Source organism: Meles meles, chromosome 3 (assembly GCF_922984935.1).
Source record: "Meles meles chromosome 3, mMelMel3.1 paternal haplotype, whole genome shotgun sequence".
Lineage (NCBI taxonomy): Eukaryota > Metazoa > Chordata > Mammalia > Carnivora > Mustelidae > Meles > Meles meles.
Genome location: NC_060068.1, coordinates 146627479 through 146699567, shown reverse-complemented (window position 1 = coordinate 146699567; position 72089 = coordinate 146627479). Strand labels below are relative to the sequence as shown.

General features: G+C 40.0%; 1 protein-coding gene and 1 pseudogene across 1 annotated transcript; both read left to right on the top strand.

Annotated features, from left to right (window-relative positions):
- The first annotated feature begins 28631 nt into the window (after positions 1 to 28631).
- ISL1 (ISL LIM homeobox 1) lies at positions 28632 to 39252 on the top strand. Its single transcript, XM_046000572.1, has 6 exons — positions 28632 to 28741; positions 29589 to 29778; positions 32527 to 32786; positions 34613 to 34899; positions 36038 to 36205; positions 38260 to 39252. Exons 1-6 carry the CDS (start codon positions 28714 to 28716, stop codon positions 38374 to 38376), a joined length of 1050 nt encoding a protein of 349 aa, XP_045856528.1. The 5' UTR covers positions 28632 to 28713; the 3' UTR covers positions 38377 to 39252.
- Positions 39253 to 62409: 23157 nt separating this feature from the next.
- LOC123939288 lies at positions 62410 to 63063 on the top strand (annotated as a pseudogene).
- Positions 63064 to 72089: the final 9026 nt, after the last annotated feature.

The window sequence follows — 72089 nt, the reverse complement described above, 5'->3', positions numbered from 1 at the left end:
ATTTGGGGCCCATGCAGGACTTGATCTCACTAGCCTGAGATCATGACCTGAGCTGAAATCAAGAGCCAAGCGAGCCACTCAGGTGACCTAGAAGCTTTAAGGTTTTTTGCTTTGCATCAGCTATTTCCTAAAACTTTAGGAAAGAGTGACAAATTGTGAGACAGTGTCTTCCACATTTGTTCTTTGTATGTTGTGAGCATTTTGCCAAAACTCAATTGATAAGTTTTAAGGACATCTTGATGTTAAAACTATTCCATAAATCTGTTAATGGAGTAGTATCACACCAACTACTACACATACTATTGGAGAGGCAAAAAAAAGACCACTTAGGATCTTCCCAATCAATAACTATAGGTACTAAAAACACAACAGGGAAAGAAAAAGAAAAAGTTACACAGATAAGATGTTTCTAATCAATAATAATAGAGGAATGTCTGGGAACATTATCTGTTATCAAAAGAGGCTTCTGTGCTAGATTTTCCTTCTTCATGCATTCTATTATGAATAATCACAAAGAAAACACTTCATATAATCATTAAATGCTTGTTTCACAAAGAAGTCTTCAATGATCCTTTAGGGGCCATGTGGTTTGGGGAATGATAAGTTAATAAATTTTTTGCTTAACAGTATATCATAATTTCCACCTAGAAGCAATGCTAGCCTATCTTTGAATGCTTCTAGCTACCTGAAATAAACCTACATGATGACATTCATCTCTAAAGATACCCAGTTTCATCAGCATTGAAAATGTGCTTTTGGGGTGCCTGGGTGGCTCAGTGGGTTAAAGCCTCTGCCTTTGGCTCAGGTCATGATTCCAGGGTCCTGGGATCAAGCCCCACAACAAGTCCCTGTTCAGCAGGGAGCCTGCTTCCCTTCCTCTCTCTGCGTGCCTCTCTGCCTACTTGTGATTTCTGTCAAATAAATAAATAAAATCTTTAAAAAAAAAAAAAAGAAAGAAAATGTGCTTTTGCAGAATAACCACATTATCGATAGTTTCCTGCAATTTATTGATGTAATCAATATTGGAGTATCAGCCGCAGCTGCTTCACCTATGACCTTCAAATTATATAGTCATGCATAGTTTTAAAATCTGTTGAAATTTCCTGGACCTACTTGAACTAAGGTCTTTTGGTGAATCTCTCTCTCCTTTCTTCTAGTCTTTGAAGATGTTTAATGCTTTCTGCTGTTTCAACATGGTTCACTACAGCATTCCACAAATACTCAGGTTTTTAATATACAATGCATGGTTATTTCCCAGGTTTTTAGTACCAAGAGCACTTTTCATATTTTTTCCTCTTTTTTTTTTTTTTCACTTCCTCACATGCGGAGAATCATTGCATGTCTGGTAAACAAAAACAAGGGCACTGCATGCCTTATGTCATTGATGAGTTCTTCCTTCTCAATTCAATTAAGCACTTAAAACTTTTCTTCCAATGAACAGCTTTTCTGGACTTTAGGCTTGCCTAATTTCTTAAAAGATCTTTTCACTTAATAATATAAAGAAGACAATAGATAATGCACAATACTTTTAAACAAAGATCCTATTAGAAGAGCTAAGATATGACTAAAACAATCCATGCACTCCCATTCAAACTCTTAATGCAATATAATTGTTTTTACTGGTACATTAGACTATGTTTTCAATAATGAATGGGGGGGAATTTTCCAAGTATTTACAGTGAGTATGTTGAGATAAATGACAGTGAGAGATACATGTATGCTTGCAACATTATATGACTCATTGATGACTCACATGCGAAGAGGACATGTATTTATTTGGACCTCTAAGCAAGTGTGAGTGGGATACAGCTGTCAAGAGGATCTGAATTTCTTGAGAGTGTGTGTAGAACACTTTCAAACCCAGAAAGAAAATACTATTTGCATTTAAAAACATGAGACTAGTGAGAAAAACAAAAATTAATTTCGAAAATAAGACGACTAAAGGTCTGTTCTGTCATAAAAGCAAACAGAAGAGAGATTACATAATGAACTATATCAAGAATTTGAGAAAATATTGTTTTATTTTCTATGGAAACTTGAGACAGCCTTTAGTGAACCTAGATTTATGACTGATTTAATATTATTCCATGTAACCTTTACATTTTTGATAAATCTTAAAATAATAACAAATTAGAGTATATTTTGTTAGTAAAGAACATTTTCATATAACACATCAAATAATAGCTTCAGAAGACCACCCAGGAGGGAGCAAAAAAAATAGTTGTCTTGGATTCTTGTTAGTAAGTATCTTTAAGTCACAAGTCTATGCTACCTAGTAAGAATGCATCACCACCTTGTGGAAATTTCTTCAAACTACAGACACATGATCCCAAGATCCAGATGAATTCAACGGACTCGTAGACCAACCGACTTCATTTCCACTTAATTTGACTATTATTTCCATGTAGCTCACAACTCAATCTTAGTCTCTCAATCCAGCTTCCCTCTTCAATACTAGACCTATCTTTCATTTTCCCACCTGTGCTCTGCAGCCACTTCAAGTATCATAACTTCCCAATTAAATTAAATTAATGGACACTCTATTTAAATTAAATAGACTTCTATTTAAATTAATGGACACTCATCTAGTGTTCAGTCATCCAAGCTAAACATTTTAGGTTTTAGCAAAGTCAGTTATAAAAATCTTGCATTAAAATCCACTCCAACTTAAAATCGGTCACCAAATTCTACATTATAATTCCCTAATGTCTTTTCCACTTATCCTCTTTTTTTAAATTTCTATTAACAAAATCCTAGCTTATGCCTTCAAAATTGCATACCTAGCCCATTTTAACAGTCTTATATCCATATCTATGCTTCTAGTGTCTCTTCTTCTCCCATTGCCACTGTTAATACTGCATCTCTTCCCTTGTTAATCAGCTTACTTGATTTAAACTGTCTTGGGCATTATGGCCTCTAATAGTCTTATCAGTGTATATGTTCCTTTCTTTCTTTTTTAATACTGTGCTGAATATCTGATGTTCCAACCATACACTCTACTTACTATGTACCAAATATGTTCTACTTCTTTCTTACCTCTGTTCCTAAGCTCGAAATTCCTCTCTTTGACATGCCCTTACAGCATATATGGATTTTAAAATCCTTGTGAATTTTAACATTTGTTTGAACATTTCTGCAATGAAATACAGTAAACTTAAAGACCTTTTTTCATGAAAAATAGTTCTCAATCTAAAAGGTTTTCCAATCTAGATGTTTAAGGGATATGCAAGTTGTAAAGGATATTCACTTGACAAGCTAAGTAGCTAAATCCATACTGGAGTAATGAGTGGCATTTTAAAAAGTCGACATATGAAGGAAGAGTGTGTCTCCTCATATATATTGATTTCGATTCACTTATTTTACTATATAGCTTTTGTTCTGTGTAAATACTTAACAACTGTTTAATAGAGTTTAACAAGCATTTTGATCTTTAATTGATATCCCGAATCTCCTTAGTAACTTTGCATTTTAAGCAAATGAGTTTTATGCTTTTTCCAAAAGAATCCTGCATTTAACTTCAACATTTAAATAGATGATTTCTGTGTACTGGGCAAAACAATGTAGGGTGAGTTGAGAGAGAAATTGTCATAGGGTGGCAGGTCCGAGTGATGACTAGGGCTGGGCACATGTTTAGAATCGGATCAGATCACAGTGGCAACAGGGGTTTTCCAGGAGATTTGGCAGGATTGTAAGGAGGCAAAAGAGATCACCTTTAAGCAGTATGTTCTAGAAACAAATCAGATAAGCCGTATTCAAAAGAAGATTAAACAGAGGAGGCAGTCTTTGGTCAATTTTGAAGCAGCACCAGGGAGAGCTCCCTGCATATGTCAGTCTCCACTTGCAAGAGACTGATGATGTATTCTTTGACCACTAGCAGCTAGGAACTTTTCAGATGGACCTGATTCCCAAAGATAGTCTATCTGACAACATAGATCTCCAGCCTGTTTAGTCACATCTCATTCATCAGTGGAGGAGGCTTCATTATCATAAACCTAACATGTATTGGGATACTAACCCAGGTTGATTTGAGCTTGAGTTAGAAGATTAATTTTGGTGGAAAGATTCTCCTAAAGTCTCAAGATCTTTGTAGTCAAAGGTTTTGTTTGTTTGTTTGCTTTTCTCTGTTTTATAATCACCCTGGAGAAATGGGCTGAAAAGAGTCACCTTGCCTCTGAAAAGAAACCCCCCTTCCCAGGACAGCCCATAGCCGTGACTAGTTGATTCAGTGTTATAAAGGCCAAGGTCTCTTTTTTCAACTCAGAGCAGCTCTGAAGAGCCATTTAATTTTAAGCCCTTCATGGTATCAGCTGAGGCCTCATTGGGACTGTAGCTCAGTGAACTTATTTAGCCCAGTCCTACTTCAGTTTCTTCTCCAAGTGTTGATTCTGAGAATATCCACCATGGTAAAGACACTAAACAGCAAGACGGAACAATTCAGCTAGTTGCCCTCAGCCCAAATCCATCCTTAACCACCACAGTGCTGATACAATGGACATATAAATATAGTAGCCATAGTGACAGAGATGGTAGCTAAGCATGAGCTAAAGACCATGGGTTCTCACTCATCAAAGCTGACACAACTATTGCTGTAACAGAATTCCAACCTGCTAATAACAGAGGAAAACACTCAGCACCTAATATGGCACTGTCCCTTGAAGAAACAAATCAGTTGTTTGGTGGCAGGTCTATTACATTTGATCCCTTCTACCATGGTAAGGGGCACTGATATATTTTGTTGGTGACTGACATGTATTCTAAATGGGATTGTGACTTTATTGTCCGTAGAGGTTTAACCAAAACCATCATTCAAGGGCTTACAGGATGTTTGATACACTAACACTTCATCACCTATAACTTTGCATCAGACATATGGTTCAACTTCACAACATAGGAGGTATGATAGAGAGCACATGACCGTGAAGTCCACTGGTCCTGTCACACATTACACACAGGGTAGCTTATAGCCAAACCATGTAATGACCTATCCAAAGCAGGGCTAAGGTGCCAGCTTGGAGATGTTACCATGGAAAAATGATGGTATTCCCCTCCATGATACTGTATACCCAGTAAATAAATGTCTATTATAGAATCCAACAACCCCCATAGATAGAATACATAGGTCTGAGAACCCAATGATAAAGTACCAGTACTTAACCATGCACTTACCATGATTCTCAGTGACCAAGTTCTCAGTGGAGAACTTGTACCAAATATGTAACTCTGTCACCAAGGAATACAGAAAGAGTCCCATTGAATTGTAAACTGTAGCTGTTGCCTAAATGTGAAGGCTTTGTTACATTCGCATCAACTTGTCCAGCTTTTGACTTTTCCCAACTCTGCTTCCATCCCTTTTCAAAGAATGAACTTCTTGCATACTAATCTTCCATTTTGAGTTTCACTTCTGAGGGCACTCCATCGATGACAGCTACTAATAGTAAGTGGATCCGATATTTTTGTGGATGATATAAACATCTGTTAATGACTACAACAGATAACCTTCATGGTCTGTAAAAGAAATTCTGATTGTATTATAAGTATTTAGTTATGTCATCAATGTGTTCAACTGATTAAAAAGTATAAGCCCTCTGGACTGATTCTCATTTTTACTCAATAGGAATGCAGATATATTCACTTCGACCTTAACTATTGGGAAAATATCTTAATACTGAAGAGAACTGAAGTTGTAAAGCCATAATGTCTATATTCCATAATCATAGATAAAGATTATATCACACATATAATTTTTAATCACATATAATTTTATATCACATATATTAATTTTTAATAAATGTATCCCAGGTTTTAATTTCAGGAAGCTTATTTCTCAAGTAGAGCAAGCTTGCCATTATCTGTCTGATCAGGAAAAGGAAAGTGTTGATTAATCATATTCCCCTTAATAGAGATTCCAAATGTACTATGTTTGAATGAGCAATTTTCAAATAATTCAAACATACCAACATACATTTAATATCTAGTTGACTATGAAAATAATCCAATACCTTTCTTTGATGAGTCAAAAGTCATTTTAGGGTCCTATTACATTACAGGTTTATCAATATAGACACTGTAAATTAGACTCACAGGAACAACTACTAAGAAATCTATTGTTGGACCACAGAATGATTATTACACTGTCACAACACATTTTGAACTACATATTCTAGGTACAAAGACCATCGGAGACCATCATACTACCCTTTAACTATATCCCACAATTGTAAAAAAAAAAAAAAAAAAGATGATATTCTTGTTTAGCTTTCAAGTTATAAACTAGTTGGTCAGTATGTATGGCTTAAGAATAACTGAGGGGAAAAAAGTGGGCAAAATGAAACAAATGAAACAAATGAAGAAACATGATAGGTTGGTGTTGAGTATGATGTGTACCTATTCCTTCTGCTCCAGGAAAATCGTTGTCAATGAGAAGCTTCTTCATTAGCATCTTTGCTCACAAAAGAAGACAAGGTTGTTCTGATATATTTCCTCTGAACAACTACAACTCACTTTATGAATACATCTGACATGCACTCAGTATCATTGCAGCACTCACCCTACCTTGTTGTCAAGGAAACAGACATCACCATCACTTAGGAAGTAGTGAAAAGAAATCTGTAAAAGAACAGAAGTGTATTGTATATTGCAGGGAAAGAGTTCCATTCTCTGAAAGAGAATTTGATAAGTTTCCCATTTTAATGAATTGAACCCAAACTCACTGCAAAGCATAAAATCTGAGCATGATAGATAAGATGCTATAAACAATGCTCACTGATGGCAGAATAACAACACGGGTGAATTGGTTTTATATTTACAGATGGTATACAGAGTATACTCATTATACCCAACATAAGGTATGCCATGTCCACATCTGAAAATTATTAAACTGGTTTAATTTAGTGAGTTAGCTACTTTAAAAAAAAATAACAACTATAAACCAGTATTTAAGCAGTTGACTTAATGCAATTAATTCATTTCAAGTTGTAAATTCATTTGCTTGGGAGATGTGTTTTTGTTAAAGTCAACGTACTGAAATGATTAAGAACTTATCTTCTAATTTAAATTGCCTTGTAATCAAACTGCAGCTTATTTAAAAAGGAAGAGAAAAGGATGGCACTTTCAGAGGGTTTTAAATGAGAATAATGAAGGGATTATTTAAAGAGGTATGGGAAAGTAGAAGGAAACAATACGAGATGGTGAAGAACCCCAGGACAAGAAAAAATGAAAGCCATTACTCCCCCCAAGAACTCAAGGAATGGTATTCTCGGAATTTGATGAGAGTGGAAAGAACTCCAGTAGAAGCTACAGCTACAAAGGGAAGCAGACCCTCTATGCAACAAGGCAGGAAGGGAGAGGGAGTGACTGTACAGTAATGAAAAGTAACACCATTTCTCTCTTCTTTTACCACTAAGCTTGCTGAGTTCTCCCTTTAGTTGAAGCCAATCAGAAGCCAAGGAAAAAGAGAGCCTCAATGATGCAGTGTGAATAGTTCAGCTTCCCAGAGCAAAGCAGAGTAGAAAATTGATCTAAGAAAGCGAATGGAAAATGATATCCAATGTATTCCCTTATTTGTTATATTATCTAAGACATATTACTTAATCTATGTATTTGTTTCATCATCTCTAAACTACAGTTAATAATAGTATATTTCTTACAGGGACATAGTGGAAGTAGTATATGAAAATGGCCAGAATACCATAACAATTCAATAAACCTTACTGATTATTATTTCTCCAAGTCAGTTTTTTTTTTTAATGAAAAATGTCAAAGTGTTCATGCCATCAGAGGTGGAGAAAGTAACTTGAGAAGTTGAACATTTAGAAGATATTCAAAACATAAAACCCTAAATATATACAACCATGTTAACATTAAACAAAGTACTAGTTTGACATTTTTTGCATTCTTCAAAAAAATACTTTTCAAATTATAAAAGTAATTCATTATTAGTTGTGAAATGTGTAAACACAGTCTCTAGTTTTAATCTCCCTATAGCAGAGACATCAATTTCTTTCACATTAACATGCTGGTTGGGGCCTGTAGTCTGCAGACAGAAAAAGGGCTCCCCAAAGATGTCCATGTCCTAATCCTCAGAATCTGTGAATACCTTACCTCAGTGGCAAAAGGGATTTTCCTGATAGGATTAAGTTAAGGATTTTGAAATGAAGAGATTATCCTGGATTACATGTGTGAGCTTAATGTAACCACAAGGGTCCTTAGAAGAGGAAGGCAAGAGGGTCAGAGTGAGAGAAGGAGCTGAGATGACAGAGAGAAGGTGGAGTGATTGGAGTAAGGAGCTGGGAGTCTACGAATGCACGTAGACTCTAGAAACTGGAAAAGGCAAGGAGACTAACTTTCCATAGAGCCTCCAGAAGGAACACAACCTTGCAGACACCTTAAATTTGGGAATTTTGACTTCCAGAATTGTAAGATAATAAATTTATGCTACTTTAAGCAACTAAATTTGTGATGATTACAGCAGAAATAAAAATCTAATACAAGGTCTGTGCTAATTGTTTCTCCCTGACCTTCCAGATCCATTTTCTGCCCTTTCCCATCTTGATCTGTACCACAGAAGGCCAACCTTTGGCTTTTAGCTGAGATCACAAATGGGGCGGTATGGGCAGGCAGTGGGAAGCCTGGAAGAAAAAGGCTAGAGTATTTATCCCTATCAGACCCACCATCACTGCCCTATTGGACACAGGCATCCTCCCTTCCCCAGTTTCCAGAATCCAAGGCATATATAGGGATGATAACAACTTCCCACTGTTGTTAGCCCCAAATGCTTTACTGCCCTGTTGGTTCCCTTAACACCACCCCTACCCACACTTCCCTAAATAGTCCCTTCATTAATACTCTCCTTAAGCCCTTTGAATGTTCCATTTCTTTGCTGCCAATACACTGTCTGATTCAACACAGAAATCTTTTCCATAGTTATGCATCTAAGATTCAGTGAACTGTGGGGCGCCTGAGTGGCTTAGTCCGTTGAGCCTCCGACTCTTGATTTCAGCTCAGGTCTGGATCTCTGCCCCACATGGGGCTCCATGCTCAGCAAGGAATATGCTTACGGGGTCTCTCCCTCTCCCCTTGCCCTTCCCCCTGCTTGCACGCATGCTCTCTATCTCTCTCTCAAATAAATAAATAAGTCTTTTTCTTTTTCTAAAATGACTCAATTAATTTAGTCTTAAATTGTCCTTGAGGTGCTCTGAAGGAATCCCAACTGTAAGAAAGTTTGACAGTACAACTATCAGTAATTAAAATTTGAATTTGTTCCTCTTTTGAATTGAATTATAACATCTGTCCCCACTATAAAGAAACCAAATCCTCACCTATTAAGACACACACACACACACACACACACACACACACACACACACACACATTTATAGTGGCTATTCATATTTACATATAAGAAATGACATTTACAAAAATGTCACAAAAACAGCTTCAAAGAGAAAAAAAAATGTGTTTTAGCCACTTCTAAAACTAATTGGCAAAGACAGAAAGAAGAATAGAGATATTTTTCATGAGGTAATACAAATCACTGCAATACTGAGGGTCAATTAGATATAACAGATCATTACAGGAATAAATAAATGGTGAGTAGAATTTAATTTTAAAAATGTGTGTGCCCATCAGGAGCACATTTGTTTTTATTTATAGTCTGTTAAACCTATTACCATGGCTGTTTTTAGAAACCATATCAATGCGATGCCAAATATCTGGACTGATCAAAAATATTTAGATAATCTTCGGAAGATATGCTATACTATGGAAAATAAAGATCCAATGATAGATATCCAAAATACATTTATCCCTTTACTCTGGCTCTTTTGTACTGTGTGTATAGATGGATCAACTTAATTATGCCCAAGTAAGAGCTGGGCCAAAGTTGCCAACAGATGGAACTTTCTTCTGTATGTACTTAAATCACAAACATTCACATTTTATTGAATTTGATAAATTAGGTAAAGTAATAAAACGGTATAATTTTTATAACCCTCCACCAGTCCCCTCAAATTGGTTAAATTACTGTACTTCATACAAATCTTGAAGGTCTTTCTCCATCTTATAAATAATCAAACCCTACAGATTAATTTTTGCTACAAGCAGATGATGAAAGATTCTGGGAAATAAAGCTAAAGTTCCCCAAAAGTGGGCTTGAGATTTTTCACATCAGTTAAAATGGGTTTTGGTTCCCCTTTTGCTATAAATTCTACCTCTTCTCACTGTATCCATGGATGAATATCACAAAGGACAGAGGACAGGGGATGGCTCAATGGGTACTACTGCCCCTGGAGATGCCACCAAGAGTCTTACATATAAAGACATGATAATATCAGTTCTATATTCTCACTGAAACAAAGATCCAAGAATAGGGTTTCACTCTCTAGATAACGTATATTTTTAAAATGCTTCAAATCAAAGCACTGTAAAAATAAAACTAGTTAAATATACACATTAAGATGATAATTTTAGCACTTCTTTTATCTCTAAAATAGGTTTCTATCTCTAAGACATATTAAGAACAGACAAGATTTATGCTCATGTTGTCTGCGTTAAACACTTGTTTGAACTACACTGAGTTGCCTTCATTAGACTTACTGGTATTTGTTAGTAAAACATGTGTTTGAAGTACATGTGTATGTGTAAATACCTGCATTTCCAAGGTCAATTTAACATTTTTACACAGTATTGTAATAAATAATTTATATTTGTAAGAGAACTAAGATGAAACTCTAGTTAATATATATGATAATTGGTCTGTCTTTGTTATAAGGTATTTGTTTCTGTTTAACTTGATGTATATATGGTTATTATATGCATGAAGTCCAAGTTATTATGTGATATTTCATCACACATTACATCATGCATAGTATTTATAAAATCTATACACAATATTGATGAATATGTGCTCACATTAGTATTTATTAGCATATTACATACAGATACATAATGTGTACATATATACATGTATACACACATAATGTACATGTATATATACACAACTACATGTATACATATATATATATACATATATACATACATATATATACATATATACATACATATATATATGGCTTGCCTGGCATATCTAAGAAAAAATAAAGCTATATATTTCTACATGGCTACAAAAAATATAATAATCATCAACAAATTATTAACTAGCAATTAAAACCTTAGTGTACTTCCCATTCTTAAGTGTTTTGTTGTTTAAACAGAAACAGATCTACTGGGCGCCTGGGTGGCTCAGTGGGTTAAGCCGCTGCCTTCGGCTCAGGTCATGATCTCAGGATCCTGGGATCGAGTCCCGCATCGGGCTCTCTGCTCAGCGGAGAGCCTGCTTCCCTTCCTCTCTCTCTGCCTGCCTCTCTTGTGATTTCTCTCTGTCAAATAAATAAAATCTTAAAAAAAAAAAAAAAAGAAACAGATCTACTATATCCTTCCTAATGCTACTACTGTCACTACTACCAATGATAATAACTATAGTAATAATAGTAATGATGATGATAATAATAACGCTATCATTACTGCTATCACTACAGTATCTATAGAATCAATCTGCTTGGTATCTACAAATTATTTTCACATCAATTACCTTAGTTTTTACACATCAACCTTGTGATGTTGGAATATACTCTTTAATATTAGAGATATAGAGGTATGCATTGCGGGTGCTAGAATAGGAAGGTTAGACTTATTTGTCTCATACATCTCTTGCAACTAAGACTTGCACCTTACCTTTTCTATGAGTAGACTTTCCATGGATGATATCTGAAGCAGATATCTTCAACATGAGTTTTCTGAGTTGGTACTTGAAAACCAACCAAACCTCAGCTGGTGTGGGGCTGCCTCAACCCACCAGAGGCATCAACTGAGGGCAATGAGCGTACGTCAGTGGCCAAATAGGAATAGGGAACAAAACTAGAATGGACTAACCAAGGTTGGGAGAATGTGTGATAATCCAGATCACCTTGTTGGGCACTTGAGCTCATTCAGAACCAGCATAGGCATCCGAATGACTCTCACAGAGTTCAGGGATTGGCAGGATATCTCTCAAACATCCTGGCAACAGTACCATGAAATGCAGAAGGTGCTAAAAATCACTTGGTTCATCAGGGTGCCTTCTCAAGAGGCAGCGATGCCATTCCCTTTCTCTTTGATTCAGCAGGTGACCTGGATATGAAGCAACGTTTTAGTTTACAGATTGCAGGCGGCACGTGTATACAACACCTGGCAAGATCAAGGACCAAGAAACTGAATAATGAATTTGGTGCCCTTTTGGCTGCTAAGCTGATCGATGGTAATTGCTTACTCATCTCAAGCAAAGACTTGATGTAAATGCATGTTCTATGGCACCTTTCCAGGAGTTATGGAAAGAAGGTTCAGTATTGTGCTTACATTACACCTTTTTCAGAAACATCAAATGGCAAGATTTGTGGAAGAGTTCATCCTTTGAATACTCGAACACTCAAAGATAACTTTCACTTTCTGAGTTTTTCCCCAAGAAATTACAAATTATCCTTACTAATTTAGACAAGCAACCCACATTTCCTTTCAGGTAACTTGTGTAATTACTTTGTAGAGGTTTATAAGGCTTGAAAGACTAGAATTGTGAGAAATGCACAATATTCCAGCTAGAACTTTAGAATAAATTTGGAAAGGGCCACTTTCTCTAATAGAAAGATGAGAGTACAGAATGGTTGTTCGACCAGTGGGTAGAATCTCACTTTCTCCAACTTTGGGGAAAAGATCGTTATAGACTACACCTATTTTGGGCAAAGGACATTTTGATGAGTAGATAAGAAGGGCATCTCTGTAAATCCTAGAGGAGAGTTGAACTGTTCTTCATTTTGTCTCAGTTGGAAGTATTTATTTGCCCACCCAAAAAGCTTCCCAAAATATAGCTTATTGAGATTATTAAAAAAGATAAATATTTAGAAGAACACAACATACTCAACATATTTTTAGAAAATGTTGTTGATATTAGCAGCAGCAGCTAGTTGTTTATTTCATACAATTTTGAAACAAAGACGAATCAAGATAAACCCTACAAGTTCTCAGTAATACACTGATTTAAGATGTGACAGTGAATAATGCTTTCTCTCAACAGAGGAGATATAGTTAGATGTTACATATTATGTATTATAAACATGTCTGTAGATAACTTTAGAGTAATGCCTTTTCTTAAAAAGTATATAAATATATGATATATATTTCATATATATGAATACACATATATTTCATATATGTATGTATGGTGTGTGTGCACATCCCACCAACATAGGACACCTCAAACAACATGGAAATGTCTTGAAATGAAATCTAGAATTATTAACTACATTATATTCCGACATACATGATTATGTATGTAATGGACTGACTAAAGATCCTCTACCCCTGATTCAATGCAATACATTACCTCATTTGTGTCTCTCTTTTTCTCTCACTAGAGAGATTCTCTGGGTGAAAGAATAAAGCAGCTGCTGACATCCAAGAACTTGGTCTGACACTTACAACTGGGCCTTAGCATTGCTAGTTCGTAGGAGCCGGCCTGGCCCTTCCAGCTAAGACTTAGTTTTTTCCTATTTGACTGACCAAAACAATCTCACAGAATATCAACACGAGGCAAGGTTTCTCTGTTACTGTAAAGAAAAAGACCACTTCATAACGTCGTTTAAGCACAGCTCACTGCACAAACCACAGAAATATCAAACAACTCCTGGCTAATTTAAGTGACTGCTTCTTCCTTACAGCTTTATTGTCCTTCTAGTCTTCCTTCCTAGAAAAGACTTATTAGGATACCCAATCATCTATTTTTTCCCTACTTCCTGATAGCACCTTATCCAGAGCAAGTAAACCTCCATTTCCTTGACCTCCCTTACCAAAATCATCAAACCAAGGCACCAGTCCTCTAAATCCCTTCTACCACCATTTCACTAACACACCACACAGTTCTCCATGATGTGTAGTCTCTCTTGCTTCAATGAACAATAAACTCAGCCTGTTCAACTACAGGTGAATTCAGAGTGGTCTGTTGGATGGAAGGCATTAACACATGTGAACATTTTATGACAATATCATATATTGTGCAAGTCTATTTTTAATAAATATATATGTAGAGATATATAATTACATATTTATTATATATACATGAGGGCTTGTATTTTTTACTCTCTTGTTTAAATTTACATGTTTAATTAACATGGTTTTGCATTAATTTTGAAATTACTTTTTAAAAACTTATTCTTTTATATATTTTCCTTTACATCTCCAGATATTGTTAACAGTTAGGAATTGTATTTGGTTACAAGCAACAGAGATGTCCCTGTCTATTTGGCCAAAGCAATGAGAGGTTAGTTCTCTGAATGGAAAGAAAGCCCCCGGGTTGATAGTTGTGGTAAGTAGAATTCTAAGATGGCCTCCGAGCTTCTCACCACCAGCTACACATGCCTTTTGAGTGTGGAAAAGACCAGGTATATGATGGGATGTCACTCCCATCATTGGCATATCGTATGTGGCAAAAGCGAAAGGACTTTACAGATACAGTAATTAAGTCCCAAATTGGTTGTTTTTTTAGTTAATCAAAAGGGAGATTATCCTGGGTCACCTGACTTCATCAAGCAAAGGCCATTAAAAGAGGGAATGGGCTCTTTCTGAAGAGAGAGTTTCTTCCACTGGCCTTGAAGGAGCTAACAGCCACCTCGTACACTGTGGAGATGGCCACAGAGAGAAGTCCTCAGCTACATGCTGAGAGTAGTCCCAGGGCAACAGCTAGCATGAGAATGGGGATCTCAGTCTGTAACAACTGCAAGGAAATAAATTATGTGAATATCCCGAGTGATCTCAGAAGCAGATTCTTTCCCCATTCAAGGCTCTTGATGAAAATGCTGGCTGGTTGCTACCATGACTGAAACTTTGTGAGACCTAGAGTAAAGGACTCATGCCCAGGCTCATGATCCAAGGAAACCGTGAGATAATAGATAGGTATTGTTTCAAGCTGATAAACTTGGGGTAATTTGTCATGCAGCAATAGATAACACAACAGTTTAGAAACGATATGATGGCTCTTAGAAAATAATCAGAGATCTGGGCAACCCTTCCCTCTACCAGTTCTGCATAGCTTCTTCCTCAAGGTTATCCCAAAAACATAAGATGGCTGCCAGAGCTCTGGCCACAGGCTCTAATCAAGGAGAGAAAAAAATAGGAGCAAGGGAGGTACATGCTAGTTGTCTGTTGCCCTTTTAAGTAGTTTTCCCAGAAGACTGACACATAAACCTCCACTTCTACCTTATTAGCCATGCCTATCTACAAGAGAAGCTAGGAAATAAAGTATTATAGCTGGGAATATCTAATAAGAAGGCAAACAAAAACAATTTTCTTAGCAAGAAAGAAGATGGGTGGAAGGGGCAAGGACATTTGGTGAGTAAACAGCACTCTCTTCCACAAAGAGAAAAACAAAGGAAAAACACATTTCCTGACATCAGTCTTTCAATGTCCTTTTTCCTGCTTTGAAAGTTTGCAGGTAGGAGAGAATTTTCTGAGCAGAATGCCTATAGAAACACAGAAGCATATTAAAAAGCAAGCTTCTGATCAGAGTACAAAGAAAGATTTCTAATCAACACTAATGTTCTCGATCTCGTTCTATCTCTTCTGCCTAACCCTTCCCTGTCTTGAACAGTCAATTGTTCACCCACTGGATTCATGTCCTATGCTGTGGAAAGACCCATAAAAATGAGCCACTGCCTGATTCTTTCCTCGATCAGGGTTTTGTTTTTTTGTTTTCTTTTTTTTTTAAGATTTTATTTATTTGACAGACAGAGATCACAAGTAGGCAGAGAAGCAGGCAGAGAGAGAGGAGGAAGCAGGCTCCCCGCTGAGCAGAGAACCCGATGCTGAGCTCCATCCCAGGACTCTGGAATCATGACCCGAGCTGAAGGCAGAGGCTTTAACCCACTGAACCACCCAGGCGCCCCTCGATCAGGGTTTTAACTCCAAATCCAAAACATGAAGAGAAATAAACCTTCTATTTAAGCACTATCACATTTAAATCACTTCCCTTTACCCTTCTCCTTGCCTCACAGCCAACACACAGGCTAGTGTGTTGAGGAATGATTACAGACAGAACCAACACGACTACTTGAAGATCAGATAGAAAGGCCACTTCACAGCAACTTAAGTTGACAAGGAGAAAGAATGAGCTAGGGGCGTGCTGGAGACAGATCCACAGTGGACAGAAAGAAGAAGATGGCTGGGAAGCCTCAGGCTGCAGCCTGGTATTGGAGGCAATGCCCAAAGCATGTGAAGAGCTCACACTAAATCAGGAGGACTAAGGGCCCACTCGGTGACAGAACAGAGTGTTTAGGAACCAGACACTGACATCTGAGGAAGTTCAGCCGAAGGCAGCAGGACTCCAGCAGTCTGGCTGGGAGACCATTTGATAGTTCATTAAAGATCTGCAGAAAGCCAATGGTTGATAGTAATGGTGTAGAAGTATACTCGTTCCTTAAAAACTTAAAGAGTTTTGGGACACCTGGGTGGCTCAATGGGTTAAGCCTCTGCGTTCGGCTCAGGTCATGGTCTCAGGGTCCTGGGCTCAAACCTCCCATCGGGTTCTCTGCTCAGCAGGGAGCCTGCTTCCTCCTCTCTCTCTGCCTGCGTCTCTGCTACTTGTGATCTCTCTCTCTCTCTCTGTTAAATAAATAAAAAAAATTTTTTTAAATAATAAAACAAAAAACAAACAAAAAACCTTAAGAATTTTGAAGATGGTAGACAGACCTATGCCTAAACAAGTAGAAAATGATATCATAAAAAATTACCCCCAAAGCACTAGAAATTAGAGAATAATATGACTTTGGGGAAAGCAGGATATTTGAGATGTCTTCTTGAAAATGTATGCTGGGATCCCTAACACTGATACTACTGGAGGACAGAAAAGTGCTTAAAATTATAGGATTAGGTCACAGAAATTTCAGATTAGTGTTCTCGAGCAACAACTGACAAAACACTGGTCAGACCAGTGGTTAAGGTAAGTTTCTTCTCTCTCTCAAATGCCTCATTTGATCACATACAAGGTTGTGCATTTGCCCTTTGCCTTATCACCTCCCTATAAAAAGTGTATAACAATGATACTAATCATAGTAACAATTATAATAAAGAAAAAGGTGGGGTTCCTGGTGGCTCAGGCAAAGCAGATAAGCATCTTCAGCTCAGGTCATGATTTCAGGGTCCTGAGATCAAGCCCCCTAACCCCTTACCACCCTGTCAGACTTAGCGCTCATCTCGGAGTCTGCTTGTCCCTCTCCCTCTGTTCCTCTACCTCCTCTCTCTCCATCTCCTTCATAAATAAATAAAATCTTGAAAAAAAAAAAAAAGTAAGACAATGCAATAATCAGTTTCTTCCTTTCTTGGAGCCTACTTTTATTAGCTTTATTGAAGTATAATTGACATATGATAAATTGTACATATTTAAAGTGTATGATTTGGGGTACCTGGGTGGATGCGTTGGCCCTTGGCTGAGGTCATGATCCTGGGGTCCTGGGATCAAGACCCACATTGGACTCCCTGCTCAGCGGGGAGCCTGCTTCTCCCCCTCCCCCTCCTCCTGCTTGTATTCCTTCTCTCACTCTCTCTGTCTCTATCTGTCAAATAAATAAATAAAATCTTTAAGTAAGTAAAGTGTATGATTTGATAAACTTTGATATATATATATAGATATGTATATATCTATATATATCTTTATCTGTGAAACTATCACCTCAGTCAAGATAATGAAACTCCAAAAGATACATGATACGTGCCCCTTTGCAATCCCTCCCTGCTGCCTCACCCTGTCACCAACCCCCATCCCCAAGCCCTGGTGGATCCGTCACTCTACATTAATTTGTGTATTTCCTAGAATTTTATATAAATGCAATCACACAGTGTGTGAATTGTTGGTCTTACTTTTTCCACTTAACATATTTGAGTTTCCTCCGAAGGATACCACGTATCAATAGTTCATTTCTCTTCAGTGATAAGTGGTATGTCATCGTAAGTCACTTGTTTTTAGGTCTATCATTTTGTTTCCTTTTTAACATCTTTCTTTTTTATTGTCAACACAACATGCTTATTATAAGAAAAACTTTCACAATTGTACTAAAGGATAAAGAAACAGGGAAAAATCACCAACAGAAAGCCTTGGTATTTAAGTTAAAAAGAAACAACCAAAATGAAACACAAGTACCTGAAGACTAAAGATCCTTTATGAGTGTCAAGGAAGTAAGTCTTTACCAGTTGGTTGGTGCACCTTGATGGAACCGAGGGATGCTACCGCGCTTGGGGTGCCCTTGCTGAAAGTCCTGTAAACTGCACTGGGTGCGGCTGTCTATGTGGTCTTCCGAAGGCTGTCATATAACATGTTTTGCTTATACAAAATGTGTCTCCATGAGGAGAGATTGTGAAATAAGGCAAGATGCTACATCTAAGAAACACAAGGGGTATACATTAAAAAAGAAAAGTACTGGAGATCCACAGGCTAAGGACAACCAATAATCTTCATAAATGGGTACTACCTCCAACGTTTATGGTCTGAGCCAAGAGAAGGAAGGCAATTTGATTACCACTTATTATCAGGAATTTTTCGACTGTTGAACCGCAACTAATTTCCCTTTTTTTAACATTAAAAATCCTTGGGTGTTCCCCCATTGACCAGGATAGACACTCAGCAGCTGCTTCTTTTAGCCTAGTAAAGATCAACCTGACCTTGGCCCATCGGTTTGTACTTTGAAGAGTGTACTTTATGAAACATGTGAGTAGAGAAGTATTCATGCTTGGCAGAATTTGCTGTCTCTTTTGCTCAGTATTTTACCATGATTAATCCCCATCCATCTCTCTCTGCTGCTGCCGCTACCAATGCGGTCAGTCTCATATTTCTTCTCTATAGCAGATGCCTTTCAAATGTTGTTGGATTCTGGCTGGGTGTGACCTTTTATGGGGCACTGCTGCCTCCTATCAGGCTTTTATGGGCCTGTAGGTCTGTGCACATGTGCAGACATTCTGACCCTGTGACCTCCAGAATAGATCCTATGAGAACAACTGTATCTGACCTTTTCAACATTTTGGACACCCAAACTCTCTCAAGTGCATGGGTGCGAAGAATGCTCCCTGGTGGTTTTGGCTTACATTCTTCTCACATCAGAAGAAACAGTCTGGGAGAATGTGAAGCCAGGTCAAAAATGCTAACAGAACAGCAATGTCGCTGGCAGCCCTTCAAGCTGCCTGGCATGAATTTGAGCATAAGCAGTGTTTTCACATCTTTCTGTTTTTATTGTGGTTTCAGTAAGCAGTTCCAAATACACGAATTACACTTTCTGGTATAATCCAGTCTATAGAGAAAGCAATGGCTAACAAAAACTCTAGAAAACTTTGAAGCCATTTTTTAAAATTCCTTCTCAGATCTAATCTTTTCCCTTTCTGAGTCCTGAATCCTATTGCTAAACGAGCCTACTTTATATATACTTTTTTAAAATGTAGGAATCCATTTTATGGTATTTCCAGCACTTTTGATTTGAATATTCTGTGCTGTTACAGCTTACCAACAGTGAGCTTACTTTCATAAGCACTCTAGTATATGTTTAAGGGTGCAAAACAACTTTTAAAAATTGTTAGTCTAGGGTGCCTGGGTGGCTCAGTGGTTAAGCCTCTGCCTTCGGATCAGGTCATGATCTCAGGGTCCTGGGATCGAGTCCCGCATCGGGCTCTTTGCTCCATGGGGAGCCAGCTTCCTCCTCTCTCTCTCTCTCTGCCTGCCTTTCTGGGAAAAAAAAAAAAAAAAAAAAATTGTCAGTCTACTTCTCAAAAAAAAAAAAAAAAGAAAGAAAGAAAGAAAGAAACCCCTTAAATTGGAGTTTTTAAAGTTTTAAATGCCAGATTAAATAAAAAAAAAAAACTATATAAAGCCTGCTTTTTCCCAGTCTTCATCTCCTTTCTCAACTTCCCTCTGCTAATAAGGATCTGGGTTTTGCTCTTAAATGCACAGTGTATCAGGATGAACTGGGTGACTGAGGCCTGTTCCTTTCCTTTGTTTCTCTTGACATTGACCTTACTCTTCTTTTTCCTCAATGAGCTTTCTCTTTCTCTCCTCGAAACTGAATACTTTTCTCCTCTTAGTCTAACAGCCATTTTCATCCTCTTTTTTGATGGCTGATAAAGTCAGGTACACCCAATTCTTCCTCTACCACCGTATTCAAAAAGAGGGATTTCTCATCCACTCGCCTGTTCTCCCATTTTGAGATCTGTACGCATGTTTCTTCCTCACTGTTGGCATGATTCAAAAGAATATGTTTGCCCTGGCCCAGCACACCAAAGTCACATCAGCACTTCTGCAATGGCTCGGATACAGGATTATGGAGGGACACACCATGTGACACTCGGGACAGCGAAATCAACATCTCAGGATTGGAAGGAATTCACCATCAAGACCTAAAAGATATGATTTTTATTTTTCATCCGCCATACAAGAATCCAAAGCCTGTGTAACTATATACAGTGCTTCTCATCACTATCACCGATGGTTTGTGAGGCTCATGAAAAGAAGGGTCTATAACGAATTCTAAGACAAGGCCAAGAAGATGAAATAGCACATTGTACCACATTCTGAAGTGAGATATAAAATAATTTGGGTCTAGATATTTAAGTGAAAGTCAGCAGGATGCTAGTTACAGGTAACAATATAATTTCTGATTTAGCATTACAGTTCAAGATGCAGTGATCTTTCTAGGCTATTACATGTATCTAGAGAGTAGGGACAGGATTCTTAAAATATGGCAAAACATCAATTTAGCTACATTCAAGTGAGACCCCACATCATATAATAATAGTTCAATGTTTTTATAACTAGATTGAACACTCTGATAGGAGAGTGGGTAGCTACATATTGGTTACACGTATGAATCTTATTACTATATTTTGATAATAAACTCTAAGTCATTACAGAAGAAGTTTACACTTGCTCTTTCACTTTATATTAATTTCTTGTAAAGTATGCTGGGGTGATACTATCTCATTATACAGTCATATTAACTTTAATATATTAATATTTACATTTAAATAAAGGTGAGCACAATATTGTCAAAGCACCAAAGTTAATTATAGTAATTCCTTAGGCATTAAGGAATTTTTTTTTCTTGCTGATAGGATGTGATCAAAGATTTCAGAACAGTTGAATGATAAAATACAAATTTGAAGTGCACAGCTAAAATAAAATGAGATTGTGCAAAACAGGAGAGTATTTTCTTATGGTATTAATCTGTAGCAACCTAGTTATGTACCATCGTATTTGATGGGATTTCTGTTCTCGAAGTTTTGGCTTTTGTTCTCTATAGGAACACCTCTGAATATCAATTTTAACCCTGCTAATTATTTTCTTGGACAGAGGGTGTTATGTGTATAAAAGATAGCATTTCAAACTTTTCTTCATGGCGTTAACTTATAACATAAAAATGATGTTATATTAGCATAGAACACATAACTTATACATAAAATGTGATGTGCTATACACTTTTGATATCTTTCATATAGATGTGTGTGAGATATATACAATCCATAAACAAAGCCAGTTAAAACAGACCTCTATTACCATTATTATATTTTCACTTACATTTTTTGGTTTTTCTTTTTTTGGATCTAATTTTGTGCAGTGGAGGCACTGCAGATATAAGTCAACAATAGACAACTGAGAAAAGGCGTCAAGGTAATTGTTACATCTTGGCTAGTGAACTCTTAAATCAACAAAAGAACCCGTCTCTCTGCTAATCAGCCCAGGCGAGTCCCCCGCCTGACAGTTGAGCTCAGAAGTGAGTCTACGCTGCGGGGTTTCTCTCTTGTTTTCCAATTCAACGTTTGCAACACAAAGTGAATAGAATAAACTTGGGGGGGGTGGTGGCAACTAATACTTTGGGCTGTCTATATTTTGAGGATGATATTAAGAAATAAACTATTCTTTTTAAAATATTGCGTACTAATAACTAAAATGTCATTTCCCGACGCCGCCAACAAGGCGAATGCAGAGGGAATGCTGGCCTCACAATTTTCTGGAATGTAGGCACTCAGAGAAAGTTGAGCCTCTGGAGATGGCATAAAGAGGTGATTTGACAGAGTTTGAAGCAATTAAAATGGTACCTTGATTCTTTCATTTTGGGGAAACCCGGCATACTGAAGCACGAGCGGAGAAGGGAGCAACCTAAGACTGAAAGCTTAAGCTTCCCAGGGGGCTTCATCTCTGAGGCCACAAGCCGGAGGTAGAGCTTTCTTTCTCCACTCTTCGCCTTTAGGAGACTGGAAGGTCCCCAGGCAGACAGCCTCCAGGTGGCACACAGGGACTCCTCTTTTAGTGATCGGAGCCTCGGGCGGCAGGATTCATTCACTTTTGTTTTCACGTCCCCACCTGGGCCCAAAGCGCGTCGGAGGCCAGCCCGGGCTCTGGTCCCAAACGTGGGTGGCAAAGAAATTCACACTAAGGAACTGAGTGGCCTCTCCAGGGCTGGGCTCGCCAGCCTAGGAAGGAGACAGGTCGGCGTGACGTTGATTTTCTCCTATAGCCTAGCAGGAGGAGTGAGGGCAAGGGGTGTAGATTCAGTTCGCTTTTTCCCCTTTTGTCAATGGGAAGATGGAATCGAAAAATGCCCTGGAGTGCAGAACACTGCGGGGCGGGGGTTGAGGGTCCAGCTAGAAGAAGGTTGGTAAACTGGAAATCCTGGAGGGCGGAGACCCAAGGGCTCCGGAGGGGGAGGGGGTTGCGTCTCTTTGTTTCACGCTTCTCTTATCCCGGGACCCCGGCTAGGCTAAATTTCTAGAGACATATGTGCTTGAATACGGAAGGGTGTGGGTTCTTGGAAATACTAGAAACTTGATCGCAGGACTGAGCCCGCAAAGAACCATACGACAGGAGCTCCTGGGCCCTGGCCGGGAGGCTACCTGGGATAGGGAAGTTGACCTCCGCGCCGCGCAGCTGCGCGGGTGGGAAGGGTAGGCGTGCTCGACCCTTTCCGGAGCAAGTTATTAACTCGGTTGAGTTGATCAAATGACATTCTTTCTGGAAGGAGTCGTCTCCAGAGCCCCCTTTCTTGGTATTTAGGAGGTAGGGTAGCAGGGCAAATCCGTCTCTCAACCTGAAGTCTCAAGAATTGATGAGTTTTCTTTAGAGACAGGATCCGGAGGCGAAGATAATTCTAAACACATACCAGCCCAGAGCTCCATCCTCTCATCCACGTCAGTGGAGTCGAAGCTGACGGCAACCTTCAATTTTTTCGCTAAAATCTTCTCTCGAATTGATCAACCACTTAGTAAGATTTGAAGATTTTTCTCCAGCCCCGAATCCACCTTCTCTTCCACTCAGAATCTCCTTGCAGATGCCACCAAGGATTGCCCCTCCCCTTAAAAACAGCCCCTACCAACACATCTCTCAGCTACACTAAACCGCCCTGACACACAGTTCAGCCACCAGTTTAATTCACAAAAAGTAGCTCTAACTCTTGACATCACCTTCGCAACCCACCCGAGGACTCCAGCCCAGGACACCTTGCTATGAGGCTGCTTTTTGAGCGCTGAATTCTGAGAGTAAGGGAAGGTTATTTGAGGCATCCTGATAGATTTCCGGGCTTCCAATTCCCTCCCCCGCTTGGCTGGTAATTTTCTGCTGCTCCTCCTTCTCCTCCTCCTCCTCCTCTTGACCTCCTGCAAGGTACCCTCGCCTCCCCTCCTCCACTCGTTCCCAGTAAACCTCCAGCGGGCGGGCGGTGGAAAGCAATCCTTTGGCGCTAAACTCAAAGCTGCCCTTCGGACAAAATTGTAGTGGGGGAAAGGGTGTCATTTCTTTCAGAAAGAATGTCATTTGATCAACTAGACCGAGTTAACTTGCTCCCGGTTTCCTGAAAGCTTGGGTGAGCCCGTGGGTGTTTTGCTAGATTCCGTGCAGATATGTTAGCTTTCAGCGGAATCTCCAGGACTTGGGAGAAAAAGCTTTTTCTCTTCTCCAGACTCCCAACTACCCTCCACGAGAATTCGATACATTTAATGAAAGCTTTGCCAGATGTAGGTTTCAGCGTGTCCTTGGGCCAGAACCTCCCAGTCGGCACATTGCACTCAACTGGCTCCAACCTGGGCTCCACAAACAACTCTTGTCCAGTTAAAAATTACCTGTCTAGTCACTTACAGTTCCAAAGGCAGTAACAAAAACAAACACCCTCCCCCCAAAAAAGGGAAGAAAAAGATTTCACCTGACACTACCAGCTGCTTCTGGGTGATGATAATACTTCCAGAGGCAAAATTTTAAATGAAGGATGCAAATTTCTGTCCTCAATTGGTCGAACTCCTCCCTGCAATGAACAGCGAACCTTCCATGCTCAAGACTGAACTGAGGTTTGTGGCTTCCTGGCTGCCGGCAGCGTGGAATCCTATCTGGGCTTGTAACCGAGCAGCAGACCGCACTTGAACGCTACCTCCCCGGCTGCCTCTGCCAGTAAAGAATATCGGGAACATTGGTGACAGAAACAGTTACCTGAACCCAGAAACGTAGGCTAACCAGTTCAGCCTGCAGAAGAAGATTCTTCCTAATTCGCCCAGATTGTTTTAACTGGTTAATAAAGCAACTGACACTCAACAAAACCACATTCACAGCAGGAGTCCTAGTCAATAAAATGAGAATCACAACTGAAGGTTTGTTGTTGTTGTTAACAACTGCCTTTATTATTATCATTGCTTGGTATTTTTTTAATGGACAATTAAAGGAAAGAGAGACAATCATTTCAAACCCAATGGTACAGAAAGATCTCTTCCCTTTTCCTCTGAAATTAGTCTCTTGATTCATCCTCAGTAAGCCACCACCTAAAACAATTGCAAGAAGGGCAAATTGGCTCTAAACACCCATACTCTCATTCTGGGTGGAATATAAATGGCTACTCATTACCCCCTTTAAACGCACATAATTTTATCTGACCCTTGGATGTGATTTAACATACGGATGGTTATAGAGCCTTATTCTACATGATTAAGACTACACAGAAAAAGCAAAAGTGAGAAGGGGATTGGAGTACATATACACTGTATTACATGCCGATTTTCTGAAGTGAATATGTTCATTTTGACCTCCAAATTACATGTTTTTTTAATATCAGAAAAAAATAAATCCTTCATCTAGATCTATTTTCTTTTCTTTTCTTTTTTCCTCCCTGGAAACTGGAAGACCAGTGTTATTCTACTTCTTCAAACCCAGTTCTAAAGCCAAACCAATCCATAGTTCAGAGAAAGCTGATCAAAACCCCCTTTACTTCCCAATCTTGGTTAGTGGGGAAGGAAAAGGCTTTTTCCTTTGCTGTACATAATTTTCCAAAGAATTGACCTAAAATTCACTTATATCTGCCTGAGCCTGTTGGGGAATAAATACATTCTAAATGTGTAATGCCACTTTTCAATTGCAGTTAAAACCTATTTAGATTTCTGAAAAGTACCCTGAGAACATATTCGTTCAGGGCTCTGTATCTGGTATTAAGTTTGATGTGGAATGTTTAAATTTTAAATCAGAGAAAGGAAGTAACAGCACACAAACACATAGGCTTCAGAGCCCACCAGGAATTTTAGGTGTAATAGCTGCATTTTGGAAGGTGTGTACAAGTGTACATGCGTAGATGCCACAGCTTCAAGAGTAAGAATTTACTTAATCTCAGCCTACCTTTTATATTCAGACACTCTTTAAGTATATTAGGGTGGCCTGGAGGGACTATAATGGGGACTATACTTAATAGCTACCAATATTCTTCTTCTCTCCTCAGTAGAGGAGGTCACAACAGGGGATTCACAGAACTGCTGCACTGAAAGATGTATTTTTGACCTAACAGAACATGCAAAGGTCAAAATAAGTCCATTTTTGTCAGGAGAGGAGAGGGTCCAATCTCCCCTTTGAACACAAGAGGTCGCTCCTGTGATCACGTAGTGGGGGAAAATATTGCTAATCATGGTTTGTTGTATTCTGTAAAAACATTACACAATTTTTTTTACTGATACATTTGATGCATTAAATGCACATGTAGCAGTCAGCTAAGGAAAGAGGAGAATAATCTGTGGTCACATTTGAACTTTCAGGAGAAGTGAAAAAAATGTTTGCTCCCCTAACTTTGGTTCTGATGCAAAATGTATTAGCAGCAGACACAGAACTCCAAAGCACAACCGTCACAGAACACCACACTGGGTTCCTTCAACTTTCTCCCTTTAACAGGGAGTATCAACCGCATGAGTAAAGGTTTTCCTCCAAGCCACATGCCAGCTTTTCTTTTGGAATTGCTACCATCAGCAGCAATAATTCTTTGGAATAGGTTATTAGTTTAGGAAGTTTAAATACCACACTGGGTGACTGGTTTGAAGCAGAATGGATAGTGAGGGTGCTTTGTGGATCTCAAATATGTCATCAGGCTTCTGGCAGCTTCTGTTGTTTTAATTCCATGTTATAAAGGTGGCATAATGGAATTTGATTGGTTAAGAAGCTCTATTTATTTTCTGGCATTATAGTAGTATTTTTTTTTTTTTTTTTTTGTAACTAGAGTCAACTTGGTTATCTGTAAGGGAAACATGCACTTATACCGGAAAGACTTGCTTCGTTTTCTGATTACTAGCATCAGCTTTGCAACAGCAGCATGACAAAAGGCTCCACGCATATAATACTGGAGACTAGAAACTTTAAACGAAACAGATTTTTAAGCAAAAAATTGGATATTTATCAACCTATATCTATTCCAATTTTCAGTTTCACACACAGGGATAAAAAAAAAAGGCACGAGATCCAGCTAAGACTCTTCTTTGAGAGAAAACAAAACAAAACAGATAACGTGTTCTTGGTAAAGCCCTGCTAGATCAGGAGGAAACTCAAACATCTTAGCTTTTTTTTTTTTTTTTGCGCTCTGGAAAAGCATATCCACGCAAACCCAGCCACTGCGGCTAGCTGAGAGCTCACCGCTCTTATCAAGGGTTAGATCTAGCGAAAAGTACAAAGAAAGGAGTTTCCTCACACAACTGGGTTTTCTCGAGGCAGCAAGACACCGAAATTAAGCCTTCTGCTGCTTGGGTTTGTGGACCTTTTAAGAGAAAACTGGCAGTCACTTTAGATAAAGATTAGCTATTTAGAAGCTTTGGGAGGGAGACGTGTGGGTGTTTTTCGTGGCCTTTCCTGAATGTTTTTGGGAGACTGTAAAAGGTGACGGGAACATGTCAGAAATTATTGAAAAAGGTTAGCCACGAGTTGGAGCCAACGTTCTTCTCTCTCCAGGTTGTTTCCCGAGAGAAAATGATCAGCTAAACCACCCCGGTGAAGTGAAACAGGTATGTCACTGCCTTTCAGTATTAGATCCCTGCCTACGTACTCCCTTAGACTAACACATTTTTTTTTTTTTAATCTCTACAGACATGGAGAGCTGTCCTTTTAACTGCCGAAACACCGCCAGCAATTGCACACGTTTGCTTAAAAACAAAGGACAGGAGAGCAGCATACAGAGGAACGGGACAGGATATACATAATCGCTTTACAAACTTTGCACTACCGCAAGATCATTTCAGGCTTTGGCTTTGGGTTAGTGCGCTTCTAAATTCTAGGGCTGTACTGCAAATGCAGACCTCAAGGACTGTTAGGGGAGAGTGGTCCGCGGAGCCCACCTGGTTTTACCTGCGGGTTCCCAGCCTGATTCTCCGCTAAGGCAAGAAGCGCTCTTTTCCTCTCATCCCATCCTTTTTGGAGAGGTGGTGGTAACGGGATAGTGGGGGTAGCAAAAGAGAACAATTCCTGTGGGTTTATTCGTCCCATTCCCGGTTCTTCTTCCCCTAGGCAGCTCCCGGCGCGCCAGGCGCGGCCAGTTCGGGAACTCACCCTCCCCGGCAGCCAAGCCCGGCCAGGCCCGGAGCTGAGCGCTAAAGCGCGAGACCAAACCGAGCCAAAAGGCCTGTTCTAAGTCGCCCCTTTTCCAAGAACCCTAGAAGGACCTCGTCATCAGGAAGACCTACCCACCAGCCACTCGCCACCGGCGGCAGAAAAGTGCCCCGCGCGCAGCACGGCCAGCCGGGTTGCGGGGACCCCAGGAGCGCAGGGCGGAGGAGCAGCGCGACGGGAGGCGAGGGCGCAGACGGCACGGCCGGCAAGGAGCAAGGGAGGGGGCAGGAGGAGGAGAAGGGGAAGAAGAGGAAGGCCAAAAGCCAGAGCAGCCGGGCAGCCTGAGCTTCGGGAGAGAGCGGCCTCAGCCCAGAGCAAGTTGCCTCGGGAGCCCTAATCCTCTCCCGCGGGCTCGCCGAGCGGTCAGTGGCGCACGGCGGCGGCGAGGCTGAAATATGATAATCAGAACAGCTGCGCCGCGCGCCCCGCAGCCAATGGGCGCGGCGCTCGCCTGACGTCCCCGCGCGCTGCGTCAGACCAATGGCGATGGAGCTGAGTTGGAGCTGAGAAGTTTGAGTAAGAGATAAGGAAGAGAGGTGCCCGAGCCGCGCCGAGTCCGCCGCCGCCGCAGCGCCTCTGCTCCGCCAGCTCCGCCGGCTTAAATTGGACTCCCAGATCCGCGAGGGCGCGGCGCAGCCGGGCAGCGGCTTTCTCAGCCTTGGCAACCCCAGGGGCCACTATTTCCCACTTAGCCACAGCTCCAGCATCCTCTCTGTGGGCTGTTCACCAACTGTACAACCACCATTTCACTGTGGACATTACTCCCTCTTACAGATATGGGAGACATGGGAGATCCACCAAAAAGTAAGAGGCTCTTTTACCTTGTGGGGCTCGGTGTGCTGTTCTGGTGCGGGGGTCTCTCTCAGGCACGGGTGCCAAGGGCTCTTTAGAGTCGGAGTCATTGCCTGGAGAGAGAGAAAAGGTGGCTTTTTCTTGTGGCCGCCACGCCTGCATGCTTGCTGTCGGTTCTGATCTGCGGGAAACTGATCGTACCTGGTGTTTTGAGTTCGCCTGTGAGCCCTCCAAAACCATAGCCTTCTGGGGCTACAAGGTGATTTCCTCCTCGGGAATCTTGAGCTCTCTGAGAAGGTTATTCTGTTGCAAAGGTCTGCCTGTACATACAATACCCGGAGATGTGAATTAGCATTAGACTTGCAAAAGAGAACGAGTGACAACTGTATTGATGTCTGCTCTTACTAACAATATCCAGTCCTATGTGCTATTTAAGAGCCTGCTTCATGGAAAATATAAGCGTTTACTTAACGCTTCTAGTCAAAACCTTTTCTTTGACTTGACTTATCCATAATCTTTCCCAATGATTACGGCAAAGAGGGAGGAGGGAGGAAAAAGAAATAACAAAATGAACGGGTTTGATTGCGTGCTAGGCTTACAAATGTAGACTATTCAAAAATGCGTTTTACATATATTCCACCTCCTTTTTAAAATGAGTCAAGGTTTTGATGGCACACTTCAATTACCATCCCAAAGTGCAATACTATTTAAAAAAAAAAGAAGAAGAAGAAGAAGAAAGAAAGGAAGGAAGGGGGGAAAAAACTCCCAGAGTACGCCCTATAAGAGAACGACACTAAAAGTGTGTTTATCTCTGTAGGAAGTAAACGGTTAGTCAATCATGTATTTATTTTCATTTCAGAAAAACGTCTGATTTCCCTATGTGTTGGTTGCGGCAATCAAATTCACGATCAGTACATTCTGAGGGTTTCTCCGGATTTGGAATGGCATGCGGCATGTTTGAAATGTGCGGAGTGTAATCAGTATTTGGACGAGAGCTGTACGTGCTTTGTTAGAGATGGGAAAACCTACTGTAAAAGAGATTATATCAGGTACGCCATTTACATTGCTTCCTTAATTTTGTGAGAGTTCCCTGTCTCTCTCTACTCTTTTCTTATTATTAGATGTGGCTTTGTCTTTTTGGGAAGTATGCCTTAGTGGGGGTCTAGTGTGCAAAAGTTACCCTTTAAGTATGTTACATAAATTATTCTGTTTATCTCACTTTTTAGGGGGCACCCCCCCCCACAAACTCAGTAGTGGTTTTCGTAAATTATGTGGTGTTGAAGCTTGTTTAATTGCTTTTGAAATTTGTGATGCTCAAATTATTTTCTTCTTTCATCCTTTTCCAAAACAAGCAGAAATTCAAAGATAGATAACTTGGGCTTTCTAAACTTTCTTTTTTAAAGGTTGGTTTTATTGTATCGTGCAGTGTTTTTCCCTCTTCATTTATTTTTATAGTTCAGTGTTTTATTAGTAATTTACAAATTTTGTGGAGATGTCAGTGCAATAGGCAAAATAAAAGTTTGACCTAAGGATGTTTAGAAGTGCACTTTGAAAGTGCAAATAGAAATATTGCCCCATTTATTTTCAGGGTAAGAGTCCTTTCTTGGAAAATTTCAAAACCAACCCAATATTCCCTGCAAAAAGACTGGAAATTTAATCTTTTTAAATATTAACCCTTTGGTGACATCTGACTATCTTTTCTTTCTTATCTTATCTGGGCTGATGAATTAGACAGAGCAGATCAAATTGCCCATCATCTGTCTAGGAACAATTGGTATATTTAGATAATTGAACAGCTTCCTTTCTCACATTAAAATCTGGTAACTGATAAAATGAGCGAATTGCCCATACTGACGAGACTAAAACCACATAGGAGACTTTCTGAGTTTTTTTTTCCCCCCTTTCAGCTTATTTTGTTTCTAAACTTCATGCTTCACAAATCTCAAGTTTTCTCTGACCTGTGTATATACATATGTCAGAAATTTCATTTTCTGCCTTAGGAAGCCAGTAGAATTCCTAAAGAAAATTTTATTGTTTTAATAACAAACAAGAGATAACACCTTCACTGTTATGTTAAATAGTATCAAAATATTATATATTTTTAAAATTTCTTCAGCGGCTATTAACAAGTAATTAGCTTTTGTGAGTTATAGATTTTCTGTAGCTGAGAAGTGTAGTCAAGAGTTAAGTATGTGGTCACAATTTTTACCTATTCACTTAGTGTCTGGCACTTTTTCTTATTGTAAAATCATGAAGTAGAGAGTATAATCTTATAGGTAAAACTGAACAGTGTGTGTAAGGGTTTATTAATACTTTGTGGGGTAGGGGTGGGAAGGAAAGGAGAGTGGGAGGAAAGAGGGGAAGTGGGGAGCTAGAGGAAGGGGGAGGGATTTTCCAAATTGTTTGGTCACAGGCAAGGTAAAGTCCTCCTCCTATGAAATGGAAGATCTCACAAAAAGTAGGCGGAGGGAGGAAAAACTTTTGAATCTACCTTCTAACCTCTGACAAATGAGTCGTTTTCATTGTTTACTTGATGAGTGTGTGAACTCCGTATTCTGGAGAGGGAGAGCTCACTTCGCACCTCTAGGACTATCTTTCCTCCTGCGGAGATAGTGTTTTCCTCAATTGCATACAGACCTTCATGTAGCCAATTTTATGTACACAATTGTAGAAGGAGCCAATCGCTTTCGCCTTTTACCCTTCTCTCTCTCTCCCTCAGTTGTGTGCCTATGTGTGTGTGTATGTGTGTGTGTTTGTGTGTCCCCCTTTGAACTCCTATAGTTGTAAAAGCAAAACAGAGACAGTATTTCGGTCTGAATGCCCTGCTTTCCTTGGGGGAGTGAGGTGCCCTCCCATTTTGTGTGGATCTTTTCCTCCGGTCCATTCTCTGTTTGTAGGAAAGCTCCCACTTCTGTTATTACTGATACATGGAGAGGGGGTCAGGGCAGTGCCACCTAGGTGGAACCTACAAGGATTGTCCCTTGGTAAGGAAAGGTCAGGAGTGAGGAGGACCTTAGAAGTGGGTCTTTTCATTCTTCTGGCTGGTCATGGTTCTCAAGCACACTGAAATAGAGGTAGATGCTTGAACAGCTTGAAAAAAATTGAGGGAGCAGGAGCAGATTTTAAAGATGATAAAGGAAGAATGGAGAGGAAACTTTCTGTTAACACTGTTGCCCGAGAAAAAAATCTGTAGTTGGGGAAAAACTGCAACATGCTTATTGTGCAGAGGGGATCTGGAAGCCCTGGGAGGTTTCATTTTGTTACTCTGCTTGGGCATCTGTGTCTATTTACAAATGAGTGGAGGGACAATCTTCTCCCCTCACCTCTCTTTCTCTTGGAAGGAGTTTTTGTAGCAGTTTTAGAGACATTTCTAGCAGCAGAAATTGGGGGATAAGAAGGCAAAAGTGTGGGGCCAATGACTACCAGAGTCCCGCCCGACTCCTTTCTGCCAAGATCTGCAAGGGTAACCCCGGCACTGGGCTAGAACAGAGGTCCAGGTTTCCAGCACATCAAACATTTTTACTTTGGGGGTGTTCTGAAGTAAGAGCTACAGTCGGTGACACAGAGGTTCAGCGCGGGGAGGGGGGCGCTGGGGGGGTAAAAGAAAGGGAGGAGAAGAGAAACTTAATGATTTCTTTCCTCCCATTCCCAGCCGGTCTGCTAGAGCTGACTTCAGTGTTCCAGGGCAGTGTGGCCCTGGGTCCCCGCAATCTTGGGCCGGGGCAGTGCCAGCTTGAAGTGACCTCCTTTGACCCCCTTTCTGTGTTTTTCCCCCGTTCCTGCCCGGTGGCGCGCAGGTTGTACGGAATCAAATGCGCCAAGTGCAGCATCGGCTTCAGCAAGAACGACTTCGTGATGCGCGCCCGCTCCAAAGTGTACCACATCGAGTGTTTCCGCTGCGTGGCCTGCAGCCGCCAGCTCATCCCTGGGGACGAGTTCGCGCTTCGGGAGGATGGGCTCTTCTGCCGAGCGGACCATGACGTGGTGGAGAGGGCCAGCCTGGGGGCCGGAGACCCACTCAGCCCTCTGCACCCCGCGCGGCCGCTGCAAATGGCAGGTACTCCTTGCCTGGAGGGAGGCCGGCTGGGGGAGGCTGGTGCTGGGCTAAGCCAGGGTGCACCCAGTGCGCGGGTCTCTGCGGCCACCTTGGTAGCCACAGGGCAGTCGCTGGGGCCACGGCCAGCAGTAAAAAGAAGTGTTCTAGGAGCAGTTTGTGCCGTACTTTGTTCTTTTGTGCATGATTCAGTGCACTCACTGTCTCCCCAGACCCCACCCCCAGCACATCTGCTCATCTGCATGTATAAATATGGGTACACATGAATATACATCACTTGTGTATACACGTATACACACATCCAAACAGTACTTCCAGCTCACCTTGGCCTCCAAACCAGGGCTTACTGAAAATGGGCTTCAGCTCCTGGCCAGGTATGCTTCCTGCCGCTGCCTAATAAAAGGGGTGGAGCTCTGGGCCCCCAGAGCTTCCTCCTTTAACCCGGTGAAGGAAGCGTAGGTGGTCCTAAGTCATTTAGCCTTTGAAATCCTCTTTCCTTGCAACTGCCCGGCACTCCAAAACATTTTTAAAGTTTATTTTTATCCTTTTGTGAAAGAATGGATGTGAAAAGATACAGTCTTAATAACTGCCGGCCATTGCGCAGAGCTGTAATTTAAAACTGTCAACAAGCTAATCTGCAGTAATTGCCGTTTAAAGGGAGCCTGCCTCTTTAAACCGTTCGTTCCATGTGATTTGGTGAGAATTTCATCTTCAGGCCTGTCGCTATAACACTAAATGGACCCAATAGGTTTTGACCTGACCCTAGGGGTCCTGGAAGGTGCAGGATTTGTACCATACGTTTCAGAGATCCCTTTCCCCAAGAAGGAGAGTAGAAACAGGACAAGGTTGGCCAGGAAGAGGACCTGCGTTAGGAGACAGACAATGTTTCCGAACCTTGCTTCCCCTCAGGAATAGATCTACTCCTCAGGAATAGATCTACCTGGTGCATTTTTGAAGGATTAATTCTTACTAAACACTGGGGGTGAGGAAACAGATCTGTCCACTCCACTTTTTCAGAGGCTGTAAGACTTCTATTCTGGAGGATGTATGGCTAGCTTGTACAGGGGCAAAGCCAAAGTGGCAATTTCTGTTCTGTGCAACCTGTGCTCTGCTTGTGGGGAAACACAGAAGAGGTGGAAATATTGGGCGGAAGTCAGGAGACAGAACACTTCCCAGCTATCATTTATCTAGAGCCTAGGCAGCTCAACGGTTTCAGTTTTCTTTTACATGGGTCAGCTCATCTCAGAAACAGCCAGGTAGATTTAGTAGTAAGAAAAATCAAGGACTGGGGTTATGGCCAAATAATGAATTTCTTTAGCCCCTTGACACGATTGCCCTCTCTGGACTGAAGTTCAAGGCTTTCTGGCATAATTCTCTTTGACCTTTGCATTAGAGACCTCCTGGCTGGTATAGTGTCTCTGGCTGACATTGGGGTGTTCTCCATTTCCCCTTGTACTATCTGTGCCTGTTGTCCAAGAGTCTGGAGGTGGTGGATACTCGTGTAACCTGGGCCCAGTCTGGGTATGAGGACAGGCGAGGATGGAGGAGAAACAATGCTGAATGATGCTGCCCCTGAGACCTGAGACCTGAGACCTGAGACCTGAGCCCCTTTGCTAAGGCTGTGTTGACAAGAGCAGGGTTGGAGGCAGTGTTCTGGGCCTGAATTACTCAGCATTGGCCTCTCAGATTAGAGAGCCAGGTATTACTCTCCCGTTTGCTTCCCTGGTCCCCACATCTGCCGCAAGGCTGCAAAGCACTGGCCATTGACCGGGAGCAGCACGGGAGGGCGAGCTGCCCGGCCAGCGCTCACCGCGCCCCTTGCCTCGCAGCTGAGCCCATCTCCGCCCGGCAGCCAGCCCTGCGGCCCCACGTCCACAAACAGCCAGAGAAGACCACCCGCGTTCGGACTGTGCTGAACGAGAAGCAGCTCCACACCTTGCGGACCTGCTATGCGGCCAACCCCCGGCCAGACGCACTCATGAAGGAGCAACTGGTGGAGATGACGGGCCTCAGCCCTCGCGTGATCCGGGTCTGGTTTCAAAACAAGCGGTGCAAGGACAAGAAGCGGAGCATCATGATGAAGCAGCTCCAGCAGCAGCAGCCCAATGACAAAACTGTGAGTGGCCCTTGGGGGTGCGGGACCTGGGCGGGGAGCAGAGCAACGCTTAAGGTACAAGGGGCTGCCTAGGTTGGCCTGCAGGTGGGTTCCATCCTGCTCCAGGGCGAAAGCCAGCAGCCCCTTACTGCCTCTGCCCATGACCAAGGGAGAAGCAACTGGCAAGGGCCCCTGCTGAGCCCTGCACCTCCACCCCCAGCCCACGTGAGTGGACTTATGCCCTTCAACCTTGCCCCCACCCCACCCCGGGGCCAGAATAAGTTCTGGTCCTGTTTTGCCAACATTCAGGTTGTCAGTTCCTCAAGCATCAGAGTGAAAGACTCCTCCTTGGCTCCCCATCTAATTCAGGGGTCGCGGGTGGGTCGCCCTGGCCACTGACCTCCTGGGTGTGCCTCTTGACTCTGGGCAAGGCCTGCCTCAGTGCCTTCAGACTAGTGAGGTCCACCAAGGTGACGTATGATGACAGGGCACCCTCTGCTCTAGGTCAAGCCCAGGGCTCCATAGATCCATGGCAAAACCCACTCCACAGGATTTCTGGTTGTGTTAAACTAAAGAGGTTCTTTTTTTTTTCTTTTTACCGCTTTAGCCCTATTTTTAAATGCCATAAAACCCCCGCTGTCATTCAACTTGGCAGGCCAGCCAAGCCTGGGCCGGGGCACTTTTCAAGTTGGTGAGTGTGTAATAGCACACAATAGCGGCCAGACCCAAATGCTTGGGGGTGGGGGTTGGCTCTGTGAAGAGAAGTGCCTGGAGAAAGTGTAACTGAAGCTGCCCAGAAAACCCACAGTGTCTAGAGGCTGCAGCTTTCTACCGCTGTGATGCCGTAGTCTGTGAAGGCAGATGGGAGGAGCTGGGATGAGCTAGCTGTGAACATAAACGGAAAGGAGAAAGTCAGAATAGAATTTAGTTTAATAAGGTCCAAGTAGACCGACTAGTCCCACCCACAGAAGCAGAAAAACCATACAATAAAACAAAACTGAACTCTGCCTAATATCCATACATGCAGCAGATTAACTGAGTCAATAATGGCCACTATATAGATAAGATAATGCCAGGATGTATTTGCTTAGCCTGTGCAGACAATGGAGGGAGGGAGTTTGGTCATTAACATGTTGGGATTGGGGGGGCCTATTCACAGAATATCCAGGGGATGACAGGAACTCCCATGGTGGCTGCCAGTCCAGAGAGACACGATGGTGGCTTACAGGCAAACCCAGTGGAAGTGCAAAGTTACCAGCCGCCTTGGAAAGTACTGAGTGACTTCGCCTTGCAGAGTGACATAGATCAGCCTGCTTTTCAGCAACTGGTAAGTGTCAGCTCTCAGAGTGAGGAGGCTGAATCTCTAGCAAAAAGAAGATTCTGGCTTAACTGTCACACCATGAAAGATTCAAGGGGGAGAGGGTGCCTCCCTGGCTCCAGGGTTGAAGAGAGATGAAGGATGTTTGGTGTAGATGAGGCAAGTGCTGAAGGGAAACAAACTTCTTGTGAGTCTTTTCTGTGAGTTCCTAATTTGACCATATAGGCTGAATTTTCTATCAATTGGCCTGCTTTGAGGGATAACCTCCAAGGTGTCTAAGTACCTAAACATGCATGGAAGGGTGTATGGGGTTGCAGAATCATACATCTTAGATTTTTAGAGCTTGAAAGGACTTTAGAGATCACCTTGTCATTTTGATCAGCAATGAGTAAATTTACTCCCTCTCAGCTCCTAGTGAATGGTGTATTTAAAGAACAAAATCAAGCTGTTTGTATTAATAACCAATGTTCTAAGACATAATCAGTGTTCTTATCAATGGGGAGCAGGCACCTGTCTGAGTACAATTTTCACATGTATCAGTAGAGAGTTCAGTTATTTAAAGACATGATGGATACCTTTCATTATTATTATTCCTTCCTGGGACCAATTTCATCTATAATGTAGGCCTACTTTAACATTTGAAGCATATGAGTTCAGATGTTATATACAGTCACATACTGTGGGGCATGTCTGGCCAAAGGAACATGAGTTCTACCAATTGGAGAGCTCATGAAAACCTGTTTTAGCATTAATACGTTTTACAGACAGAGAAGAGAAAATTAACTCACCTTATGCCTACAAAAGGCTTAAAGGTTAAGATAAATAAGATTATTAACTATATGTACTTTGTGATATGACATATATACACATTTTTTTTTCTTAAGTGGTCAACAGTCCTGTGGAATCTTGTTCTATAAAACACTATCTATTCTAAAAACGTGTTCCTTTCTTCTAAAATAAAACTTCAGTTGAGCTTAACTTTTTACCCTCACATTTACCCGGAGAACATTTTCTTTCTCTGTGGCAACAGTTAGGTAACAGGCCAGAGGCAGTGGTTACAAGGACTTGGCCTGGGGTTTACATTTGTAAGTAGACCAGTCTAGAGGCTGGGCAAATTTGAGAAGCCCCTTGACCTCACCATGGGAAAGTTTAATAGGATAAAAAGGAAGGTAGACTCTGGAATTAGGAAAAAGAACTTATTTTAAAGTGAGGTTAATCTTATGAGTTATTTGAGTAAAACCTGGATCATAGAAGGCAAGTAAGAGGAGGGCTCAGGGCAGCCAAGTGTTTGTACCTTCTAAAACTTTAGTGTTAGATGAGAGCAGTGGGAAGGAAGCCAAGGCGGTGGGGGGGGGGGGTAGAGCGGAGAAGGAGGTTTCCAACAGCAACACAATACTTTTGGTTTAAAAGAAGGAGCCAGATATTTATAATGCGATGACGTTATAATATATGGGTCTCCTCTCGGAAGGAAGAGCCTGATTTAAAGAGAGAGAAAGAGACAGAGGAAGGCCAAAAGACAGCAGGACCAACAAACAACAAGGAAGAAAGCCCACGCTGTGAACCCTCTGAGGAGTTAATCATTGTTCTGTGGAGCCTTCTCTGAATCTCCTGTCACACGATCTGAGCGTGTGTTATGGATTTTCCAACTAGAGAAGAGAGGCTTTGATGCCTACAGACTGAGAACTCGCCTGCTCCCAGGGCAGCATGTAGCCAGCCAGGATAATTTTATTTCGAGCATGCATGGTAGAGTTGCGATGCCATTTTACAGTGGGAAACACATTTGTTCTTAAATAATTTAATGCAACACAATGTTGGGAATTCAGTTTCAGATAAAACAGAGATCTCTTGAAAGATGGGAAAGCGAGAGGATTTCTTCTCAAGTTCTTTTCTTTGTGGGCTTTCTTTAAGCCTATTAAAATGCAGTCATATATGTAGATATCTTTATCTGTATATCCATCTACACATGCAAACCCTCGCATGTATGGATACACATATGGCGTGTTCATAATCCTTTTAAGAATACAATCGCAGCCTCCTTTATTCATTTCTCAACTTCTACACAGGTGAATTTTTCAGAAGGAGGACCGGGCTCTAATTCCACTGGCAGTGAAGTGGCGTCGATGTCCTCTCAGCTCCCAGATACACCTAACAGCATGGTAGCCAGTCCAATTGAGGCATGAGGAACATTCATTCAGATGTATTTTTTTTTTCCCTGTTGGAGAAAGTGGGAAAGTATAATGTTGAACTCCGAAACAAAAGTATTTAACGACCCAGTCAATGAAAACTGAATCGAGAAATGAATGCTCCATGAAATGCACGAAGTCTGTTTTAATGACAAGGTGATATGGTAGCAACACTGTGAAGACAATCATGGGATTTTACTAGAATTAAACAACAAACAAAACCCAAACCCATCATACGCTATCCAATGACCTTAGGAGTACTGAAAAAAAAAAAAAAAGACGTTTTTAAAACGTAGAGGATTTATATTCAAGGATCTCAAAAAAAGCATTTTCATTTCACTGCACATCTAGAGAAAAGCAGAAATAGAGATTTTCTAGTCCATCCTATTCTGAATGGTGCTGTTTCTATATTGGTCATTGCCTTGCCAAACAGGAGCTCCAGCAAATGAGCAGGAAGAGAAACTGGCCTCCTTGGCTGAAAGAGTCCTTTCAGGAAGGTGGAGCTGCGTTGGTTTGTGATGTTTTTAGTTGACTTTAACGAGGGGTTAATTGAAATCCTGGGTCTCTTAGCATGTCCTGTAGCTGGTTTCTTTTTTACTTTTGCCCCTCCCCCTCTTCCTCCTCCTTTTTCCTCTTCTTCTTCTTCTTCTTTTTTTTTTTGAGATCCATCCTCTATCAAGAAGTCTGAAGCGACTTTAAAGGTTTTTGAATCCAAATTTAAAAACCAACTTATAAAGCATTGCAACAAGGTTACCTCTATTTTGCCACAAGCGTCTCGGGATTGTGTTTGACTTGTGTCTGTCCACGAACTTTTCCCCCAAAGATGTGTATAGTTATTGGTTAAAATGACTGTTTTCTCTCTCTGGAAATAAAGAGGAAAAAAAAAAGGAAACTTTTTTTTTGTTTGCTCTTGCATTGCAAAAATTATAAAGTAATTTATTATTTATTGTCAAAAGACTTGCCACTTTTCATGTCATTTGACATTATTTTTTGTTTGCTGAAGTAAAAAAAAAGATAAAGGTTATACCGTGGTCTTTGAATTATATGTCTAATTCTATGTGTTTTGTCTTTTTTCTTAAAATATTATGTGAAATCAAAGCGCCATATGTAGAATTATATCTTCAGGACTATTTCACTAATAAACGTTTGGCATAGATAAATAAATGCAATGATCCAGGGTCCCTCTTTTATATGTTTACAAGTAAGCCATTAAAATGTCTGAAATTAAGGATTGCATGTGAATGGGGTAAACTGACATACAGTAGGTGTGATATTTAATTGCAAATAGTTAAGGTCGAATTTGCCGGTTTGTATTTTAGTAGTTGAATCAAAAGTGGATGGAACCCTTTGGTTCTCAGTGGTGATGTTACTGTTTGTTTGTTTGTTTGAAAATAAGATGCTATCTCCCGTTCTGCTCCCTACCTCTCCTTCCTCCTGTCTCTTTCCTTGCCCTGTCCACCCCACCCCAATAGGAAGAGGGTCCTGCTTAAAATGGGTTTTTATTTCGAGTCACTATTTTATTTTCTGGGAGTAAGTGCTTTATGCCGAAGTCTCCTCCTTAGGATTGTTGAAATGACCTATATTTCAAGTATAAGTTCTTGCTAAAAGAGCGCCTTTCTGCCTAGTCAGTGAGGTATGACCATTATTTACCAGTGGCTGCTGTCAGCCGATTGAGAAATGCTGCTTTATTTGCGCAGGAAGAGCAGGCCTAGAGGAGAGAGCGTTTTCTCAGCAATTCCCAGACCGGTCAGCGTGTGTCTTTTCTTGTCTCTCATCCCCACCCCCAACTTGTTCCCAGCCCCCTCCCCTTCCCTTTTTCTCCCCCAACTCTAATTCCCCAAGCCTTGGAAGGACTCGGGCTAGGGCTGAGAAGCGCGGTGGAGGCTCCTTGGGGAAAGAGCCTTTTATGGGACGGCGCCGGGTGGAGTGCTCCGCAGGCCCCCTCCGCGTTCGGACTAACGGGGACTTGCTTTCTAACACTCCCCCCTCCCACTCCCCGCCCCTGCATTTAGCAGTAGTTCCTGTGTGAGAGCTAGAACCCGGGGATAGATAAAGGGCCCTGCCCAAAATCAGGCTTCTTGGCGCTTCTTCGTTTGCGGGTGCAGACTTAGGATCTGAGGCTTCACACTGTCGCCTCCACTTTCTCCACTCCGGGATGACACTTTGACTCTTTAGAAACTGGGTTCATTTGCACACTCCCGTGTCGTGCCGGTTTACGTATCTGACAGTTCTCAATGAATACGAGAGCTAAAGTACCCTAATCCTGTGTCCTGTGGCGCGTGCCCCTTCGGACCCCCGACGGGGGGCAGCGCGGAGGCCCGGCTGGAGACCGGGGGAGCCCCGCGGCTCCGGGGCTCTTGAGTTGCTTTCACCCTCTCCAAACCTGCCGCAAGTCGGGAAACGAGCCTCAATTAGCCTTTTGTTTGGCATCGTTCTACATAACGGGTTAATTACAGGCTCTAACCGTGGGGGCAGAGAGAAAACAAACTTTGCATTGAAAATGTTACAGTGCATTAGACATGCCCGTTGATTACTTTGATTGTTGTGTCTAATTCTTCACAGAGGGGTAATAATTTGGCCGGCAGTAATAATGGCTTGTGGTCTTCTGTTGAGAAAAACAGGAGTTACATCTTATCTCACACAGATCTTCTGCTGGGAAGTCTCTCCCGCTCGCTCGCTCTCTCGCTCTGTCTATCTCTATCTCTCCCCTCTCCCGTCTCCCGTCTGTCTCTAATGTCTCCCATCAGACTTGGCTTTTTTACCTTTCTGTTCACTATTTCTATTTGCCTGCCTTTTCAGTTTTCCTTTTTCTCCCCATCATACCTGGGGTGGCTAACTGATCTAAGCGCAAAGATGGCAGGTCCAAGGCGAATATTGGTGTCTGCAAAGTTACTGGTCGCCCAAGGCCTAAGTCCTGGTTTGGAAAACATTAAATGCCCTTCCCCAGCCATAGCGTCTGGTGGACTCTACAGAGGTTAGATGGGAAAAATTTATTTAGGGTTTGAATGCAATGGAGGGACTTAAGTGAGGCACACATCTTTGTGATGCTTTCTCATCCCGACGTTTATTCCTAAGGTTAGGGAGGTCGGAGTGGGAAAGGAGGTGATGTTTTACATATATAGATGTCAGATTTTCTGAGGTCCACAGCTTGAATTTAAGTACAGTAATTTGGGAGGGGAGTGATGAACAATTTGGTTTCACTTGCTAGATTCAAGATATTTGTTGCCTGATGGCTGAGAATGGATTGATGGGTCGATAGCATTCCAGTTCTTGTATTATTCATATGAAAGGTGTGTTCCCCTCTAGACGCCTCAGCATGTGCTCTAAAATGTGTATCTGAAATGTCTCCTTGTTTGCAAACCATCTCTTGCACATGCTCTCCTTTTCCCTGCACACCTCTGGAGACCTAGCTTTGAGCTGTGCTCTTCTAATGAAATTCCTCCTGTTTGCTATTATCTTTGATCCTCCCTCTCCTTATTACTCTGAATTCTTCCTTCTGGACATTATGACTCATTTCCTCCAGCTTCTGCAAGCTAAAACTTAATGCAACTAAAAACATCCAGGATGCGCTCCTTAAATCAGGGAATTATATCTATACTCAGGATCCCCCTACCCCCATTGTTTCAGAGCAATAACATCTTCTATTTCAGTCTACTCTCTCTCTTTCCTTTCATTACATGGGCCTGGTTTTCCTTACCATTAAAAAAGGTCCTTTCTAAGTTAGAATCATATTTGAAGAGACTTATTTCTTCGTTGAAATAACATTTCTGGTTATTTGACATACTTCATGGGTGTGTGTACCCACTTACCAATTCACAAGTTGTTTTTTTTTTTTTTTTAAATTCAAGATTAAATGGATGACTTTGTAATGCTCTGCTGCTATTCACCCTAATAAGCCTGTTAAACTCATTGCATTGACCTCTTTTTTGGTCTATCTCAGCCCTTTGACTACTAGCTAAAAGACAATGTGCTTTTAAGGTACCTAGAAGTACTTGGCATTTCCCTACCACCTTGAATCTTTAAGCCATAAGATCGTTCTCATTGAAATAACTCTTGCAAATCCATGTGGATTTATTTAGCCTTTTCCATTTTCTTTAAAAAAAAAAAAAAAAAGGAAGGAAAATGTTAAAAACTCTGTTCAAACCACCAGAAGAGCTAAGTTTGGATAGAACTCAATAAGCTTGGGTTTTTAATCCCACCCCTAGTACTAGTAAACTAAGCAGAAAGTACTTATATTCTTATTTGTCAAGTTTAGCCAATTTTTGTAAGGGAGATTTATAATCCAAATTATGCTTGAGTTGTATTCATTAAGGGCTATTTACTTCCTTTCTGCTAATCAACAATTAAAGATTAGTCACAACAAGGCAAGTCAGATTTTCTTTGGAAGTGCCTAGAGAAAAGGGCAAAGGATTTGTGTGTGTGTGTGTGTGTGTGTGTGTGTGTATCTTTATTTAAAAATTGTTACTTTTTTAAGTGTTACTTTAAAAAATGGCCCCAAATCTTGAATTCTCCTTAACTATTTAAAATAAAAACAATTCACTTGTACAGTGTGGGTCAATGTTTTTAAACTAAAGTGCAAGTAGTTAATTCAGGGCGCTGGCAGCGATTCTGTTTACTGATCTTTTCTGATTGTTGTTTTCTTGATAACCGAGCAAGCCACTGAATGGCTGTTTGAGCCCAGGCGCCACAAACATAAACTTCACAGCTTACAATGTCCCAAGTCGTGATGGAGGATCTCTCCACACCTCCCGGAGACTTCTGAAGTGTAGACAGAGAAGTTGGTTCACAGGGAGAGAAGGAGGGGGAGGGGCGGGAGGGACCGCTGCTGAGTGTTTGCTGTGAGCATTGTTACCATCACATCCTTTAATTTTTATGGCGCTTAAGCTGTTAGCTCTGAGAAGCCAGTTTCTGTGCCTTGGAGAAGCCAGTCACTCCCTAGAGCCGCACTTAAAACTACTTGACTCTTTTTATTAAAAAAAAACAACAAAAAAACAAAAAAACCAAATCTTTCTGCCTAATCATCCTTTGGAAAAGCGCTCGGCAATGATAAGCAAAGCGTTCTAAGAAGAAAACCTTTTACCCCCCACACCCCTCTAAAAGAGAACGCCTAGATTTGGAGAAAAAGTTGTGGGATAAGATTGCTTTTCGCCAGGTGGGGGAAAGGCACTTTAAGACAGTCCTGTGGGAGATTGTACTTAGCGCGCTCCTTGTCTGGGATCCTCTTTCCATTCCATTGATTGAAGGTTCGTGTTTATTTCAGGGTGGTGTTATTTGTGGATTGGATTGAGATGGCTACTTATTTTTGCCGATCTTCCTCGTGGTTACTCCCTCCCGTGCGTTTCCCGTGGGTGGGTGGGCGCAACGAAGCGGGGACCTACACTGGTCTAACCAGCCCCGCGACTCCTGCAGGCAAGTTAGCCCTTGATCCCTTCAAGAAGGGACAATCGTGGTCCGTGAGAGGAAAAAAGGGTGTTGCTGGGCCCTTCTCTTTCAGGAGTTGATCAGGTTGGCAGATCTGGAGGGCTAATCCAAACAAGGCGCTTGACTTGTGAGGTCGCGAGTCTAGACAGAGCTGGTGGCTCGGCGGCTCCTTATCTTTCCCTGGAATCAGCCGAAGAGGCGCTCCCCAGGCCCAGTGCGCTCCGCTCACCCTTGCCGGAGCCAACGCTCAGCACAGACGGCACAACAAACACAGCACCTGAGGCTTTACAGCTCGCTTTATTGTTTAATGGGAATGCTGCAAAACAGTCATTTGTTTTCTTGGACCCGCGCCCCAGCCTTTTCGCGTTCTGGCCACCGACTCTGGGTGGGGGTGTGCACCAGCGCCGGGCTGTCCGGTCCCGCACCGCGAGGGAGGGCGCTTTCGGCAACTCTGTCCTGTCTCCTTTCCTTCTATCCAGGCCCCCAGAGAGGGCCTCTGGTTGGGGGTTGGGGGACGCTACTGCCCTTTTCTTTACTCTGAACCCCAGAGGCGGAGCGGGTGGAGGGACTGTGGAGAAAGCCTAGGGCGCGGTGTCTTGGACTAATCCGGTATCTCTTCTTGCTGCCTGGAAATGACAGTTCTGCGCTATAGCCATTTATGGTTTGCGGGGTCAGTGAGCTCTGACTCAAGGGCGATCAATAAAAACATTTAGTTCAGTAATAAGCTGCTCCCCCCACCTCTCAATGTACCGAGAAAGATGCGTCACCATCTTGGACAGGGTGTCCCTGAGCGGCGGCGGAGCGCCCTTCCTTTTCCCAAGAGCACAAAGAAGTGACGTGACTCTCCAGTGTTTTCGTGACTGCTTCACTGGGCAAACCATGGGTCTTCCTTGATCCTCCAGCTGGCTTTTACCACCGAGAAGCTGGCACTGCCATCCACTTGGAGATAAGGGAACCATTGGGACAGGGTTTGCTCGCAGTGCCCTTTTTGTAGAAGGACAAATAGCCAAGCTTGGGGATTTATAATCAAGAATTTGTTGCTCGCATTTCAGATTAATTGAGGTTAAATTGATTATAATTTTGATCCATACCTATGGGATTTTTCTCTTGTTTCAGAAAGGAGGGGGTTTCTTGTTACATCTTGTGATTCGCTATTCTTGTAGTTTGTAAGCAACATTCTGTGTCTGTGTGTGTCACTGGCATGGAATAAATAATATTGCCTCTGTTTGAAAACTAACCATGGATGTGAGTGAGAGTGATTTGGTTATGTGCTTAATGTGGTGGTAATACAAACATATCATCTCCCAGGTTTGGAGGCACAAATCCATATCATGTTTTACCCTGCTAGGTCTCAGCCTCACAACTCTCTGTTAGATGAAAAAAGACAAAGCAAGACAAAACCCAAGTTTCATGAAATTGATGAATTTCAGTAAGGAAATGGAAAAAATAGTCTTTCTCCAGAAAATAATTCTTAACTGTACTTAGGCACTGACTTGTCTTGTTCTCATGGGTAAGGGTTGCTGTTTATTTTGACCTGTCACAAATACAATGTGTTGGTTGAAACTTGTTATACTTAGCAGGTATATGGAGATAATACTAGACAGGCCACTGAATATGATAAAGTAAAATACGGTGGGAATTAACTTTTAAGGGCTATGAAAGATTTTACTTTTTCCTAGTAGCTTTTTAATTACTATTTCTTCAAAATGTTGTATCTATTTGCTCATAGTCCCAAAATATCTAACAGTATGTTCAGTGTACAGTAAAGGTATGATTGGCAAAATGTTACTTATGCAGGTTCTATCCTGCAGTCATTTTGATAAGCTACCTATATTCTTAATTAGTTTTAAATAAGTCTTCTTTGCCTTCATTAAAAAAATGCTCACCACTAGGTAAAAACACTTTTTTGTCTTAAAATTCAATTATTACTTATTAGAACAAATATTAATTTGTTTTTTAGTATGTAGAGGAGGTTTACTTTAAAAATAGCTTTAGCAAAGCAAAAAAGTGTATTCGATTTTGGGAGAGTACTAGCAGGAAACAGAAAAAAACTGAGACAGATTTATGAAAAAAAGCATATATACTTTGAAATAGTGTATTTTAAGCAATAAAGGGAAGAATGCTTATGGACCAAATAGTGAAAAATCTCACTTCAAACTCACAAAATATACCTGTTAGTTATTTAACATTTTATATCAATAGTCAGAAATTTTTGTTTTGGGATATCAATCCTCAAAAAGTAATACTTGAAATTAAAATAACCTATCAACCCAAATACATTTAAGATTTAATTCACAAAACAAGACAGGTGACTTTATTTGTAAAATGCAATAATTGCTTTCACTAACAATGAATGCTGATGTCTAAAATAATCAAATATGCAATATATAGATTACCAGTTTCTGGAGAATGAAAATGCTCAGTAAATTCTGAAATCATTCACTTTCTAAATTAATACATGGAAATACTTTAGAGATCACCACTTAGAATTCTGTATTTGTATCATAGTACATTTCATAGTTTTAAAACTATTATGTATCCTTGAAGTCTTTACAACTTCAGAGACAGTAGTCACTCTTGCATTTTATGCATTGCCAAATTTCTGCCTATTTTACGAGAAGTTAAACACTTGGATGAACGATGGTGTATCACCAATAAAACCTTACCTTTTAGTTCTATTATCCCATCAATGGATTCATAAGTCTCATTAATGTTAATGGAAAATGTCTTTATGTGTCATGTGCAAAACAGGGCTTGGAGATATTTCACCCAGCAATGTCTTTATAGCAAGTATGCTAGGGCTAAAATGACCTAAAAAGTAGTTTCCTTCCCATCTAAGCCCAGATAAGGTTAGTCATGCAGGTGCAAATGAGCATATGAAGTGGCTGAATTAGAATTGACTTTAAAAATAGATGTATTATTTTTTTTAAAAGGCCTGAACACCCCCACCAACCACCACCTTTGCAGTAACCCCTACTTAACTAATAGTTCAGAAATATTCCTTCAGGCAAATCCAGTAGCTTCTCTACCACTGAGATCTGGGACCAAAGCTGGTTATATACTGCTTACTCAACATATAGGAAGTTGTTTCCATTGAATTATTTACTGGAATTTGAGTGATGCTTTGTTTATTTGTTTTCATTTTGTAGTGATGGACTGTATGAAATCATTCTTGTGGATAAAGGTATGCATTTATAACGTGTATTATGGCAGCCTTTGGCCGCGGTGTAGAGTTTTCTCTAGGGCAAAGCTAAGTGTCTAGCAGCAGAATAGAATCTGTAACATTACAGAATTGAGTGATGGTCCAAGAATATAAATGACGAATATTATTCATCACGAATGTTGTTTTGGTTATTTAAGTTGAAATCTTCCAGAATCACTATACAGACTAAGAATATTTTAAATCTTCTTTATAAGGAATATCAAGAAAGGAGGCAGTTTCTCCTAGAGAAGATGCATATTGGTTGTTTCTGCCGTGGCATGACACTTTTCTATCTGGAAAGCCCTTTACAGTCATTAGCTATGCATGAGAGTCCACAGAGCCCATTTTCCTAATAACCTCTGTACCTGTTTCTCAGCACAGTTCTCAATTCCTTCTTCTTTCCTTCATATGTTTAAGAGCAGAACATCAAAGAAGCAATACTCTGTCCCTGATGACTTCAGTGGGGACTACATTAGATCAGAGAATGGAAACTATTTTATCGACATCTTCAGTGATGCCCACTCTCCTTACTTCCAGGAATTGAGGGGGGATGCTGCATGATGACATGGGTGGATACAATAAATTAAAAAAAAAAACAAAAACTGTAATTATCTCCTGAAAGCTGTGACTCTCAAAATTTTGATTTCAGGACCCCTTCACACTCTTCAAAATTATGGAGGATCTCAAAAAGCTTTGTTTATCTGAGTTATATCTATTAATATTGCTGTATGATAAGTTAAAAATGAGGACTTTGCAATATTTATTATTCATCTAAAATAACATGTTACCATAAATAACTTTTTCTTTTCATAAATAACTTTTTAATGAAGAATAATTATAGGTCACAAAACAAAAAATTTAGTGAGAGGAGTGGGCTACTTTTCCAATTTTCTAATTTTGCAAATCTTTGAAGTATCTAGCTTTGTAGAGGAGAGCTTAATTCTCATATATGCTTCATTATTCAGTCTTTGGCTATAACACACATCATGCAGCCTCTGGAAAACTCCATGTCCACTTGTGAGAGAATGAAAGGAAAAAGGTAAATAATTTTTCAGTATTATTATAAAAAGAGTTTTGACCTCCTAGACCTGCTGAAAAAGTTTCAGGGACACCCCTTCAGAGGTCCTCAGAACACACAGGGAGTACTTCTGCCTAAAAAACAGCCTTAAAAAACTTCTGCCTTAGAAAGAAGGCTTATAGAGAAACTGTTGTTTGAGGGAATTTTATTGCTTATATTAATACTCTAGTGATACAGATTTGTTTTTAAGCCAAATCTGGGTCACCGTTTTATTTTGTGACTTTTAAGTTTCATCATCAACTACTAATCTGAAAGTCATTTATACTCTGGGCCTTGAAGAACAAAAAAGGGATATTGTGATATTATATAACTGAAAATTTAAGTCTTATTTCTAAAAAAACTTTATTAAAGACAGACCTATGAATGTGGACTGTGATTGTAATATGTGCTAGTCCTTTATCTTTTTACCCTTTATCCTTGTGAAGCTGTGGAGGAGGAGGAGGAGGAGGAGGGGCACCGAAATCCATAACAAATAATTCAGACTTGGCATAGGTAGGAATTGCTAACCACAGCATTCTGAGACAAGGAATTAAAAATAGTTATAATTTGGAGGAGTCATTTAGTTTTTGGAATGAGATAGGCTTGTGATGTGAAAGACTGAGGTTTAGGAAAAGAGCAAGTCAGGATCATAGCAGTTTCGGGCAAGGTATGGACTTTTCTATAGGCAGCATGAGGAGAAAAGGAAAACATTGGTTTGAGAGATATTCTAAAAAGTTGACTGATATGGAGGAGACTGGCAGCGCCCCGTCAACATTTGTTTTCCATTTCTTCATCAACACATAGATCAGCCACATAGCCCTGGTTCCCTTATAGTTGGAGGGTGGGTGCCCATTATTTCATCCTTGCTGATGGAATCTAGGCAGAAATAATGTAGGTTATTCTAGCCTTGGGGATGTGCTTCCTTTATGTTCTCTTTTTCCTTCCCACTAGCTGGAACTTATGAAACTCCAGCTTTAATCGGGCAGATGATGCAAGTGCCCTATGGGTATGGTGGAACATCATGGTGGAATTAACTAATGTTCTAAATAACTTTGGGGAAGGCAGCTGCCCACTCACCTAAAGCATTCAGCCTAAACTCTAACTGAGAAACAAATGTTTACCTTCTTTAAGCCACTGAATTATTACTGGCCCCATTTATCACATTGGCTTAGCCTTACCCTCACACGACAGAATATAGAGTAGAGCTTTGAGATGGTAAGAAATCAAGGATAACTCTAAGGTTCTGAATCTGAATGACAGATTCTGAATAAATCATGCGTGTGTTCACTTCCTTACTCACTTATTCATTAACTCACTCAAATATTTATCTAGTGCTTATTATGTGCCACGCACTGCTCTATGTGCTGCCTATATGGCAGTGAACAAAGCAAAAAAGTTCTTGCCTTCATGAAGCCTGTATTTTCGTGGTGCATTCCAATGCCATACAATCAAATGCACACCATGATGAGAGGAGTGACAGACGCTGCAAATAAACCTCAAGCAGGTAAAGGGCGCAGAGAATTCGAGGAAGAGTGACCAGTAAGACTTCTCTGAAGAAGTGACTTTTGAAGAAGCGGTGAGCACTTGAGAAAGTGAAAATGAGATCTGTATGTATTGCATTGACTCTATATTGAAACTGCATATTTGAGTTTTGATGTGCAAAACTCAAAACTGTACCAAAAAAAAAAATGGATCACTGGCAGAGCATATCTGTAAGTTTTTCACCTATTCAACTTCAGGAAAGCAAAGGAATCTGTGTAGAATAAAAACAAAAAGCAAGAGGATACAAGGGCTATAGTAATTATCAAAGATCCGTTGGAAGAAAAGTGACTGGGAAGGTATAAGAAAAAAAGACATATAAATGTGGGAAATAGGTGAAGAGATCAGGGCGGTGTGAAGAAAAATAAAAGACAATAGAAGTGTCTCAGGAACTGAAGCCAGAAGTCTTCAAAGGGGCAGGTATGAAAAGCTGTGCCCCATACATCAGAAAGATCAAGGAAGATAAGGACAGAGAAAATGCCTTTGAACTTGGCTGAATTGAGATCATTGGATACCATAAAGAGGCAAAGATGGAAGCCAGATTTAGGAGGGGAATTAAGGGGGGAAATACTTTAAATATAGTTCATCTAACTCCTCACCATTGTTATTGGACATTTATTGAGTGCGGTGATTCTGTAGGGCTCTACTCTGATAGCCGGAGTATTCGCTGAGCCTAGTTACCACGTTTGTGAAGAATGACTGAGGAAGAACCAGAGTCTGGCACCTCTGTTAACCCTTTTAGGAAGGCTCTGGAGGACAGAATTACAAAATGTTTTTAACCCCTTTGGTTGCCTGGCTTTGCTGAATTTAGCAAGACTCAAGAATCCACAACCTAAGCAGACAAACCAATTAGATGTTAAAATCCCAGAGGCTACAACTAAGCTGTCAGAAGAAAGTGAGTGTGGAGAGATAATTATCCAGCAATTATAAGAAACTAGGCAAAAATCTAAGAGAAAAAAGATCTATTGGCATGTTGTAAAACTGAGAGGTTAACAATTTGCTTAGTTTTGTTGACGCTAGGCTAAAATACGGGTTTCATCAGAAGGTGGTGTTCCTTGGTCTCTCTGTTACCATACTACTAAAACCTCAGCTGAAAAGACTCTGAAAAAAAGCAACACATGTGAAAAATGACAGGAAGTAAAGAAAGCAGTTGGGCCTTAGAAATTCAGGTAGCAAGAAGCAAAATCCTTCTGCATTTTGTATTGTAATCCATCATCCAGCTAACACTTTGCCAGTCTGAAAACACTGGGGAATCAGATGGCATCCAGCTTAGCATCTCCAAGGCATCCATGGCAAGAGAAAAATCAGTGATAAAATTTGCCATAATCAGCTCCTCCTGACATGGATTCTTCCCCAAAATTTATAGTTTCTCCGAGTTTTACTTTTACTTTGCGAGATAATAGGGCATATACAACTGTAGGTTTGCCTGTACTGCAGTCCCATTGAGAGTAAATAAAATGAGGTTAGTTATTACCTGTAGTTCAAAATAATTTTAGAAAATCAATTATCCCCTACCCAATATTTTGGAGTCTACACAAGAGGGTAAACCATAAAATCTTTGGTAAGGGTAGCCATGAATCGAGAAAGAAGAAAAAAGTCTTACTTGATTTGAGGGCCAACACAAAAGAAACAGGAAGGGAACAAACCCTCATCTGATGGGTAAATGCACAAGGTGGAGTATAGAAAAGTACGACTAGACAAAGCAAAAGACTTCAGTGAGGATAGCTGAAATATTTTCTTTTAAAAATGTTTAGTCGTCGTGATTTCTTTAATGCTGTATTTCCCTCAGAATGATAGGGATTCATTCCATTTCCGCCCCCGGGCTCTAATTTTGGGATTATGTTCAAGTACATAAGGCAATAAAATGAAGACACCCCGGAACTGTAGAGGTGTTAGTTACTCTATTCCTTGTGGAATCCACAATGGTTACATAAAATATTTTCCAACTTAATCTATAACTTTTTTCTGAAAAAATTAGCATTTGTGTTTACCCTGTGTACTTTCTAAAATGCAACATCATGTACAAAGTATATTAATAGTGGAAACATAGTTTACCTCTTATAGCTAGATTAATTTGCAGTCACCTGACACTGGTTGTCTTTTTTTTTTTTTTTTTCAAAGATAAAGTCTTGATTGTCTTTACGGGAAAAAAAAAAATGCCACAACAAACCAAGCTACATTTGTTTTCAGAAAATTGTTTTTCTTCTTGAGAGAAAAAACATTTTCTTCACAATGATGATATATCTATTTTTACACTTGAGATTTAATGAGAATCCTTTCTTTTGCCACCACCTACTAAATCAGAATGGCAGCCTGAAATCACTCATTTTTGCTTAGCAAGAATACATAAGCAACATATTTTAGAAAGCTGTAAAATGAAGGTCTTGGTTTTGTAAGACATAATGCAATAATCAGTTGAAAAAAAAAATACCAGGATAACTAATGAAGTTAGAATTCTACAAAAGTCCCCAAACCTCTTGGCATTGAGCTAATTAGTATTATAGTAATAAGCCATGCATAAGCCAGGTAGGTGGCTGGATGACAAAGGCAGTAAATGAGATCTTTTGTGACACTTTCTTCTTAGTTTAGGAATGTCCTTACTGTCCCCGAGGCTATATCCTGAATGAACCAAGGATTTTCTTGTGACCTCTAGCCACAGATCTATAGCACTTATTCCTATATCAAACAGGAATGGATAGGAAGTATGGGAAAGACAGGAAGTCTTGCAAATCATCCACCCAGTTGAAGTTTGCTATGTGTGAAATAATCTTATATTTGAACAGCCAGTCAGGACTGGGAACCAAGTGTGAGGCATTTCCTTCTTATCGCAAAAATGAGAATTATGGGCATTTGGCTCTCTAAACTATTCTACTGTAACTACCATTTAGTAGTTGGTTTCTGTGTACCAGGTACCAGACTAGATGCTGGCCTTATATTGTTTCTCTCTCTCATCTACAAAAATGTAAGATAAGTGTATTCCATTTTGCAGCAAAGGAAAGTAATCTCTAGTCAAGAAAAGTTGCCCAACACCTCAGAATTTGTGGCTAGAGACACAGTTATATTTAAATTAATTGCAACTGTAACACTTCATTCTGATGTGTTTATTCACAAAGCCATTTTTATTATTGATATGCAATCAAGGAGAACCTAAAAAGTTTTAAGTGTTGATTTTCGACATCATGAGTCCTTTTCTTCCTTGAAAAGCAAACCCTTCAGGTCTTCAGAAAACAAGATTTGTAGATTACAAAAATGTGTGGTTATCATTGCTCTCCAAGTCCAGCTCTGTGGGTCACTTTTGGTTTCTGGAGTGTCCTGTGTTTATTTTGTCTTGTTTTTGGCTTTTTTTCGTTCTCCCCCACCTTGGTCCTCTACAGGGATTATTTCCTATGATCCATCTGCCTAATCCCAACTCAGTCTTTGGTTTCTCGGTTCAGTTGCCAGTTCCGCAAGAAGCGGAGGTTAGGGGCCCCTGGTGTGCACCTTTGCTACTTGCATGCTTGCATCCACCACTTGCCTGTGGGTGCCCAGAGTCAATTTTTTTTTTCAGCTTTGTATCCCCAGAACCAGCACAATGCAGAATAGGTACTTAAATATTTACTTACTGCGTATATATTAAAGTATGAGTGACTATCAGAACTGCCAAAGTCAGATGAGAACTGCACGGCTAAAGGCAAGGAAGAAACAGAAAATAGGGCTATTTCAGATTGAGGACTGGAATTTAATAAAATAATGAGAGAAAGTCAGACAGAGATAAAGAGAGGGTTGGGGGGGGTAGAGAGAGAGAGAGAGTGCTGTAATTTATTGGAGTCAGGCAGACTGGGATATTAATACTTGCTCTTTGACCTGGGGCATGTTCCTTAGTTTCTCTGAACCACTTTTTCATGTGTTTAAGAAAGGGCTGTTGGACTAGTCTGATGTGTGCCTACTATGTAAAAAACCCTGATGTGGCATTACTATTATTATTATTATTATTATTATTAAGAAGAGTATAGGAAAAGTATTATTCTCTTGGATAAATTTACTTGGTCCTGTGCATCTTTTTCTTTGTTCCCTGTTGAGATGGATGCTGAGTCTTTATGCTTTTTCTTGATTTTAGGCAGAGTAGAGGATGCTTTATGTTTTTACATCTGTTTTCCTTTCCGTTGTTCCTAGTTCCTTCATGAGAATGTTTGTATACGCTCTTTTAACTGAGGAGAATATGCAACATTAAAAGGATTTAAACAAATAATGAAGAGGCAATAGAAAAAAAATCATACGGGCCTAGAACAACCCATTTCTCTTTTGCATATAACTTGCCACAAGCACAGATTCTTATCTAGTTAGGATTATTGTGTGAATAAATGTTACATATATAATGTGTACAAATATATATTGTATTCTGCTCTTTTGCTTAATATCTTATGGTAAATATTATCCACATGGACTTCTAGAATCAAAAACATTTGGGAGAAAGTCTTTGTTACATCAGTTGGCCCCTTACGCCCTTCTCATTGGTTACCATTGTACAGTTTAAATGTGATAGTCCATCTAACATTATTGTGTATGTTCTATTCTTTCACTGCATTTCTCGTGGCATAGATTCCTAACCTTTTAATTATGACAAAATATTCAAAAGGTTAATGAAACAACCCCAGAGGAGCTTCTGGCACATTATAGTAGCCCAGGCTTATTGTCCCTGGCTTAAAACTGATTATGTGAAAGAACAGTGCGCACCTCTAGAAAGGCTGGCAATTCTGCCATCAGATAAATGATTGCAGCCTTCAGTAGGCTGGCTCCCTTTATTTTAGCTACTGGTTGTAGAGCTGCGAGACAGAAGCCTGCAAGGAGAATGAAGGCCCAGACTTTTTTTTTTTTTTTTTTTTTTTTAAACTGAAATGTCAAGCTATGTGACTATGCCCGGCAGAAGACGACCCCCTGCGAGATGCGATAAGCCCCAGGCCCTCTCCACACACTGCTCTGAAAATGCTGTGGGAGGGCTTCCCAGGCTGATGGAACTAATGACAGTAATAGCTCTGGGTAATTTGTCTTTTTCCTTACTGTGCACATTCTCTCCATGTGGTGCACTTTACACCTACCACCAGGCTCACATCTGGAATGCTACGACCCTCTCAGTCCTGATTCAGATAGGTCGAATTCTCCTGTAAAGTAAATCTGACCTCTCATTTTCTTAATAATTCAGGATTATGCTAATGCTACTCAGCAACCAGTGTAGAATGTACAGGAGCACTGAAGAAAGCTTAATCCCTTGTCCTGGAAGCATGGCCAAGCATTCCTTGCGTATTTGGCTATAATTTGTCTTCTCTATCATTCTAAATCTAGAAAAATAAAAATTTGGAAAAATGTGTCATTTACATCGTTTATGCTTTGTTTCTGGTTGTAGCGCATCCCCTGCTTAAGAAGAAATTTTCTGTTTCTTTTCCTTGGTAAACAGATTTTCTGCTCAGGATTTATAAGAATACTAATGATAGGTTTGGGTTTTTAATTCTAACTGTAAAAAATACTTAGATAGTTAAAAAGACTGACAAAATAATTTTAGGGATAGATAAAACAGACTTCACAACAGCTTAATCTCATAAATGCAGAGTGCTTTCAGGAAGATTTTAACAATAAAAATCCTTTTTTAGTGCTGGTTCCACAACAAGATTATACTTTTAATATTGTATTTATGTCTTATGTTTTTTGTATTTACGTTTACAATAGCCATATTATTAAAAGTGTAAACTTCTGAACATATCTTTTAAAAAAACACGAATGATCTTAAGTATTAAGAAATGCTTGTGTTACATTAAAAGGATAACCTCTTCAATCTTAGCTCTGTGTGAATAAAGGGAGAATAAATTAGTATGTGAAATATTCCTCCAGAGAGCAAGAGACTCTCAACCATTGTAGAGGTACAAGAACCACACTATTTGCCAGGAAAAACATGTATGCTCATTAGTATGGGTATCTGGATCATTCTGTCAAAATATTTAATAAAGTTATTTCTAAATTATAAAAAGACACTTTATTACTTTCTTCTTCAGTTCAGGTGTAAGAAGGCATAGCCTTGTTTGGAGGACCAAAGGTTGTACACAATTAGGAATTGTTTATACTGGTTAGTAATTTATGTTTCTTACAGATGATGTAGAGATTATTAACATTTTTCCGTAGATAATATCTGTGGCTATAATTGGTCAATAAAAATATAATTCATCAGTGGTGTTTAATCTCTTTTTGTGCCTTTCACTACTGTCTCAATCACTCAAGATTCATACCAGTTTGAACGCAGAAGAATTTGCATCTCCAAGTATTGGGTCACCTCAGAATTTAATCATGGAGTCAGACCACTCCGTAAAATCCCAGTTTCACCAGGGTGGCTCAGTGGGTTGTGCCTGTCTTCGGCTCAGGTCATGATCCCAAGATCCTGGGATCAAGTCCTGCTTTGGGCTTCTTGCTTAGTGTGGAGTGTGCTTCTCCCTCTCCCTCTGCTGGTCCCCCTGCTTGTGCCCTCTCTCCCTGTGTCAAATAAATAAAAAAATAAGTAAATAAAATCTTAAAGAAAAATAAAATAAAGTCCTTATTTACCTTCTGGATGGATGGTACAAATGGATTCTGGGGGGAGGAAATATATATATTATTTATTATATATATTATATTATATTAATTATATGTATTATATATATTACATTATATACACACACACATATAATGTGTGTGTGTGTGTGTGTGTGTGTGTGTGTGTGTGTGTGTATATATATTTCCCCCTAATTTGGGTATCCTAAGAAGTCAATGCTTTCCTATTGGTTTAGGATAAAACCCAATTTAATTAGGGAGAGAGAAATAGGAAAAAATGTCATCCTGTGTGTTCCAGTGTCCTCCCTAGAACATTTCTCTCTGTCAGATCTGAGCCTTTAGGAAGGATTGCTCTAGGAAAAAATAATGATCATTATCCCTGGGTAAAGTAAAACAAGCTGCAGAAAGGCTGCTGTAGAGGCTGATTGTGACAGGTGTACAGCATTGACCCTTCCTGAGTTTCATCCCTTTGGGCAAGATTTGTGCAGAGTGGAGCTTCCGCTTAGGTGACAGATAATGGGAGGGGAGGTAGTTGAGAGCAACTTAACTGGTAGGTTTGGGATTTGACAAAGATCTGCAACATTTTCAAATATATATATATGTATATGTTTATGTATATATGTAATGCTTTAAGATATTTGACAAGAAAACTCTCCAAAGAACAACAAATTAGATAGTGATTTCAGCAGAATCTGAAATCTGTATAGGGTGAAAAGTCAGTCATTTTGTTTCACTGAAACAGTTGATGACCTAGTAACAAGAAATTTACAAGAACACCCTGTTCAGGATGAGACTGAAGTTGACCCCACCAGTTGCTTTTACCAATACCTTCCATTTATTGAGCCAGAATCCTCATATGCATCACTTTACACAGTCCTCACAACAGCTCCAAATGGTTCATGTTACTACAGAGAAGGAAGCTGAAGATCAGAGAGGTCTGGCACAGGAAAGGTGGTGAATGGGAACCAAAATCTGAAAAGCCCTCCGTCTTGTTTCTCATCCTCTAATCCACCCACCTTTCTCTTTCCCACTTCTTTCCTTGACCATGTATGGTTTTCCTCTCAAAATATAGGAGAGTTCTAAGAAAACAAAGGTGTACAGCAAAGGGGCGCCTGGGTGGCTGAATGGGTTAAAGCCTCTGCCTTCGGCTCAAGTCATGATCCCAGAGTCCAGGGATCAAGCCCCGCCTCAGGCTCTCTGCTCAGCAGGGAGTCTGCTTCCCTTGCTCTCTCTCTGCCTGCCTCTCTGCCTACTCGTGATCTCTGTCTGTCAAATGAATAAAAAAAAAAAAAATCTTAAAAAAAAAAAAGGTGTACAGCGAGAAAGAACCAAGCATATGAGAAAGAACTAAGTTGAGTGACCTGAGCACTCTACAGGTCTCACTGTTCTCCTTGACAAGCTGTGGATAATCCTTAACTCACAGAAGACTGAGGGAGAGAATCAGGTCAACTGCTGAGCACAGCAGGCACTCAATGAGTGCCATGCATTAATATATAATGATAAGCCTCCCAATCAAAGTTTGAAAGGTTTTGTTGTTGTTGTTTTATCATTTCTTTCAGGAACTCGAGTATAGGTCTTTATAAAAACATACCCCTTTTCTTTAGAAGACTCATAAAATTGTAGCATATTTATACGTAAAAGCATATTTATTTACATTTTTATAAAACGTGGCCTCTTAGGATAGTCAACACTTTTTGCACACAGTTATTATATGTAAAATAGTACTTTGCAATATTTTTCTTTAAACAAATTTCTTTAGCTTGTAAAAATGGTAAGCATGGCATTTTGATTTAGATAGTAGTTAGGATTTTATAGCTTATTTAGCTGATTCTTGAGAAATGCTGGTAACCTTTTTTTTTTTTTTAATTTTTATTTATTTGACAGAGAGAGATCACAAGTAGATAGAGAGGCAGGCAGAGAGAGAGAGAGAGGGAAGCAGGCCCCTGCTGAGCAGAGAGCCCGATGCGGGACTCGATCCCAGGACCCCGAGATCATGACCTGAGCCGAAGGCAGCGGCTTAACCCACTGAGCCACCCAGGCACCCCTGCTGGTAACCTTTTATCTTGAGCTGCCTTCCTCCCAGTACCACCTTTCCTAGGGAAGCTTCTTTGCATACTGAGGGCAGAATGGAGAAGTTAAAACTAGTTCTTAAGAGAGCTTACAGGATAAGTATCCGGACACTGTCAACTTATGTTTTCATTACCACTTTGATTTAGCATAGGCTTACTGAACTCTTCAATATGTCTAAATTCTGTGAAATTACAAAGATATGTAAAAAAGACTTTTTGACAAAGCAGCTTATTGTTGAGTAAGAGAGCTGAAACATTATATACAAAGAGATAGAAAACCTATGGAAGGGCGAAAAACCGAGTTCACAGGAGGAAGAATCCCTTCAGCTGACCGGATTAGGCTTCATGGATGGGTGATTTTTGAACTTGGTTATTGAGGAGGTATGATCTGGATAAAGATAAGGGGAAGACTTTTCAGGTAGAAGAAGGAAGGAATAAAATGAACAAAACCATGAATGATAATGTGAGGGTTGTGTACAGGGAATAACGAGAAACCCCCCTCTGATAGCATTTTGGCATGGGTTTATAGGACAGTCACATACTCCCAAGGCCCCCTTAGCCTCCTGAAAGACCCTCTGGCATGAGACCCAGGAGTCAGCATGTTTTCTCAGCCTGGATCCCAGTGCATTCTGTCAGAACCCCTGAGAAACAGACAAGGCTGAGGAACTGGAAGTAATGGGATGGCTGGAGGGTCGACAAATTGTTCTTAGCCCAGGCTGCCTACACATTAGAATGGAGCAGAGTCACCACTCTTCTCCCTCCCGCCCTCTCTTCCTCCCTTTCTCCCTTCCTTCTTTCCTTTCCTCTCCTTCCTCCTCCTCTTTCCTCTCAGCCTTTCTTTCCTATCTAAGCCCCAGGCCAATTAAATTAGAATCTCTGAACACGGGGCCTTTGTATCAATGTATATATCTTTTACTTTTTATTATAGAATTAAAAAAAATTGAAGTATAATGAACACACAGTGTTATATTAGTTTCTGGTGTACAATATAGTGATTCAACCTCACTAGAAGAGTACACTTAGTGCTCATCACAGTAAGTGTACTCTTTTTTTTTTTTTAAAGATTTTGTTTATTTATTTGACAGACAGAGATCACAAGTAGGCAGAGAGGCAGGTAGAGAGAGAGAGAGGGAAGCAGGCTCCCTGCTGAGCAGAGAGCCCGATGCGGGGCTCGATCCCAGGACCCTGGGCTCGATCCCAGGGCCCTGGGATCATGACCTGAGCTGAAGGCAGAGGCTTTAACCCACTGATCCACCCAGGCGCCCCACAGTAAGTGTACTCTTAATCCCCTTTATGTACTTCACCCATTCCCCCTCCCCCCCGTCTACTCCCCTCTGGTAACCATCGGTTTGTTTTCTGTATTAAAGAGTCTGTTTTTCTGTTGGCCTCTCTCTTTTTTTTCCCTTTGTTTTGGTTTCTTTGTTTTATTTCTTAAATTCCACATATGAGTGAAATCATATATTTGTCTTTCACTGTCTGACTTATTTCACTTAACATAATACTTTCTAGCTCCATCACATTGTTGCAAATGGCAAGCTCTCATTCTATTTTATGGCTGAGTAATATTCCATCATATTATTATGGGAAATTTTAAATATATATACATTTAAATTTATATATCTATATCTATATCTATATACAGAGAATACTATAGTGAGCACCCATGCACCCACCACCTAATTTCAAAAACTGTACCAGCTATATTTTCATTTGTACCTCTACCAGCTTTCTCACCTCTATATGATTTTGAAACAAATCCTGTACGTTACAAAATTTCATCTATAACATTTCAGATTTCTAAAAGTTCTAATTTTGTGCTCTGGGGCTATATCACTTTCCGGTAGCTGGCTTAACGAGGCTCATTCCCCATGCTGTTTATGTTTCGATATAGCCCCTTGGATCCACTTCTCCGCACCTCCTACCTTGCAACAATTGGTGCTTTTCTATTTGTAGAATTTCAGCAATTCTTTTCTTACAGATCAGGTTGGATTCATAGGTGTTCAGGATGATTTGATAGTTATCTAGCCGAATTCAAGAGATCAGATTAAATGAGTTCCCTTCTCTTCTGCCATCTTGCCTCCCTCAAAATTTCATTCATAGCATTTCAGTATGCATTTCTAAGTAAATATGTAAAAGTGCCATAATACTCTTTAAACACTTAAAAAAAAGAGTAAATTTTTTTAGGGGTATCTGTGTGGCTTAGTCTGTTGAGCATCCAACCCAGTTTCAGCTTAGATCATGATCTTGGGGTCTTGAAATGCAGCCCCTTGTCAGACGTTGCCTTCAGTGGTGAGTCTGCTGGACATTCTTTTCCTCTTTCTCTCTGCCCCTACTCACCATGTGCGGTCTCTCTTTACAAAGAAATGAATACATTAAAAAAAAAAAAAGTAATCCTTAAAAAGATTATTTATTTATTTGTCAGAGAGAGAGAGTGAGCAAGGGAGAGATTATGAACAAACAGGGGGAGCAGCAGGCAGAGAGAGAAGCAGGCTCTCCGCTGAGCAAGGAGCTGAATGCGAGATTTGAACCCAAGACCCAGGGATCATGACCTGAGCAAAAGTTAGATGCTTAACCCACTGAGCCACCCAGGCATCTAGACCAGTAATTTTTAAATATCATGAAATAGCCAGTTGTGTTCTGATTTTTTACTGTTTCATAATTCTGTGTATGTGTATAATTTTTTACAGATTGTTTGAATTACAGTTTTGACTAGATCTACACATAATGATTGGTTGATATGTCTCCTTCAATCTATGTGTTTCCTCTCCATTTCTCTCTCTCTTTCTCTTTTGGTTTAGTTTTCTTCAAGAAACTAGATTGTCCTACAGTTTCTCTCACCCTGCATTTTACTGATTACATTCCTGTGGTATCATGAAATATATTTTCTAATCATGTATAGATATTTGGATCTAGAGGTTTAATAAGATTTAGTGTCCAGGGTTTTTTTGTTTTGTTGGTGTTTTATTTTGTTTTGTTTGCAAGACCATTTTCTAGGCGTGTTCTTTCAATAGGAGCATATAATATCTATGTATCTGTCTTATTGAGGTGTTAGCAACCACTGATAATGCCTAGAGCCATTTATTTAATATACACTGTAAAATGATGACATTCCATTTTATCTTCATTAACTTGCTAGAATACTGTAAAGCCATTTTCTCTCATCTACTAGTTACTTAAAAAATGGTTCAGTTTAAGTAGGAAAGGCAAGAACATGACTCCTTCCCTTATTTATCAGTTTTCAAAATAATGAATTTGTTCATTAGCAACATGTAATGGAATCTAATTATAGATTAAGTATTTGGCTTGCTATTAAATATGAATTTAAACCTGTATGGGCTTTTCCAGGCCATTGCAATGTTACTGTTATTGATGCTAAGATTGTTCTCTCTTTGCTTGGTGGGAACCCCTTCCATTTGGCTCCTGAGTTCTTTTGACATGACCCTAACAGTATTTAAAATATTATCTGCTGGGGCACCTGGGTGGCTCAGTGGATTAAAGCCTCTGCCTTTAGCTCAGGTCTCGATCCCTGGGATCGAGCCCCGCATCGGGCTCTCTGCTCAGCAGCGAGCCTGCTTCCCCCACTCTCACTCTGCCTGCCTCTCTGCCTACTTGTGATCTCTCTCTGTCAAATAAATAAATAAAATCTTTTAAAAAAAATTAAAAAATAAAATAAAATATTATCTGCTATCTGATATGACAAGATGTTTCAGTTTCATCACATACATCACCTACATTTCCTGCCCCAAACCTACACTGTTATTTCTCCAAAGGGCTCTTTAGTAGGAAACCATATTTTAAGTCTACGGTCTAGATGCTAGTGGTTCTCATTGCTATTACGCAACGTTTCTGAGCCTCTTCAATAGAAAGAGCTAGGGGAGAGTTTCTTTTTTAAGGTAACATCATATCACAAATTTATACTGATACTTTTTAATTCAAAGCCAGAACCACAGAGTATCGCCTTTTCCCTAGCTTTCCCCCCAATTCCAGTTCTCAATGACATCAGGAAGATTAGAAAGAGAATGTTTAACACTAAATCATTGGCTTTGCCCTATAATGCACACATGGACGTTTCAAATTTACAACACCAGAGCCGAGGGGACCCTGTGTGGTGCTGCTAGTGTCCTCGTGCAGCACCTGAGGGCATCACTGAATTTGAAATGATTAAATTGGATACAAAAAGGGTTTCAGCAATGCAGACAATTAAATGTGTGGTTTTGGGTGACGGCGCCGTTGGTAAAACCTGTCTCCTGATACCCTGCACAACAAACAGATTTCCATCTGAGTATTAACCGGCTCTCTCTGACAGTGATGCAGTCACCGTAATGACTGGTGGACAGCCAGATACTCTCGGACTTTGTGATACTGCCGGGCAAGAGGATTCTGACAGATTAGGACCACTGAGTTATCCACACACAGATCTGTATCCAGTCTGTTTTTCAGGGGTCTCTCCTTCCTCATTTGAAAATGCGAAGGGAAAGTGGGTGCCGGAGATAACTCACCATTGTCCAAAGACTCCTTTCTTGCTTGTTGGGACGCAAACTGATCTCAGAGATGACCCCTCGACCACTGAGAAACTTGCCAAGAACAAACAGAAGCCTGTCACCGCAGGGACTGCTGAAAAGCCAGCCCGTGGCCTGAAGGCAGTGGAGTACGTGGGCTGTTCTGCACTCACCCAGAAAGGCCCAAGGAATGTATCTGATGAGGCAATATTGGCTGCCCTGGGGCCTCCGGAACCGCGGAAGATCCGCAGCCGCGTGCTGCTGTCAACGGCTCTCCAGAGCCTTTCCCCCACGGCTGGTGTCGGCCTTGCGCTAAAAGCAATGTTAAATCAAACTCAAGAGTAAAGATTAAAATTCGTTTCCGCAGTCATGACAGATACCCTGCACCTACTCACGTACATTCGTGGGAGACAAGGCTCATAGGTATGATCCTCTTCTGCCTCTCAGTACTAGTTCCTTTGAATAATTGTGGTTTGGGAGAACAGTGAACAATACTAGTTTTTGTTTGGTTGCTTCAGGTTTTGTGTTTTGTTTTGTTTTGTTTTTTTCCCTTTAAAAGCAAAGCATGCTCGTGAGGACTCTGTAACACACGAATTTGCGTCATTGAAGCTGCTCCCAGCTCCATCCACTCTGGAGAGTAAGCTGACACATTTAGATTTTTTTAATTTTTTCCTTCCTCCCTCCTTCCCTCCCTCCCTCCCTTCCATTCTTCCTTCCTTCCTTTTTTTCTTTCTTCCTTCTAATTTTTATTAACATATAGTATATTATTTGTTTCAGGGGTACAGGATTCATCAGTCTTACACAATTCACAGCACTCACCATAGCACATACCCTCCCCAATGTCCATCACTCAGTCACCCCATCCCTTCTGCCCCCCTCCCCTCCAGGAGCCCTCAGTTTGTTTCCTGAGATTAAGAGTCTCTTATGGTTTGTCTCCCTCTCTCCTTTTATCTTGTTTCATTTTTCCCTCCCTTCCCCTATGATCCTCTCTCTTGTTTCTCAAATTCCTCATATCAGTGAGATCATATGATAATTCTCTTTCTCTGATTGACTTATCTCACTTAGCGTAATACCCTCTAGTTCCATCCACGTCATTGCAAATGGCAAGATTTTGTGTCTTTTGATGGCTGCATAATATTCCATTGTATATATGTACCACATTGTCTATATCCACTCATCTGTCGATGGACATCTAGACTCCTTTCATAGTTTGGCTATTGTGGACATTGCTACTATAAACATTTGGGTGCACGTGCCCCTTCAGATCACTACATTTGTATCTTTAGGGTAAATACCCAGTAGTGCAATTGCTGGGTCATAGGGTAGCTCTACTTTCAACTTTTTGAGGAAGCTCCAGATTGTTTTCCAGAGTGGCTGTACCAGCTTGCATTCCCACCAACAATGTAGGAAGGTTCCTCTTTCTCCACATCCTCGCCAGCATCTGTCATTTCCTGACTTGTTAATTTTAGCCATTCTGACTGCTGTGAGGTAGTATCTCACTGTGGTTTTGATTTGTATTTCCCTGATGCCAAGTGATGTGGAGCACTTTTTCATGTGTCTGTTGGCCATTTGACTGTCTTCTTTGTAGAAATGTCTGTTCATGTACTCTGCCTATTTCTTGATTGGATTATTTGTTGTTTGGGTGTTGAGTTTGATAAATTCTTTATAGATTTCAGATACTAGCCCTTTATCTGACATGTCATTTGCAAATATCTTCTCCCATTCTGTCAGTTGTCTTTTGGTTTTGTCGACTGTTTCCTTTGCTGTGCAAAAGCTCTTTATCTGGATGAAGTCCCAATGGTTCATTTTTGCCATTGCTTTTCTTAGCCTCTGGTGATTATTTATTTATTTATTTATTTATTTATTTATTTTTGTGGGGCCAGGGAGGGTGTGTGAGGTTTGTTTTTATTTAGCCATGTTTTTAAAATTCATTAACCACTGGGCAGCCCTTAATGGGAGAAGGATGGATTGATTCCATATTCCACTTCCTAGATCTAGTTTAGAAAACTTGCTCTCTACCTGGTGCTCTTAAAAGGAGTATAGCAGGGGCACCTGGGTGGTTCAGTGGGTTAAGCCTCTGCCTTCGGCTCAGGTCATGATCCCAGCATCCTGGGATCAAGCCTTGTATTGGGCTCTCTGCTAAGCAGGGAGCCTGCTTCCCCCTCTCTCTCTGCCTGCCTCTCTGCCTACTTGTGATCTATCTCTGTCAAAAAAAAAAATAAAATCTTTAAAAAAAAGGAGTATAACAAATGCCTCATTTAATAACCTTCTCCTTTTTGAACTTTGCCTTTTCTCTCTACCCTTAACTAGATCCAGTATTTGATGAAACTTGTGAACGTGGGTAGAAAATTTCCTGCCCCTCCTTTTTTCTAGGGTGCACTATATATGTGACTCTGACTTTCAAGAATGGTTTGCCATTTGCTAACTTTTTTTGAAATTAATTTCTTTTTTTCTAATATTTTATTTATTTATTTGACAGAGAGATCACAAGTAGTCAGAGAGGCAGGCAGAGAGAGAGGGAAGAAGCAGACTCCCTGCTGAGCAGAGAACCTGATGTGGGGCTTGTTCCCAGGACCCTGAGATCAAGATCTGAGGCGAAGGCAGAGGCTTTAACCCACTGAGTCACCCAGGCACCCCTTGAAATTAATTTCTAATTCTTTCACTGATAGATAAAGAAAAGTATTTCACCTTTTGAAATACACCAAATGAATTGAGTACATAATTAAGCACATTTTTTTTTTTTCACTGTTAATCATTGTCTTGTATGCTTAGCATAGATATCTAGCTTAACAGCATGGGATATGGTGTTCCTAGAACACAGCTGAAGATCAGGTAAATTGAGAAAATGCAAGGGGTGGCACCAGAAGACAGATGTCTACAGAATGATACACATCCTCTTTCAAGTTGGGAGGGTGAGACCTGCTTCATGAAGAAGATGGGAGTGGGGAGAACATTTAACAACAGGGACACCAGTCAGAGGAATCCCCTTATTTCTGTTTTGTATATGAGGAACCCTAGAGTAGCTAGTTAAGGCCCAGTCGTTTAATAAAAAGATCATGGAGTCTTATGAGGACTTCATAACTATGTGCTAGTAGGGATTTTATTTGCTTAGTTTGGTTGCAATTTCCAATTTTAAAAAAATGTTTAGGTAATCTTGTCCTCTTTCCCCAAATCCTGATTCTTGCAGGTTCGTTGTTGTTGAACCAATGCTTTTCCATGGCTCTGTTCTTTGTACATGCATTCTTTTCACATGTATTAAACAAACAAAACCCCCTTAAAAATACTAACACCTTTCTAGTAATATTACTGCTGAAATGTTATTCTTTTAACCTTTTTGTTCTTGATGTATATGCCACTAAGGATGTATAGACGTTTGCTCTGTCTTAAGATTACTTTGAATAGTTCATCTATTTGATTTTTATCAGCAGTTTGTTACATATTCAGGCTCATTTATTTTACCTTATTTTAATTTTTAGAAATTAATTTATAAATGTAATTTTGTCTTGTATCTATGTACAATTTTCACATGGTTTCAAAGTTACATTTAGAAAACAAATTATTGTCAAAGTAATTCAGCCTGATTTGCCTGTGCAGCCTCCCTGCTTCCTCTCCCTGTGCATAGCCATTTAAACAGTGTATGGTTTGTCATTCTGTTGTTTATGTTCAGTACATAATTGTAAATCTGTCCCAGTGATCTTATGTGGAGCCAGACTAGAGAGTCTTTACTGTAGAAAATAGTGAGCTCGAATGTTTTTTCGTCTTATACAGCAAGGACTTTGAACAATATTTTAAAGGCTGTGCTTCCTGCATCTAGATTAGAGGCTGGCACCGAGTTGGTAACATGTTGGTAACGTGTGTTGAATGAGTGAATGAATGAATGAATACTTGGTAGAATTTTGCAATCAGAAGAGTGAGAGAATCAAAGCTGTTCTTTTTTTGAAAACTTAATCTGACAGTAATGGTTACGGTAATTTGGAAGGAAAAACTGAACCCTGAGAATTACTTAGTTAAGTGGATGATAGCAATTTTGAAAAAAAATAAAAAATAAAAAGAGTACGTGTGTGTGTGTGTGTGTGTGTGTATCTGTGTAAATTCCGTGGGCAGGCAGCATGCTGTCCGGATTGGCTCTATCGATATCCACTGGGTGTACTTATGTTTCTGTGGTCAGCTCTCCTCACTTTCATCACTGGCAGGTGGCAGGCTTTGGCAAGAAGGGTAATTGTTGTCTGTGTCACCTCATTTCTCTTTGAGGTATTTCATCTTTCATTCTTCAGTGGACTTGCTTGGGTTCTTTCCATCCCTGGTAGTCTCAGGGTTTTGAGAACAGCAAAAGGCTGTATAAGGTGTAAGTGTTTATTAAATTCTCTGCTTGTGTCATGCTTGCCAAGTTCCCATTGGCCAAAGAAATCCACAATATCAACCCTGATTCAGGAAGTGTCCAGACAGACTCTAGCTCTTGATGAAAAGAGAATTTACAGCCATTTTGAATTTTCTGGCGTGGGATGTATGTGAAACATGTGAATAAGGTCATCTGTTTCCTACAGCTTTTAGTTCTAGTCACACACTTTTGTTAATTTACACCTCTGTGTCCTTTCTGTGTTTTTTTCTGAAATGTTTCTGAGCCACATAGTCCATTTTGAGTTCTCCATCTTCCACAAAATCTGTCCTTACCAATATTTCACTTATGAGAGTTTCTTTAGTACTTCTGGCTTTTGTCTCAGTGATTGCCTTTTAATTATACACTTTATAACATATATTTATACCTTATATATTTGTATTTTATATTTTTGCATTTTTTTCTAAAATTTTTATGTATACTTCTGAATTCTCAACTAATTTGGCTTATTTTTTTATTGTAACCTGAATGAATTTAGAATAATGTTATAAGTACTCTATAAATAATTGTTAGCTTGAACTTTGGATTGACCTAGAGAACACTTCTGAAACGGGATATCACCAAAGCCCTCTTTAATTTGCTTTCCAATGGATCTGTCCGCTTATGATTTACTATGTCTAAAAACAGTGGCTAAGGAAATCTGGTTAAATTCAGTAGACTACCTATTTTTAAGTAGGATTAATTGGATTGAGTCCATTAAAAATAAAATATTTGTAATTGTGTTTTTGGAATTACCTTACATGTGCAATAAGACCAACTAGAAGTAAGACATAAAATATCTGTGCTAGGGCATGTGCATGGCTGAGGAGGAGTCTTTCAGTGGTTCAAGTAGTGAAAACAAAACAAGCAACAAAGATTGTGATGATTCAGGATGTGTCACTGCACAACTTCTTAATTTCCTTTAGCAAAAGGTCATGTTGGGGACATCTCAAGGAGAGTTGGAGGTATTTGTGTGAGGCCGAAAAATAAAGATAATTGCTAAGAGGGAAGGTAGAAGAGAGGAGAGAAAATAGTGCCAGGCTAGAACAGCAGTATCAACAAACATCTGGTTCTGATTTAGCCAACTATGGCCTGGGGAAGAGTACTCAGGAGTTCCCAGAAGAGGAAGGAATAAAGACACCCTTTCCTTCTTATCTTCACTGGAAATTTCAGAAGAGAGTGACGGTAAAGGGAGAAAGCCGAGGTGAGGTGCGACCATTCTTGGTTCTAGAAGACAGAAAGGAGAGATGAAATGGGATTTGTGCAGGGGCACTTTCGTGGCTCAGTCTGTAAAGTATCTGCCTTCAACTTAGGTCATGATCTCAGGTGCTGGGATCAAGCCCCACATCAGGTTCCCAGCTCAGTGGGGAGTCTGCTTCTCTCCCCCCCATGCTCTCTCTCTCTCTCTCTCTCTCTCTCCTTCTGTGTCTCTCTCCTATCAAATAAATAAATAAAACTAATTCAAAAAAGAAAGAGAGAGAGAGAGAAATGGGATTTGTGCAAAAGCATCTTCTCTTAAGCCAGCAGTGATCCGTGGTTGAAGAGATCAGTACCTAACTTTGGATGAATTACCTTAAAACTAAAACTGCCTGTGATGTCAGACTCTACTAGGTTTTTGTGAAGTGCTTGATCATTGGGGAGTATGGTGATTGGATATGATAAACTGTAGGATTTTTCTGCATGAGAGATCTATAAAATTTTTGTTTTGTTTGTCTGGAGACTCTCAACCTAGACTAAAGTAAACCTCAAAAGCCTTCATTGATCTCCTGTAGAAGAAAATGACTACAAAGGAGTTAACATGTATACATGGAAAGAAATGAGGCTTAGCAAAAGGCATAGCAATTCATCAATGAGAGCTATATTAGTATCCAGAAGTCTAATGGATGCTACCTGTCAATAATTGTTGGAGACTGCTTGTCAACAAATTGGATTGTTTGCCATAGACACTGACAAATTGTATTACAAGGACCTTGAATTTTTGCATACATTTTAAATATTAATGTGAATATACATAGGCACATATATATTTGTATTGAGAGTGTTTTCCTGCATTTTAAAGTTTCAGGATTTGTCCAATAGGGCCTGAAGTCTTTTCATCAAATGGTGGAACTTATCATGACATTTATACACTCTAACATCCAATCATCTTGGTTTTAATGAAAATATTTTCCTTAAATATTTTGAAAGTAAAGCATCTTCACTGAATCAAAACTGACATTTTAATTTGAACTCTCCAGTCTGAAAGAAGTTCGCAGTCAAAATTTGTCATTAAAAAAACTCAATGAAATGAAAAATAATGATATGCTGGCTTGTGCCTACAGGCATTTGGAATAGAAGTGCTAAAGACACTGTATTTTAATGCTCAGTTGGCTTCTTTTCAGGCAGGGATTAAGTGGGAGGCAGCTCCTGGAGCCGTGGAAAGGACCATGGCCTTAAACTCAGAAGAGCTGCATTTAAGACAGAGCTGTGTCATTTATCAATGGGATGACTTTGCTCAAGTAACTTAGTTTTTTCATCCTTAAAATTGGGATGATAATAGATATGTCACAGAGCCTTAAACAATAATGCATGCAAAAGTGTTACAAACAAAATTTTATGTAAATGTAAGATTGTTGGGGATATTCCCTATTTTCTAATAAATGGCATTGTTTATATTCAAGTTCTATAAAAATTAATACACATTTATTTTAATTACCTCATTGAAAGAGCAATGCATGGTGAAGGTAAAATAGAAAAAGCAGAAAATTGAAACAAAGAAAAAGAGGAAATGAGAATCACCCATCATCATAATTCTAAATTCTAATTACTTCTAATTCTAATTCTAAATAATTATTATCACGTTTATGTGATTTTCACCTAAACTTTTGCTTCTGCATATAGTTTTTAAAAGTATACTATTATTGTAGCACATAATATATAGTATGTAATTTGTACCTTTTCCCTTAACATTATATTATGATTATGTTTTTAGGATGTACTTCATAGTACTTCATGTACTTCATAGGATTGGGTAAATTCATATATATTCCTTTACGTAAATGAACCATAATTATAATTTACCTATTTCCCTATTAGCTGAACAAAGACTTTAGGATTTTCGAGTCTCTCAAAGAGATGACTATTCTTTTCTATTACTCCCTGTATACATTCACTAGTATTTCTGGATGAAAGAGTAAATAGCATTTTGAGCCTTTTAATATAAACTGCCAACTTGCCTTCTAGGCTGACTGCCAGTTTCTATTTTTCCTTGTAGTGTTTAAAGGTGCCTGTTTCCCCACATCCGAATCAATATTGGGCATTACAATAATTAAAAAAAATCCGTATCAAGGTCATAGGTGCAAATATCATCTCACTTTTTAATTAGCATTTAAACCAAAATATCGAATACATTTGTAATTCTTTTTAAATTGCTTGTTCATGACAATGGTCCAACATTTTCTCATTAATTTTTAGGAGATCTTTACACATTAAAGTTATTAAACCCTTCTCGTATATGTTTATACGTATATACGTATATGTATATGTACATATACATATATGTATATACATATACGTATATGAATATGTTTTCCCACTTTTTCATTGCTTTTAAATTATGTGTATGAGGATTTAAAAAATGATGTATGCATTTTCAATTCATAGGTAGTGCTTTATTTATCTGGTATTGTCAACCGATGAGGAATACCACCTAAAGAAAGTTTCCAAATAATTGAGGTTTTGTTTTTTTTTTTTGGTAATGGAAAGACAATTTTTAAATGAAAAATTGTTGAAATGAAAAGTTATTCTAAATTGTGTAAGCTACCTCCTTCCCTCCTTGCATAAATTGTACTGCAAAAAATTATAAAAATGTTTCCTATGTATATATAAATTTGGTCTTCCAAACAACCTCGCAAAATAGTTACCGTTGTCTCCTTTTGTAGCTGGGGCCACTGAGGTTACAGGAACAATAGATAAAAGACTCAGCCTATGATCTGAACCTAAGTTTAAACCCACTGCTTTTTATGGTAGAGTCGACACACTTCTATTGTGTATTAATATTCCGAGGCCCTCAAGTCTATAAAAACATCCAGGGCTGTGTTTGCATGATATTTGCTTTTTAGGTTTGTAGATATTTCTTTTAAAATAGGTTTTTATATGTGCTCCCTCAGTTTCAGCAAGGGAACGCTAAATGTGTCCTGCTTTCAGCTTCCTTGCTTCTGACATGGGCACAGACGGTCACTGTGTGCCAGCCACTGTAATGACTGCTTGGCGCTTTTCCCTACCTGTGTTTTAATTTGCTACTCCATCTGTCGTAAGGTGGAAAATGCATAACCAGGTTTGTAAAAACGATGTACAAGGAAGGAGTAAAACTTTTTTTTTTGAGCAAAGTCCAAGAGGCTTTTCTGTAAGTAAAACTCAGGAGTTTCTTTTGCCTCAACCCGACTCTCTAATATTCTGATGTTTGCAGCACTCCCTGCAATCAATAGTTTAGTAACTTTATCCCATTTAGTCCTTAATATGATGCTGCGGATTGGAATAATTATCCATTTTTACCTTCCAGTGAAGGAAAGTGAAATTTAAAGAAAAGAAGTAACTTGTCCAAGATCCTGTTACCTCGATTTTGTGGCTTCTGTTCGGAACTCTTTAATTGTTAACCTTAGGCTGGATGGCAAGGCAAGTGGTTTTAACTGAAGAATTACTGTGTCTCAGCATTCAGTGGTGGTGATGGGGCTGGAGAATGTGAAAGGTAGCATGTGGTCACGATTTTTCTTTATGAGCTGTAAGCTTTAAAGAAGATCTATACTTTAAGGTAAGGTTGAATTTACACTATAACGTGATGTCTAGTTTGACAGTGTTCTTACCTTGCCAAAAGACAAACATCTAGTGCTCTGCTAAAGATATTTGCGGTGTACTACAAATAATGGTCCTATTGTGATGAGAATATTTATATAGAATAAATAATACACAATTATAATTTGTATTTTTTTAAAGATTTTATTTATTAGAGAGAGAGAGT

What these genes read in the sequence shown, in the direction of transcription:
- ISL1 (XM_046000572.1), top strand. Translation starts at nt 28,714, where the DNA reads ATGGGAGACATGGGAGATCCACCAAAAA. An exon ending in GCGGCCGCTGCAAATGGCAG is followed by an intron (nt 32,787 to 34,612) that starts GTACTCCTTGCC and finishes CTTGCCTCGCAG; the next exon opens with CTGAGCCCATCTCCGCCCGG. An exon ending in AGCCTGCTTTTCAGCAACTG is followed by an intron (nt 36,206 to 38,259) that starts GTAAGTGTCAGC and finishes ACTTCTACACAG; the next exon opens with GTGAATTTTTCAGAAGGAGG.